Here is a 72,089-nt window from a genome sequence, read left to right as displayed (position 1 = left end):
TATCCAAATTAGTTAGCATATAGTGCAACGATTTCAGGAGTAAATACCTTAAATGTCCCTTGCCCATTTAGCCCACCCCCCTCCCACAAGCCTTCCAGTAACCCTCTGTTTGTTCTCCATATTTAAGAGTCTCTTACGTTTTGTCCCACACCCTGTTTTTATATTATTTTTGCTTCCCTTTCCTTATGTTCATCTGCTTTGTATCTTAAATTTATCATGAGTTAAGTCCTATATTTGTCTTTCTCTGACTAATTTCACTTAGCATAATACCCTCTAGTTCCATCCACATAGGTGCAAATGCAAGATTTCATTCTTTTTGATTGCTGAGTAATAATCTATATCTATATCTATATATATATATATACATATATATATATACACATATATGTATATATGTATATATGTATATATATACACACACCACATCTTCTTTATCCATTCATCCATGGATGGACATTTGGGTTCTTTCCATACTTTGGCTATTGTTGATAGCGCTGCTATAAATATAGGGGTGCCTGTATCCCTTCGAAACAGCACACCTGTATCCCTTGGATAAGTATCTAGTAGTTCAATTGCTGGGTCATAGGGTAATTCTATTTTTAACTTTTTGAGGAAGCTCCATACTGTTTTCCAGAGTGACTGCACCAGTTTGCATTCCCACCAGCACTGCAAAAGAGATCATTGGGCCTCAGGTATTTCTAATGCATGCTCAAGTTTGAGAACCAATCTAAATTTAATCTAAGTGTTGATGTCCACAAGTTCCATTCCTTGTTCTTTCCAGTTCTCATTCTCCACTCTTCTGGGTAGTTGTATCTTCTTCTACTACCTCTATAACTGTCACTATTACTACCACTATTAATAGCAACAGCTATCATTTATTAAGCATTTATAAGCTAGGCATTATGCTAATCATTGTGCACATTCTATTTATTTAATCTCCACAACTATTCTTTGAAGTATTATTAACCCCACTTTTCAGAAGAAATTAAGGCTTAGAGATGTTAAACAACTTGTCCAAGGTCACCTGACCCAATCAGTAAGTGAAATAGACAAGACTTCAGGTTTTCCTGATTCCAAAGTCCACAGTGTTAACTACTACACTACTCCTAGAATAGTACTATTCTCTTGGCCCTATAGACTGTTACAATTATTCCTAAACTGTCTCATCAACTCTGGAGTAGAATTTCCAATCACCCAGTGGACCTCTCCAAACTCTACACAGGGACCTGATAATTAACATGCCATCATTTCTTCCCTCCACTGCAATTCTGTTACTTCTCCTGTATTTTCTAATTTAATGTCATCATAATCACCAGTTACTAAAGCTAGACACATCTTTAACTTCTCACTCTCTCTCACCTCTAACTGGTCATAACATTTAGAGATTTTAACAACTCTCTATTAGAGAGATTTTAAAATATCTCTACAATCCATCCATTCCTGCTGTCCCTCTTCGGGCTCCCAGCATCTCTTACATATACCCTAACCGGTCTGCTAGCCTCTCCATGCCAATGCAGCTCTGCACGGGAACTGCCAGTTAACTTTCTTATGAGTCCACTTTCCAAGGCCCTCCATCACCAACACGGGGGTTGGAATGGGAGGAGGGAAAATATAGGCTTTTTAGAATGGAATGAAAACCCCTCAAAGTTTGGCTGCAACCATATCTTTCCTGTCTCATCAAGAAACAATTCAAGGTTTTCCAAAAACCCTATTGATATTAATCTCTAGCAACTGTGCTTATGCTCTCCCCTCTTCCTGGACTGTGTGTTTGCCCTTTTACATGTGGCAAAATTCTACTTAACCTGCAGGGCTAAGTTCTATCCTCTTCTTTTTAAAGCTTTCCCTGATTCTATCAATTTTTTTTCCTCCAAAGTGATCAATGCCCTCAGCATTTTACTTATTCCAAGGTGATTAACTCTTATCATAACATCCCAAGTTTAGGGGTTTGTCTCGTCTAATGAACATGTAGTAACTCACAGGGTTTGGGCTTACCGTGTCATGTTCTTTGTCTTCCCAGCACCCACCACAATATCTAGCCATAGCCAGCACCCGATAAATATTTGCTGAGTTGTTAAATAATGCAACATTTGGTGTTGCAACTTTACACATGGTAGGTTAGCAATTCAGCTTCAGGTTTAATGGGCCTGAAGAATTTCCACATAACAACAAAAGATATTATGAAGAACAAAGGTTCAATACTCAGCAGCAATATCTTTAATTTTCTCAAATCTTTTTGTCAATGCTTTTTAGCATCCTTCTTCAAACAGACTCCTTTCCCAGCAAACGTTACTTGTATATTTTACAGAATCAGAGGTTAAGTACAAACCTCACAGGGCACTCTAAAAGATAATCCCAAGCAAAACTGTGTCACTGAGAATAGCTGGATAATTGCTTTGGGTACATCATTTCAGATTTCCAGTGGAAAGGCCCAAGCACATTAGGTAGATTTTAGAAATGGGGACACGTGCTGCTGACAAAGTACATAAGATACACTCACATTAATGAGGCATTTATTCAAATTAGTAATTGATATCAGAAGTATACAACAACCCAATCCTGATTCAACCATAATATCCCTTAATTTTAAGTAAGGATAACATTTATTCTTGTCTAAGACTATTCTAACACAATTCCCATCCCACCTAGCAAGCAGCCCCTATCTTGTTATCAGTGAGTGCCTTAGTCTTAACACTTTTCCTTCCCAATCTGCTAAACCTTCTCTCTCCAATATCTCCCTATCAGAAACCTTAAACTACACTCACCAGACATGTAGGTCTCCTCAATATCTCCCTCATCAAGCACATTCACACAATTTTCTCAACATGATACCTTACCTCTTCTCTAATTCAAATTTTATAGCTCTTTCAAAGACCTGATCAAATCTCACCTCTTCCAAAGAGTTCATTAACTCAGCCCACCACAGGTCTTATCTTTTCTAAATTTCTACTGCACTTAAAGTATAGCATCTCACATAGCACCTGTTTACATACTGCCTCATTTGGTTTCATAATGATTTGACATATTTTTGCTCATACACTTGACATACACATAACAAACTATTTGCTTTTTTTTTTTTTCCAAGTAGGTTTCACACTCAGTGAGGAGCCCAATGCGGAGTTTGAACTCACCACCCTAGGATCAAGACCTAAGATGAAGAATCACACTTAGCCAATTGTGCCCAGAGTATTTACACTTTTTTAGAAATGTATTTATTTATTTTTATTTTAGAGAGAGAGCATGAGCAGGGGAGAAGGGTGGAAGAAGAGAGAGAGATTCTTAAGCAAGATCCATGCTCAGTGTGGAGCCCGATTCAGGGCTTGATCTCATGAAAGTGAGATCATGACCTAAGCAGAAATCAAGAGTCTGACGCTGCACTGACTGAACCACCCAGGCACCCCCAGTCTATTTGCTCTTTATCAAAAAAAAGCCAGGTTTTCTATGTCATTTGTACCCATATAACTCTTTTCCCTTTTCCCACATATAACATGATGGGGGGGGGGGGGAGAACGTATATTAACTCCTTGATGGACTAAGCTAGATTCATTGATAAACACTCATACACAGTGTAATATATGACAAATACCTTATTGTATGCCTACTCTGTGGTAAAACCTGTGTAGATGCTGAAGATAAAGCCATGAATAAAAGACACGACACCTGTCCTAAAAGCTACCTAGTCCAGTGAGCAAGAGACACTGAATTTCCAGTACTCTAGGTGCTACACAGCAAGATTACTGGTTCCAAGACGTAAGCACCTCAGGCAGCATACTTCACAGATCCTCAGTTATGAAACTGAACCACAAAATTTTAGAGCTGAATGAAAACTTACAAGTTATGTTTCTTCAATTTTCTTGCACAGATCCTGATTAAATTTCAGTATCATCTACCTCTGTTCTAAGCATTGCCTTAATGAAAAGTCAGAAAATACCGACTTTTTCCCTATCTTCAATACTCTTTTCTCCCAAGGATGGCAACTACAATCACCACACATTGACTCACGAGGGGAGCCAGCGCATTGAAAGCACTGGGCTGATGATTTGCTACACCTTCACACTCAGGCTTGTCTGTCCACCAACATTTTCCAGCCCACACGTTGAACAGAATCTGTATTTTGTGCCTAGGAAATAGGACGTCTGTACTTCTATTAAGGAAAATAAAAAACAGTGCCTCCATACTTTTTTTTGGCCCTAGTAATGACAGAAACACAACAGGTTCTGAGAAATAAAACAGCTGATTTGAGTCCAGAGGGAAGTGAGAATTTAGGATGGATATCTGCCCCCTGGCCTCAAAATCTGTAGCAACGTGATAAAATGCCTAGGGCAAAGTTGTATGCGTGCATTACGCACGTGCACACACATGTGAAGTTGGAAACTCCAGGCAACAGGTTAGCTGCCCCCTATCAGTACTGACAATCGCCTTCCCCAGGTCGTGGGTGTGTCTGACGCCGCACGCAGGCACTGATTCACAACTCTCTCCATAACAACCGGCTCCTCCTCGGAGCCCAGCCAGGGCAGGGGCGAGGAAGGCCCCAGCAGTGCCAAACTTTCCGAATCCCAGCCCTACTACGTCCCCGGTTCCACCTCCTCTCCATCCCGGGCAACCTCGTCTCAGGCAGGCTGCGAGGCTGTTCTGGGAACCCGGGCTTCTCCTGATTCCGACTCCTCTGTCGGGGAGCCTGGCAAAGCCACCTCGACGCCCCCAGACACCTACTTCCCACTACACCTTCCGGGAACAAGCAGTCTCCGTCCGCACCTCGCTGCCGCTTCCCGGAGCGCCAGCGCCTAGGAACTGACCCTCGCCAGCCCCCGTCCCCTCTCCTTCCCCGCCCCCGGAAAAAGCGGCAGAGGGGCGTGGAGCGGCGCGCGCGGGTACTGTGGGGGTGCGCGTCTCCGCGCCCCGGGCCCGCGCAGCAGGTGCGACCAGGCCCCACCTCCCCTGCGAGGTCCCGGCTACTCACCCCAACGATGTTTCTCTGCGACCTAGCCGCCCGCACGGACGCCTCTTCCGCCTGCTCCGCACCCCCCTTATAGCCACCGCCCCCTCGGCCGCTGCCGTCGCCGCCGTCCTCGCCGCCGCCGCCGCGGCGCGCGTCCGCCTTCACGCACACCGCCGTGGCCGCGCACGCGCCTCTGCGCGCTGGCGTCACTTAGCAACCGGTCGGCAGCCGGCGGGATCCGAGGGTTTAGGGCTCGGATGTGGCCTTTGGCGGGTTTTGCGCCGTTTCCCCACCCGCCCGACCCGTCGCCCTCCTGAGTTGGGGGCCCCAGGGTGTGGCTGCCCTGCCGGCACCTGGCTCCGGGTAAGCACGTCACCACACGTCACTGTGTGGTGTCACCGATCGCGTCACGGCAGATGGGAAGGTCCCCGTCGCGAGGTTCCAGGGCGCCTGTGGCGGAAAGAGCAGCTGCCTTGTCCAGACTGGCGCGGATCCTATGGGCTACTTCTGCAAAGTGCAGGAAGGTTATACAAAAGGGGGACCAAAGGGGGCTGAGGGTGCGGTTAACGCGGAAGACTGCTGAGTGACACTCGTTAACCCAGCAACAGGGTGTGATGGATCGAGCCTTGAACTCCCGTTTCCTCATTTTATAAATGGGGTAACGGTACCCATCCTGCCTACACTGAGGAATTGTGAAGCTAAGATAAAATACTGTATGCGGAGGTTCTTTGTAAAGTATAAAGCCCATTAGACTTTAAAATATTTTTGTTAGAAGGCAGTCGAGCAGGAGCAGATGAGAGCATGGACTTTGGAGTCAGAAACTTAACTTTAAGTCTGATCCTGGCTAGTCAGTTTTGCTTGACGCTTGGGCAAACTGGGGTGCCAGGGTTTGGAGACTAACCAAAAAGGACATAATTTCAGGCAAAAGGTGTTTTATGAGCAAAGGTATGGAAGTGAAAAATGGACAGGAAAGAGGTTAGGTCTTGAGGCAGAGAGGCCAGTATTGAGGCCATTGCTGTATTCCAGTTAAGCGATAAGAGTCTTAACAAAGGTATTGGCAGTAGGAATGTAGGGAAAGGAATAGATGTGAGTGCTATTAAGGTGGTAGAATTGACAGTACTGAGTGGGAGGTTGGAGGATACGTGAGTAGACCAAGTTTCTAGTATGGGTGCCATAGTAGATGGTGGAACCGTTTCACAAGATGGGAAGAAAAATGAGTACAAAGTCTCTGTACTAAGTTAATAGATAGTGGTGTTGACAGCCTCGGAGGATGATCAGATTTGTGGGATGAGATGATGATGAGTTCAAATATAGATATATTTGTTGGGGAAACACTCTCCACTCATGATGTCTCTTTCCATCTGGAGTGAATCCATTAAAATAACACTCCTGGCCTCTCACTGCACCTGCCCCAGCTCACTCCTCCCTGGAGCAGTAACTTTCTGATGGTGATTTTAAAAGGAAAAACTAGGGGCACCTGGGTGGCTCAGTAAATTAAGTGGTTAAGCTAAGTGGTTAAGCACCTGACTGTTGGTTTCAGCTCAGGTCATGACCTCACAGTTTGTAGGTTCAAGCCCCATATCGTGCAGAGTGCAATGCCCTGGTGTTCTCCTGTTCTGGAAGACCAGGACCTGGGGTGGGGTTGAGGGTGCCCGGTCCAGGACTACAAAGTTAGTAAACCTATTTAATTTCAGAGTTTGGCATTATGAAGCTTGCTATCCACAGGCAATATTCAATATCAACTTTGCCAGTTGTATCATACAGAGTAATGGCCCCCCAAAGATGTTCATGCCCTGATCTCCAGAATCTGAATATGCTCCCTCCCTTCCATGGCAAAAGGGACTTTGCAAGGTGTGATTAAGTTAAGAATCTTGAGATGGAGAGATTATCTTCGATTATCTGGCTGGGCTTTGAGGCAGGAAGGTCAGAATCAGGGATAGAGATATGATGAAGGAAACAAAGGTCAGAGAGAGAGAGATTTGAAGACTCTGCACTGCTGGCGCTGAAGATGGAGCCAAGGAATGCAGACAGCTCTGCAAGCCGGAAGAGGCAAGGGAATGGATTCTTCCTTAGAACGCAGAAAGAACGCAGCTCTGCCGATACCTCAATTTTAGAGGAGTTCTGATCTCCAGAACTCTAAGGTAGTAAATTTGTGTTCTTTACTAAGTTTGTGGTATTTGCTACAACAGGAATAGGAAACTAATAGTCAGTAGTAAAGATGATGGTTGGTCTTCTGCCACATTCTCCTTTATCTGAAAAAGAAGGGTGCAAGTTCCTCAGGTTCCCTCAAAGACTGCTGCGTTGTAACTGTGACTTGATGGAGGGAACCTCCATATCCGGAGGAAAACATCCAATAAGCAGTTGAATTACACAGATCTATGAATGAGGAGAGAAGTTGAGTCAAAATAAAATAGATTTAGAGGACGTTAACTTGTAATTGGTAATTTAAGTCCTAGGCATGGATGAGATCAATCAGGAGAAAATCTAGAAGAAACAATAAAAAGGACCAAGGAATACAGTCCCAGGAAGCACTGACTTTAAAGGGGAGTGACAATGGGGGGTGGGGGAGAGGGGAAAGTGGGTGATGGGCATTGAGGAGGGCACTTGTTGGGATGAGCACTGGGTGTTGTATGGAAACCAATTTGACAATAAATTATATTAAAAATAAATAAATAAATAAATAAATAAATAAAGGGGAGTGACAGATGAACAGAAGCCCACAAAGAAGTCTGAGGAACAATGGCCAGAGAGATAGAAGAGCTAGGTGAGCATAATGCCTCAAAAGCCAAGGTTGGAAGGAATTGCCAGATGGAGATGGGGTCATCAGAGTCAGAGATTACAAACAGGTTAAGTATATCAATGGCTGAAAAGCACTGACTAGATTTAGCAACACAAAAGGGATTGGTGACCAATAATAATGGCTTTAGTAAAGTAGTGGATATAGACATCAAATGACTGGGGTCTGAAAGGCAGGTCAGTATAGTGGATTGGCCTTCGGACTGGTTGATGGGAGTTTGAGACTCTAGTCTTGCTTGGTTCTGGCAGTTAACTAGCTGGGTAACCTTGGGCAAATCACTTAACTCTTCCAGGCTTTGGTTTTCTCTTGTACCGAAGGAGAGATCAGGCTGAGCCTATGATTTTCACATAAATTCCTAGATAATCCCCCCAACTTTATATTAGACTCATTTGCTTGTAACAGCACGCTTCAAATCCTACTTAGATTATTTCACCAAACATTGAGTGTCAGTATATTTATATACTAGCTTCTGTCCAGGTGGACATGACCCAGTTATCTGAGAAGCTCACAATTTTGGAAGGGAGATAAACACATAACGATATAACTAATTGCTGTAGTTCTTTTTAAAACAAAGCAAGGTACAAATTGAATGAACTCTTAACTGTAACACAGTACACTATGTGCTGTAGTAGAAATCTGTATGAAGTGACATGGAGTATGTATAAAGTGATACAGATAAGGGAGTAACTGATTTTGTCTAATTGAAATCAAGGTATTTACCTACTCTCTCAGGTAGGCACAGCATACCTCAAAGGTGGATGTAACTGTACCAAGACATTTTCCACGGTGATTAAAAAAAATGAGAGCTCTGCTAAGCCAATGCTGATCATTTAACATTCCATTTAGGTAGTTTTGTTGTGATCTGAAAGATTATTCATGTACAGCTACTTCCCAGCTAAGAACACTGTTTAACTGGAAAAAATGGACATACATAATAGTTGAATGCAAGAGGAATTTTTTTTACTTTTCTACCAAATCCCAGAAGAAACAGCTATTTGTTATATTTCCATGCTCTATTACATTTGCTCATCTAATTCTCGTGTATTATCTCATTTAATTTTGCAAACATCAGCTTTATTGTATCAACAACTGACATTATATCTCTGTTGTAGCAGGTCAGGATACAAAGTTTAAATAATCTGATCAAGGTCATACTAACAACAGTTAAGTAGTACACTAAGATTTGGACCCAGCACAGGCATCCTCCTTCCAGGAAACCTTCCCTCAGGCTCTTGTTTTAAGTGCCCTTCCTCTGTACTGTTACATCATGTGCACACCTTTATTTTAGCATTTACTGTAATTACGATGATGCTTGCTCTGTTCCAGGTCCTGTTTTAAGTACATAATAGGCATTAGCCCACTTGAGCCTCATACCAGCTCTTTGATATTTGTGATATTAATCACAATACTATAAATCAGGAAATATTTTTCCTGATTTTCACAAATTAATAACTGATGGGGCCAGGATTCAGCCCTAGGCAGTGAGGGTCTAGAGTCCATGCTTTTAACCTCCAGGCTGCTACCTTTATACCAAGCACCCCCTGCTAACATGGAGGAATTCTAGACGATTTAGTTTCCAGAACTCATCAATGCAGTTACTGTAGGAATGTTGTTTGTGTGTGATATTGCTTTGTATTCCTTATTAAATGAACACAAGAGAATTTTTTCTCAGGCCAGATGTCATGAACCACTTGGCTATACTTGAGTAACTGATATGTTTTCTCTGTATAGGCAATGTGAATTATATAACTGGCTGTTGTCTCCTTTCACTTTGACTGCCTAGAAGTTCCAAGTAAATTTGTGCCTCAGCTTTAGTAACTGCGTTGGCCTGCATATCTGTATTCTGTTGGTTTGAAATTTTTCAAACTAAAAAGTTGGGGGAAAAATAATCTAAACTCTTCTTTATTTTACAAATTTTTGACAGTGTACATTTATAATTACAAATTTAAAAAAGCAAACAAGGGGCGCCTGGGTGGCGCAGTCGGTTGGGCGTCCGACTTCAGCCAGGTCACGATCTCGCGGTCCGTGGGTTCGAGCCCCGCGTCGGGCTCTGGGCTGATGGCTCGGAGCCTGGAGCCTGTTTCCGATTCTGTGTCTCCCTCTCTCTGCCCCTCCCCCGTTCATGCTTTGTCTCTCTCTGTCCCAAAAATAAATAAAAAACATTGAAAAAAAAAATTTAAAAAAAAAAAAAAAAGCAAACAAAAGCATGCTTTCATCAAATGATTTCTCAGACTTTACTCTGTGGACAAGAACTAGTTTCAGGTTAAATTCCATGAGTTCAATACAGAATCCTAGTTCCTAGGAAACCAGGATTTCTGCATTTCTTGTAAGTCCAGATGAATAGAATTTGTGTTCAGATATATCAGAAGATATTTCAAGTAGAAGCAAGTTGTGGCCCTCCTTGTTTTTAACCTGTAGCTGAGTAATTTGAAACCACTTTCAATCTACCATGGATTCTTTTGACATATGCTACCTTGCTTTAGAGATAGGAAGTTGATTATCTTCCTTAATGCTGATATTTTATTGTAATGATCTTTAATATACAGTTGATTTTGTGGTTTACCATTGGCTGAAAGAATGGATAAAGATCACCTGTCCTAAAATTAAAAGTATTATTTTGGTGCATGTTCTCAAGTTTAATTGGCTTCGATCCAGTAACTTAACACCAGATTCATTTCTTTATTTAAGGGTATATTTTGCAAGTAATTCCTGCAGGTAGATTTACTGGATAATCCACTAAAAGTCATTCATTTCAGGGGAGCATTCAGATTTTTCTATAGCCAACGTGAACAACTGATAATTTCTTCTTTGAAGATTTTTCAATCCAAATCTTCATTTTCCAACAGGGCATTCAGATGCCTCAGGGATGAGTGAGCGCTGTACTCTTCACACAACAGATTGTTGCCAAGTCGTGATAGGAGCATCCAGGGTTGCCAGACTTGAAATCTATTGATCTCTAAGTATTGGTAACTAACATGAATTTTGTCGAAACAAAACAAACAAAACAGTATGTGGGTTTGCAGACCCTCTGCTCAATTGGGTAGAACTTTATGGACTTAAATACTTATTAATTTTTCTTATTTTTGAAGAGTTGTTTTTAAAGGAAAATCCTGGGTTCCCTCTAGTTTGTCACTCTGTTCACCACTTTGTAGACAGAAGTGTTTCTATGTAGGTGAGAATCTCATTGGGACTTATTCTTCACAAAAGGCTGTCAACGATCTGCTATTTGCATTACTGAATTCTAAATATGAATTAGCCTTCAGTCAACTACAGAATATTAGCTGGTTCATTAGAAAATTACATACCTGATTGTATTATCCTGAGCTCATACACACATAAACCTTCCTTGCCCCCTACCAGGAGCCTTTTAATGACTTGTTTTTGAATATTGTGTCTTCAGCATACATTAAGGGATTCTAGAAGAGACAGCTCCACAGAGCCCACTAGTGCGTTTACTGTAGAGTTTTGTGCATTCAGTCATTTTATGTTTCTCATGGAAAATCCCATGAGAGAATTTTTTTTCAGAGCCAAGTGTCATGAAATGCTTGGCTATCCTTAAATAACTGAATATGTCTTCCTTACAGACAAGTAGATTATATAATTGGATGTGTTTCCCTTTTCACTTTGGCCATGATGAAGCTCTGAGTCAAGTTTCAGTTCAGCTTTAGTGCCTGAATAGGAACCTGTGGCCTGCCTATCTGCATTCTAATTTGTTTCCTGGTCCTAACCTACTTAAATTTGGGTTTTCTATTGCTCAGACTTATTTATAACTTTCCACATGCTATGTGTAATTGCACTAGCCACTTCAATTGATTGTGGGAAAATGTAGAGAAATGAATGATAAACATTTAATGATGACTACCTTAAAGGTAGCCACTTACCCTTCAAGCAGGAGTTGAAACTTAAGTTTCTTCCATGCTGATAACAATGTCTTGTTTATAAGGTCTCTAGGGTTTCACTTCAGCTAAATAAAGCTAGGAATACGAATTATTTTCAAAGAAGTTTTAATGTCATTGCAAATCTTTACCATGTCATTCTTTTAATTTTGCTTTTTCCTTCTGATAGAGGTAGATAAAGTAATGATTGGCAAACATAAGTAGGAAACTTCAAATCCCTAATTCTCCAACCAAATAATTTCTCAGAACTTCTCTATATTCTTTTAGTAAGCCAGAAGAATTTTTGTAATCTAATCTAAATTATATTCTTGGTTTAAATTCCTTTCTACCATGTATTAGTGATCTGATTTGTATTCACTGATGTATGTATTTGCACATATATGCTTTAACTGAAGGTACATGGAAAATCTTAAAGCAGAATTCATCATTGTCTTAATACATCTTTTATGTTGGTTAATTTAAAGGTAGAAAGGCAATTGAATACCCCATAACAATTAGGCATTGTCATCAGACAATAATGTGCCTATGATGTAATATTTTAATCTTGTAATTATCCTGAGAATAGGACAATAAGGCTTCTTTGAAAGTGTAAGTTAAGAAATAACAAGTGTTGGCGAGGATGTGGAGAAAAGGGAACACTTATGCACTGTTGGCAGGAATGTAAGTCAGGGCAGCCACTGTGGAAAACAGTATGGAGCTTCCTCAAAAGATTAAAAATGGAACTACCATATGATCCAGCAATTCCACTTCTGGGTATATATCTGAAGAAAACAAAAACACTAATATAAAAACATATATGTGCTCCCATGCTCACTGAAGTATTCTTTAAAACAACCCAGATACGGAAATAAAGTGTCCAACAGATGAATGGATAAGGATAATGTGGTATATATGAACAATAGATATTATTCGACCATGAAAAAGAATGAAATCTTGCCATTTACAATAACTTGGATGAGCCTTGAGGGCATTATACTAAACGAAATAAGTCAGACAGAAAAACAAACGCCCTATGATCTAACTTAAATGTGGAATCTAAAACAATAACAACAAAACCAAGCTCAAACGTCCAGAGAACAGATTTGTAGTTACCAGAGGCAGAGGATGGAGAGTGGATGAAATGGATGAAGGGAGTCAGAAGGTACAAACTTCTTATAAAATAAGTCATGGAGATGGAATATACAGCATGGTGGCTGTAGTTAGTAGTATGGTATTGCATATGTGAAAACTGCTTAGAGAGGAGATCTTAAAATTCCTCATCAGAAGAAAACCAAAGAGTGTAAGGTAAACAGTTACAGTATACCACAAATTTTGTAATCCTGTTTTGTCATTTCTTAATATACCAGGAACCTCAAAAAATTGAAATAGCACAGACCTGTTTCCTGTTTCCGTTTTTATTCACAGGTTACCATGTACCAGGCACAGAGGGTGCCTAAAGGACTAATAGTCTAAAACTGCGCTGTCCAATATGGTAGCCTCTAGCCACATGTGACCTTTTACATTTAATTAAATTAGAAATTTGGTTCCTCAGTAATACCAGTCACATTGCAAGGGCTCAATAACCACATGTGGCTATAGGCTGGACAGTGCATGTGTAGAACACTTCTATCATTGTACAAAATTCTATTGGAGAGTGCCAGTCTAAAAGTCTCATAGGAATTTCAGTCTCATAGGAATTAAGAAAGGTCATGTGTTAAGTGTGTGTAAGAATGACCTGGGGCAGGGTATCTGGGTGGCTCAGTCAGTTAAGCATCCAACTTCAGCTCAGGTCATGATCTCGTGGTTCACGAGTTCGAGCCCCAGGCTCTGTGCTGACAGCTCAAAGCCTGAAGCCTGCTTCACATTCTAGGTCTATCTCTCACTCTGCCCCTCCCTTGCTCTCTCCTCTCTCTTGCTCGCTCTCCCTCACAAAAAAAGAGTGATCTGGGGCATGTCGCGTCCCACTGCCAAAGATTTAAAAAAAAATTTTTTTTTTAATTTATTTTGAGAAAGACAAAGAGAGGGAGCAGAGGGGGGGGGCAGAAAGAGAGGGAGAGAGAGAATCCCAAGCAGACTCCGTGCTGTCAGCATGGAGCCCAAAGTGAGGCTGAAACTCACGAACTGTTAGATCATGACCTGGGCCAAAACCAAGAGTCGGATACATAACCAACTGAGCCACCCAGACACTCCTAAGAGATTCTGATTAATGGATATTGTGAGTCTTTCTTAACAATACCTCCAGATGATTTGATACAGAAGGTATGCATATTTCATTGAGAAAAATCAATTTAGGGTCAATGGGAATAGCCCAATGGAGGGATTCTGTATTTCCTACCTAAATGACATCTGGGTGCTTAAGCCAATTTAAATTTGATTAGGAGCGGGGCACGTGGGTGGCTCAGTCAGTTGAGTGTCTGACTTCAATCTGGATCATGATCTCATGGTTTGTGGGTTCAAGCCCAGCATTGGGCTCTGTGCTGACAGCTTGGAGCCTGGAGCCTGCCTCGGGTTCTGTGTGTGTCTCTCTCTGCCCCTCCCCTCCTCATGCTTTGTCTCTCTCTCTGTCTCTCAAAAATAAATAGACGAAAAAAAATTTTTTTTAATTTGGTTAGGAGAGATAAGAGTGCTGGAACTATATTCATACCTTGAGAGTTAATGGAGCATTGTATACCCATTATGTGTCTAGAGACATATCAAAGATTATTATAAATATCTTTAATTTTCATGTTCTCTTCAGAGTCATTGGAGGCGTGTCTGTCCCTTGTCTTTTCCAGCTTCTGGTGGCAGCCAGCGTTCCTTGGCTTGTCGCCACATCACTCCAATCTCTACTGTCACTGTCAGATTGTCTTGTTCTCTTCTGTGTCAAATATCCCTCTGACTCTTTCTTACAAGGACCCTTATGATTGCATTTAGGGCCCACCCAGATAATCCAGGATAACCTCCTCATCTCAAGATCCCCAATTTAGCTACATATACAATGACCATTTTTCCATATAACGTACCACTCATGGGCCCCAGAGATTAGGACCTGGTTACTTCAGGGAGCCATTATTCAGCCAAGTGCAACACATTTATACTTACTTTTATGGACTTAGAGAATGGTGTTGAAGGACAGGTATACACCAACTTTTTAATGTAAATTTCTTCAAGATAACTGTTATTGGAGGAGGAGAGGGCAACTATTCACTTTTTTTCTATATACTTTGTTTGGCTAGCTAAAGATAATAAAGTAGACAAACTTTAAAAGGGAGAAAGAAGAGCAAAACTTTCAGCTAAATGCAAACAAAAAGAAAGCAGAGGTGGCAATATTAAGTTCACATATAATGCAATTCAAAATCAACAGCATTACACAGAGAAAGAAAGGATATTTTGTATGATAAAAGCCCAAGAAGTGAAGATCTGTTATAAATCTTTATGTATCAAACACTATAGTAGCAAACTATATAAGGCAAAAACTTTTCAAAAATTTACTTAGGGGACTTTAACATGTGTTTCTCAGAATTCAGTGCACCAAGTAGACAAATAAGAGGAAGAGGAGGGGGAAGAAGAAAAAGAGGAAGGAGGAGGGGGAGGAGATAGCAGTGGCTGTGGAGGTTACTTAAATTCTCAGTGACTTTGATCTAGCAGTTGTAAATAGAACTTAGTAGCCCATAACAGAAGATACATACTGTCTGCGAGTGTCAAGCATATGTTTGTTCACAAAGAAAATTATAGTAAATTTCGAAAGGAAGAAGTGATACAGTTCTCATTCACTAGCCACAATGCAGTAAATGACATCTAACATCAAAAGCTTTACTATGTGACCAAAACAGTTCTGAGGAAAAGGAAAAACTAGTATTTTTATTTTTTTTATTTTCATTTTAACAATTACCTCTTTATTTATTTATTTTTTTAATTCCACTTCAGTTACCATACAGTGTTAAGTTACTTTCAGGTGTACAATATAGTGATTGGACAACTATACATTACTCAGTGCTCATCGTTAAGTGCACTCTTAATCCCCCTTCACCTATTTCATCCATCCCCCACCCATCTCCTCTCTGCTGACCAGTTTGTTCTCTGTAGTTTAGAGTCTGTTTTCTGGTTTTTCTTTTTTTCTTTGTTCATTTGTTTTTTAAATTCCACATGAATGAACTCACATGGTATTTGTCTTTCCCTGTTTTATGTCACTTAGCTTCATACTGTCCACATTGTTGCATATGGCAAGATTTCATTCTTTCTATAGCTGAGTAATCTTTCACTATATGTGTGTGTGTGTATACACATATATAGAGATATATACAGATATATATACACACACATATATATCACATCTTCTTTATCCATTCATCTATCAATGGACACAGGCTGCTTCTATAATTCGGCTAGTGTAAATAATGCTGCAGTAGACATAGGGGTGCATATATCTTTTCAAATTTGTGTTTCCATATTCTTTGGGCAAATACCCAGTAGTGGAATAACTGGATCATAGGGTAATTCTATATTTAATTTTTTGAGGAAACCCCATACAGTTTTCCACAGTGGCTGCACCAGTTTGCATTCCCACCAACGGTGCAAGAGGGTTCCCCTTTCTCCACATCCTCGCCAAAACCTGTTTTCTTGTGTTTTTTATTTTAGCCGTTCTGACAGGTGTGAGATGACATCTTATTGTGGTTTTGATTTGCATTTCCCTCATTAGTGGTGTTGAACATGTTTTCATGTGTCTGTTGGCCATCTGTATGTCTTTGGAAAAATGTCCATGTCTTCTGCTCATTTTTTAATTGGATTATTTGGTTTTTTTGGGTGTTGAGTTGTATAAGTATATATTTTGGCTCCTAACCCTTTGCCAGATAGGTCATTTGCAAAGTATCTTCTATTCAGTAGGTTATCTTTTACTTTGTTGACTGTTTTCCTTTGCAGAAGCTTTTTATTTTGATGTAGTCCCAACAGTTTATTTTTGCTTTTGTTTACCTTGCTTCAGGAGACATATCTAGAAAAATGTTGCTATACTCCATGTCAGAGAAACTGCTGCCTGTGCTGGATTTTTATGGCTTCAAGTCTCACATTTAGGTCCTTGATTCATTTTGAGCTTATTTTTGTGTATGGTGTAAAAAAGTGGTCCAGTTTCATTCTTTTGCATGTAGCTCTCCATTTTCCCCAATACCATTTGTTGAACATTCTTTTTCCCATTGCATATTCTTGCCTCGTTTGTCATAGATTAATTGACCATATAATCATGGGTTTATTTCTGGGCTCTCTGTTCTGTTGATCTATGTGTTATTTTTGTGCTAGCACCATACTGTTTTTATTACTACAGCTTTGTGGTATATCTTGATCTGGGATTCTAATGCCTCCAGTTTTGTTCTTTTTTAAGCCTGCTTTGACTATTTGGGGTCTCTTGTTCCATACAAATTTTAGGATTATTTGTCCTAGTTCTGTGTAAAATGCTGTTGGTATTTTGATAGGGATTCCATTAAATCTCTGGATTGCTTTGGGTAGCATTGGCATTTTAACAGTGTTTGTTTTTCCAATCCATGAACATGGAACATCTTTCCATTTGCTTGTATCATCAGGAAAAACTAATCTTTTTAAATGCACTTTTCAGATTTTAAAGTAGTATTGATAAGTAATCATTCAAGAAATTAGAAAATAAAACAAGATAAACTAAGAAATTTGGGGATAATGATAAAGAAGTGTGCCAGTCATTGTCAGAAAAATTCTGTGTAACAAGCAGTCACAAAAATCTCAGTAGCATACAATAAGCACTTATTTCTTGCTTGTGCAGATCAGCTAAGGTCACTCTGTTTCAGGCTCTCGGACACCTGGGATGGCTCTGCTCCATGCATCCCATGCTGGGCTCTAGGCTAGAAGGGCAGTGGCTGCCTGGAGTATATTTTTCTCATGGTGATGGCAGCCAAAGGGTCCATTCTACAGCAAAAGAGGTGTAGCAGTGGACACATGGCCACAGAACTTACTAGATCTATCACGTACTGCACCAACAGAGTGGTTCTGAACTTCCTACTTAAATGGCATGTGGATGCCTGAGCCAGTTCAAATTTGATTTGGAGAGATAAGAAGCTGCTGGTACAAGAGTGTGATGAGAAGCTCTTCTGAAGGTGTAGCTGAGGTGTCCACTTGGAGATAGAAGCCTGCAATGATGAGATGCCATCTGCCAGGGCACATCATATACCCTAAAGCAAGTATCATTATTAGTATTGTACACCCAATAGGCATTATATGGGTTCAGGAACCAGTGGATAGAACTGTAAGCAGCCCCTGCCTGCCACCATTGCTTGGTTATTCACTTGGGGCATTTGTGCTTCCTATCCCTACAGATCTTGGCCCTGCTTGTTTGGAGGTTCTTGCTCCCAAATCCGGGGAACACTGAGTTAAGGGTGGATTCTTCTAACAAGTCCTTCAGGTGTTATAACTTGCCACTAATAGCCCCAAGTAGGATAGCTATTATTGCTTTTAAACCTACTTTACTCCTGATAGTTTGCTTTGCTGTTGTGCTGTAGTTGTTTTGTGCAGTTTGCCTCCACAAACTATAACATTCACAGAACAGGATCCCTGTCTTATACTTCCAGCCTTCTGGTTCTATGAAAACACTTAATATTATTGTGTGCTCCCAGTCATGCTGAGCACACTACAATAATAAAATAATAATTGGATATAAATCCGTTAAGGATTTATATGAGATTTATAAATCCTACAAGGATTTATATCCTATTATTCATGTGACATGATGTTTTAAAACGTTAACTTTTCTCCCAACATTTCTGTGACCCATGGCCCTTCTTCACTCAGGCGGCTAGAACACAGGCCTTAGGAATGTTACAAAAGGAGAAAAGCCTTTAACTTTCAAAAATATAAGCCTTTATGCTGTGAGTTGTGAGGAGAAAGGTCACGAGGGAGAGCTCTGAGACCTGGTGAATCCCCAAGAAGAGGCCGTACCTTCCTCTGCGCCTGTGGGTTAAGGTAAAGGGAAATCAGAGTCCTGAGACAGAGTATCTTCAGATCTGAATGGAAAAGGGCCCTTTTTCTGACTTCCAAGGTAGAAACCTGGACATCAGCAAGATCCCTGAAGAAATGGTGTGAGAGATATCTAATAGGTAGGACCATATATAAACCTCATGAGTTAGGTTCCCCATGGAAACATCCCCTTGTGATGTAGGAGCTGCAGAACCATCCATGCTCCCTTGGTAAATGTTGTAGAGGAGAACCCTTAGCCCCAAAGATTTCCCTGACAGCATGGAAATAGTGGAATGGAAATAGCTGACATAACATGGAAATAGCAGAATAAAATCACAAGGGAGGGAACAGACCTGAAAGAGCCTCGGCAATAAGAATGAATGATGGACTAACAGCAAGCCCCATTAGATCTATAACAAAGGACCAAACAGGACACTTGACATTTTAGCAAATGCCAATAGAATGGTTCTCCTGTGGAAGATCAGATGCTCACATTCCCCCAACCTTCTAGACATTACGGGAACTTAAGATTTCACCTCAGAGAACAGCAGCAGGAGAGATCCTGAATTTATTGAGATCCATTTTCTACCTAACCCCCTTAGAAAATGGGGCCTTTAAACTATGTGCAATAGGAACAAAAATTCATATTCTTTCACCTCTGAGTTTGTAGATTAGATATGAATCCCTTATATTCATTGCTACAAATAATGAGTGTTTTACTATATAACAATGGGAGAAAAAATTCATATTTTTGGAAATATACTTCTGAGATCAGTGGCTTTAAAAAGGAGTCTGTACAACAGTGCTTCTCAAACTATTGTGCACACTAATTGCGGAGATCCTTTGAAAATAAAGCTTCTCATTCAGTAGGTCTCGAGTGAAGCCTGAAGATCTTAATTTTTAACTAGCCCTCCAGTGATGCTGATGCTGCTGATACAGGGACCACCCTTGGGAGTAATGAGGCTGTTCAATATACTGGTAAGAGGATTACAATATGTTGGTCCTCCAAATATATTGACTAGCACTTTCTCAAATAAACACAGGTGACATTCATGCTCGAAGTGTGCCATTGACTTGAGGTCCAATTTTGGACTACAGTTTTTCGTTTTGTTTTTTAAATTTTTTTATGTTTATTTTTTATTTATTTTGAGAGAGAGAAGAGAGAGAATGGGGGGTGGGAGGGGCAGAGAGAGAGGGAGAGAAAGAATCCCAAGCAGGATTTATGCTCAGCGTGCAGAGCCTACCACAGGGCTCAATCCCAGTCATGAGATCATGACCTGAGCCGAAATCAAGAGTCACACACTTAACTGACTGAGCCACCCAGGTGCCCCTGGACTACAGTATAAAATAAAATAAAAAATGAATATAAGAAACAAAGAAAGTTCTTACAGAATCAGTCAGCTAAGAGCAGACAATATAGATAAAAATACAATGCTTACTAACTTCCTTCATGGATTATCACTTGTTTCAACTTTTTTTTTTTTTTAATGTTTATTTATTTTTGATAGAGAGAGAGAGACAGAGTGCGAGCAAGGAAGAAACAGAGAGAGGGAGACATAGAATCAGAAGCAGGCTAGGGGCGCCTGGGTGGCGCAGTCGGTTAAGCGTCCGACTTCAGCCAGGTCACGATCTCGCGGTCTGTGAGTTCGAGCCCCGCATCAGGCTCTGGGCTGATGGCTCAGAGCCTGGAGCCTGTTTCCGATTCTGTGTCTCCCTCTCTCTCTGCCCCTCCCCCGTTCATGCTCTGTCTCTCTCTGTCCCAAAAATAAATAAAAAACGTTGAAAAAAAAATTTTTAAAAAAAAATAAATAAATAAAAGAATCAGAAGCAGGCTCCAAGCTCTGAGCTGTCAGCACAGAGCCCAATGAGGGGCTCAAACTCATTAACCATGAGATCATGATCTGAGCCAAAGTCAGATGCCCAACTGACTGAGCCACCCAGGCGCCCCACTTGTTTCAACTTTTAAAAAATTAAACATTCTCTCTAAATGTTAAAAGAAATTTTGAATGTCACTGAATTGAACTTTCTCATCTAGAATGTTGTCTTTTTAACTTAATATAACTTACTATAAAAGCATGTCATAATTTTTAATGTCACCATCCTGAACAGAAGTTTAAGTAGCAGACAAAAACATGTTAAAATACCTCATTGTATTCAAAAGGTGAAAAAAATCAAATGTTAGCAAATCAAACAATATTTCTCATTCTTTTCCAGATTATAAAAATGATGCTTATTTTAAAATATTTTTTTTTATTTTACATTTATTTATTTTTGAGAAAGAGTGAGACAAAGTGTGAGAGGGGGAGGGGCAGAGAGAGAAGGAGACACAGAATCTGAAGCAGGCTCCAGGCTCTGAGCTGTCAGCACAGAGCCTGACGTGGGTCTCAAACCCACAAACTGTGAGATCGTGACCTGAGCCGAAGTCTGATGCTCAACCGACTGAGCCACCCAGGTGCCCCAATACTTGCTTATTTTAGAGACTTTAGAAAATACAGAAAAATATAAGGACAGAAATAAAATCACTGATAATCTCAGCAGCCAGGGATAATCACAATTTGATACATTTCCTTCTGGTCATTTCTTTGTGTACTTGTTTTCTTTTAAAACAAAATCAAGAAAGTAATGTACATAAGTTCACATATTGCTTTTTCATTTAGTGTATCTCATGAGTATCTTTCTATATCTTTAAATGTCTGTTTAAAACACAAAGTGTTGAAATAGATAATATTCTCTCACATGAGGATGCTATGATAGTTAACTATTTCCCCATTTTTGGACAGTTAAGTTGTTTCTAAGTTTTTGCTATTATGAATAATGATGGAAGCAATAAATAGCATATAATTTTAAAACTAAACTGATTATTTTCTAGGAAATAGAACTCCCAGAATATCACAATAACACTGGATAAAAGGATCCAAACATTTAGAAAAAAAATGTAATGTTTATTTTTGAGAGAGAGAGAGAAAGAGACAGAGAGACAGAACATAAGCAGGGGAGGGGAGAGAGAGAAGGAGACACAGAATCTGAAGCAGGCTCTAGGCTGTGAGCTGTCAGCACAGAGCCGGATGCAGGGCTTGAACTCACAAACCACGAGAACATGACCTGAGCCGAAGTCGGACGCTTAACCGACTGAGCCACCCAGGATCTGAACATTTTAAAGTCTTTAATGACTCTTGAAACCTAATGCAAAATTGATGTGTCAATAGTTTGGATTAAGTCTATGAAAGTGCCTGTTTCGTTACAAGTACAGCAGTCCTAGGTATTGCCATTTGAAAAAAATCTCCTGTAATCTTTGCTAATATTGATAGGACTCAAATCGATGCATTTACAGTAAAAATTCTCTTAACCAGTTTCCACTTCACTGATTATTGCTTTGATTTGACTTACCATTTTCTCAGTAAAGAACTGATGCCCTGGCGGGCTGAATAACTATAACCAGTTGGTCACTCTCTTGGACACCTGCACACTTCCACTTACCTGATGAGTTGTGTGCTTATCAAGTCAGTCGTGTCCACTGACAGATCACATGTTCAAGAGTTATTCTTGTAGTTATAAGTATATAATTTAATGAAATATATAAAACAATAAAATGAGTTTATGTACAAGGAAAGCTGAATATCCTGAAGAACTCTCAAAGACAGCTAAAATAACTTGCTCCTGAATTAGAGGCAAAAAAACATGTGAATAAGGAGAAAAGCATGAAACTATGGATTCTGAACTCAGATTCCTTTGTAAATGCTTTAAGTTCACACTCCACTTTAAAGAACTAGATTTTAGATCTTAGGCCAGTGGTTCTCCACAGGGCATTACTGACCCCTAGGGGTAGTTTTGGAAACTCGTGGGGCATTTTTGGTTGGGTTTCACAACTGGTTCTTACTGGACAAGGGATAGGGCTGTGAGACATCCTGTAAAGGCCTGCACAACTTTGAAAAATCTCACCGAGTATTCATACAGGTAAAAAGCTTGCATTTCCCTTCAAGGAAGTGGGCTTCACATATTGATTACCTTCCATGGAGCACAGAGTGGAAAGAGGGTGGGTGGAAATTGACTTCACAGTGAAGAAACAACAAAAGCTACCTCAGCCAAGTGATCAAGATTAATAGCAACATTGATACATCGTGTTGATAATGTGCACCCTTGATCAGAAGTGCTGAGGACACTTTACAGGCTTTCTCCTAAAAACCCATAATACCAGTTTCATTATGAGAAAAAATTCATATTAATAAAATTCCAACTGAGAAACACTCTATTTAGCACTCCTCAAAACTATTAAAATTCTCAAAAACAAGGAAAGTGTGAAAAGCTATCACATCCTACTGGAGTCTAAGGAGACACGACAACTATATGTAATATGGTATCCTGGATAGGATCCTGTAACAAAGAAAAGTAGCTGAAAAGTAAGGAAATGTGAATAAAGTGTAGACTTCAGTTCATTAGTGGTGACAAAGGTACCATACTAATGTAAGATTTTAAAAATAAAGGAAACTGGGCATGGGGTATATGGGAACTGTGCTATCTTTGCAACATTTCTATAAATCTAAAACTATTCTAAAATTTCTAAAAATGTACAGTACAAATTTGCAACCAGTAGGTAAGTCCTGCACAGGATAGTGCTGATAGGCAACTATTATATTATAACCTTCAAAGTGGCTAAGAGACTAGATCTTAATGGTTCCCACCACAAAAAAAGACATATTTATGTGACATGATAGAGGGGTTAGCTAGCTCTAGCAATCATACTACAATATATAAATGTATCAAATATACACCTTAAACTTACTCTATCAATATTACTTCAATAAAAAAATTATAAACCCACCTTTTTATTATCTGAGCCTAGAACTCCTATTTTACTTGTTACTTATATCATTTTAATATTCGCTAGGGACAAACTTTCCTACCTACAGAAGGAATACTATTCTTTTATTCAAAACTTCAGCAAGAATTTGATCACCATTTTGGAAAATGACATTTTTAACAGTAACATTATTCATGTTCTTTGGCCAATAACACATACTTGTTATCATCATTACATACATATGTAAACTTACAGCTCTTTATAAATCATGAATTCGGTCTTTATTTTAAAATATCCAGGGGCGCCTGGGTGGCTCAGTCGGTTGAGCGTCCGACTTCGGCTCAGGTCATGATCTCGCAGTCTGTGGGTTCGAGCCCCGCATCGGGCTCTGTGCTGACAGCTCAGAGCCTGGAGCCTGCTTCTGATTCTGTGTCTCCCTCTCTCTCTGCCCCTCCCCTGCTCATGCTCTGTCTCTCTCTCTGTCAAAAATAAACATTAAAAAAAAATTTATAAAATATCTAATAGTGTTGGGCACCTGGGTGGCTCATTTGGTTAAGCAGCTGCTTCAGTTCGGGTCATAATCTCACGGTTCATGGGTTCGAGCCCCACATTGGGCTCTGCACACACAGTGGAGCCTGCTTTGGATTCTCTCTCTCCTCTCTCTGTCCCTCCCCAACTCATGCTTTCTCTCTCAAAAATAAACTGAAAAAAGATAATAAAATATCTAATAGGGTTAACAGTACTTGAGTGAGCAGTTTTACTTTTTCACACCTAAGAGGAAGCACCTGACTTCATTGTTTTCTAGTGTAGTAGTATCTGGGCATTTGTATGTTAAAATTCATGTTGTATTACAAATTGGTTTCACTTTTCCTTTATATTACAATAGAGTCACTGGACTGACCATTTCTGGAATTGTGTATATAGGTAAATTATATGTGAATTTCATTTTAGGATAGTGGGTGTGATCGATGTTATAAATGTTCCCACATAATAATAAAAAGAGTCTGCTAAGTCTGATAGGGTTGAGAACTACAATCTCAGACCAGGCTTTTCAAGGGCAGGAAATGTCTGATTTCTTACAGGTCCTCAACATTTAGTTTCACCCTGTTGCAGTTTCTGTTTATGCTACTCAGAAGCCGTTATTTGCTCCTCCACATTGTGGAAGTCTCAGTTTTGACCCAGTGCCCATCCTCAGGTGGGCAAGTAAATATGATCCATCTAAGCCAGAGAGGCCATTCCCTTTGTCAGTGATTAAAAACAGGCAAGTGATCCAGATGTAGTCAAGACATGAGGGGAATGCTGAGGAGTTTTGGGAAAGGCTTTAAAGTCATTAAAGACACAGGAGGAACGAAAGTCATTTCTTTTACTGGACATTGTTGGATTATACTGGACACCTGGAATCGTGGTAGGCATGCACCTTTGATCATGAGTATTAGTAGCCCAGAAAGAAAATGCTGAGAATGTCAGTTTGGGAAGGGTGGAAGGAAACCAGCGATCTTGGTATTTCTGAACCCTCTATCAACCCATTTTTAGAACCTCTGAAGTGCTTGACATCTGATAGTGTTGGGTCTTTTCTTATTGCCAGCAGCAAGCATCCTTACTAATATAACCCTCTTCACAAGCAGTTGTGTTGCTAAGGAGTATTTATACACACTGTAAGCATCGTGCTCAGAATGCTATGTAGGGAAGCTACAGGAATTCTCTCTCAGCCATCAGCACCTACTTCAAACCACTGTATTATAACTGAGTCCCAGGCTTAGCTGTGAAGGACTCACATGAGACTGATTTTACATTGACAGCTACACAGTCTTGTGGTCCAATTGTGGAAAACAAGAAAACTTGTGCTCTATGTCACTATTTCATATCACCACTTTTAGGTAAGTTAATTGGGAAATCGCTGAATTGTCCCAATCCCTCACCTGGTGATCCAATATACATCTTCTCAATGCATACAGAGATGAATTAAGGAATACACAAGGGCTGTCTTTTGGCAAGTTTTACTTAGCAAGTAGAGCAAGCTTCTTTCCATAGAAACAAGGTTTAAATGACTGACTTGTAAATCTAGTCACCCTCCCACTTGATAATTCTAGTACCTAACATGTGACATTGGTCTTCGTTGGTTCCCACAAGTCACCTTTTGATAGTTGGTCCTTCTTCTTTTGTACTTTTCCTCCCACATTGCTTTATCCCTATTTACTCTTTCCACCTTTCCCACACTCCCTTATATACACTATCTGCTTTTGTAGGATATGCAGATTTACAGCTATTCCAAGTTCAGAGTGAGCCTGTAAGCCCTTTCAAATTTCTGCAGGCTTTCTTAAAAAGAACTGGACAGTTTACAAATTAAACACGGTCTTATTTAAAAGTGTACTTTATTTCAGTCTGTAAGTCCTGCTATTTGTTTGACTTGCTCACATAATCCATTCCATCCAAAAAAGAAATGTCAGGTGCTTGTAGCCATGTTAGCACAGTTGGCACAGCCTACCCAAAGGTCTTCCACTGGAGCCTATGGAAAATCTAAAATGTCAGGTAAACCACAAACTGGACGTTCTTATTCTCTGGGCCACGAGATTGTCAAAATCAGTTTGGTTTCTTAAAATCCACCAAATATCAATGGCAAGGAAGACCATAGAGCTGCTCTCTGATAACTAAGTAATGTTGTCACTGAACATAATTTACCCTAAATGATTACTTGGCATCAGGAAGACCTTGGGGTAGGGGCTTTTCACGAGTAATACAAGCGCTGCTTGCCCAGGAATAAGCAGGTGTCCCCAGAGCAGGTGTGTGCTACAGACTTCCTCCACCCTTTCTTCCCTCTCCGTGGTTCTCAGGGCCCAGAGCTGAGAGGACAGTTGTGTTCAAGCTCACTGGAGGTTTGCACAGCAGAGATGAGTGGAGAAGGTATTGTGAGGCACTAATTTTTGAGGTAAAATCTAAACGCTAAAAATGATCATCAGAGCTCAAGCACTGGAGCCTATTTATATTGCCTTCAATTCCATTAAAGTTATTTACGTGTCTAGCCTGCTTGCTTTCTCTCAGGATGAAGGATAGCTGGGAGGTTTAAACCAGATACAGTATGCGACAGTCTAGCCCAGTGTCTGCATACCCAGTAAATATTACTCCCATCTACCTCCCCATCCCCAAATAAAGAGGTTAGTCCTTGAACTTTGAAAGTACTTCGTGAATAAGGAGAAATTAGTTTTCCTATCAACATCCTTGTCAGTCTGATTCTGAATTGCTCCCAAGACTACCTTCTCTTTTGTAAAATAAACACCTAATACTGTTTGAAATATACATGAAGTTTCATTTTTGTTCACTGTTCTTTACTTTCCATTGTGAAGTTATTTCTGAAGAACTGAAACCCCAGAAGGTAACCACAACAAAAACTTGTCAATTTTTTTTTTTTTTTTTTTTTTGAGAATGAGGATTCAAAGGCAGACTTGTAGAGAAGTCATATTCATATTTAGGTAACAGAAGCCAAATGCAGCCTCTGAAGGGAACTGTTCTAATTATTATCTAAAAAAGTAAAGTTATATAACTACATTCAAGGACACAAGACAAAGCACTACTTTAAAACCAGAATGACTGAACAGTTAGGTGAAACACATAGCTGAAATAGAAAAGGGGAATGGACTTCAGAACAATTTGAATTGGGACAATGATCCTTCAGTCCTAGATGTTTCTATTATCTGAATATCTTGATTAACACTATTTCCTTTTTACCTCCCACAAGGTCTTCACTGAAATCACAAAGCAGTATTCTCACAGAACTAAATAATGGTTGTCATTTTGTTAGGATTCAAAATTTCAATCCAGTAGCCATCAGGATCTTGAATAAATGCCAGGCCTTTCATTTTACCTGTAAGATAAAATGATTTTCATTATAGAGAGACTTTAAAATTTTTTTTAATATTTTTTATTTTATTGTTCATTTAGAATATTTTTTATTCAAATTTTATTTTATTTTATTTTTATTTTCTTAAATTTACATCCAAATTAGCATATAGTGCAACAATGATTTCAGGAGTAGATTCCTTAGTGCCCCTTACCCATTTAGCCCATCCCCCCTCCCACAACCCCTCCAGTAACCCTCTGTTTGTTCTCCGTATTTATGAGTCTCTTATGCTTTGTCCCCCTCCCTGTTTTCATATTATTTTTCTTTCCCTTCCCTTGTGTTCATCTGTTTTGTCTCTTAAAGTCCTCATATGTTTGTCTTTCTCTGACTAATTTCACTTAGCATAATACCCTCCAGTTCCATCCACATAGTTGCAAATGGCAAGATTTCATTCTTCATTGCCGAGTAATACTCCATTGTATATATATACCACATCTTCTTTATCCATTCGTCCACTGATGGACATTTGGGCTCTTTCCATACTTTGGCTATTATTGATAGTGCTGCTATAAACATTGGGGTGCATGTGTCCCTTCGAAACAGCACACCTGTATCCCTTGGATAAATGCCTAGTAATGCAATTGCTGGGTCGTAGGGTAGTTCTATTTTTAGTTTTTTGAGGAACCTCCATACTGTTTTCCAGAGTGGCTGCACCAGCTTGCATTCCCATTTATTCAAATTTTAATCTGCATTTTAACAAAATACGTTGTTTTGTTTATAGTTTTAACCTTAAAAAATTCTGTCAGTGTTGCCCAAATACATGTTTCTGAGAATAACTCGCATAGTATCTTCTACACATAGCTGGAAGCCAACTCTCCTGAAATAAACTGTGGGACCAGCTGCAATTTTAGGCATCAGATTTTTACTTCATCTTCATGATATATTTCATGCTACCCGTTGAGTAGTCAAAGAGACAGTCTTATTTAAAAAAAACTTGTTTTGTATTTATTTATTTTGAGAGATGGAAAAAGCACGAGCAGGGGAAGGGCAGAGAGAGGAGCAGGGAGAGAATCCCAAGCAGGCTCCACATGGCCAGCACAGAGACCGATGTGGGGCTCGAACCCATGAACTGTGAGATCATGACCTGAGCTGAAACCAAGAGCCGACACATAACCCACTGAGCCACGCAGGTGCCCCAAGACTGTCTCATTTTAAAGAGGAAAATAAACTAAGGAGGTGTTGGAGCAGGCAGCATGGCATACCCACACAGCCAAAAGAGTCATTGGCTTGGGGCATAACAAACTCTTTAAACACTATTCTAAGTCACTCGAGCTCTGCCAGTCAGTCTTTCTCCCAGGAATTCATAACTGGGATTGAGAAGCTAGAAGGTCTAGTAGTAGAGTTGTTTGCTTAAGTGCAGAAATGTGACCTCAGCAATCTATTTTGGGACCAAGATGCTAAATTAGTTGGACTCCTATCTCTCTCTGGCTCTTTTCCCCAAGATCAGCCCCAGAGGAACATATATGGAAAATGAAAGAAAAAAAAAAGTGAGACACCCTTGAGGTGATGACTGAGGACTGGAAAAAGTGGGGGTGGGGTGACTGTTTTAACCTGGTCCATGTGGGAATGGATAGTTTGGGCCTGGACCAGAAGGCAGTCCATCACAGCTGTGGGAGAATAAACAGAAGGGGTTTTGTTAATTTGGCTCTTGCTCCTCCCTGTGCCTTGAGCATCAGCTCCTACCCCCACGCTGGGGGAGGTTCAAACTACTGGTTCAGATGTCCTCAGGAGTAATTAAGGGCAGTACCAAGTCTTATGCCTGTGAGGAACGGACAAAAACAGGTGAGAAACAACTGATCTCCCCAGCCTTCACTTTCCACACAAGGTTAGGGAATAACCATCTCGGAAGGAAGTGCCTCCTACTAATACTCCTTTTCTCTGAGGGACAAGGGGGAAGATGTGACCTGAAGAGCTGCTCTGCAAAACATGAGGTGTTTAACTCTCGTTTTCAGGTGGCTAGGAATCTCTGCCTGGCCCATCTTCCTGAGATTGTGTGAGCTGTTAAAGAGTGGGGTCTAGCCTCCCCCAGTTCACATTCTCTGATGCACTGCAACAGTAACAGTTGCAATGAAAAGACTCCTCAGAGACCAAAGTAACAAGAATTTGAGGAACATAACCATAAAACAGTGGATTATAGATTCGAACAGAACAAATATCAAACCAATGGGCCAAGAGCTATTAAAATATATAAAAGTGGGGGGTGCCTGGCTGGCTCAGTCAGAAGAGCATATGACTCATGATGTCACGGTCCTGAGTTCAAAGGAAAGTAAACTTAAGGTTTTACATTCAACAAAACTGCCATTCATAGAGAAAGGTATGGGTCTGAGGTATACAAAGTTAAAACTTTTGCCTCACAAACCCTTTAAAAACTATTTTGGTTGAGATTCTTAGTAAAGGGACAGAAAACCCCACAAGATGCTGTAAGAGATACACAGAGAAAAGGTCGTCAAATACTTTGATATATGTATTATTTTCAAAAAGCCAAGGCCAAGTGGCACCTGGCTAGGTCAGTTGGTAGAGTACGTGACTCTTGATCTCAGGGTTATAAGTCTTAACCCCACATTGGGTACAGAGGCCACTGAAAAATAAAAACAAAAAACAAAAAACAAAAAAAACACAAGGCCAAAGAAAGGAAAAATATATCAGTAATATCCCACTCTGGGAGGATATCTGGATATCAAATCTTTTCATGGAAAACAAAAGGATTAAAATGAAATGTGAACTCTTTCAAACAAAAATTGAAATAATAAATTATGATGGCAGAAACAGATCTAAGTAAAATAATCATAGTATGTGTAAATCCAACAAAATGTAGATATATACACTATTTCTAGAGACGAACTTAAAACCTAAGGACATGCAAGGGTTGCAGAAGAATGAAAATGAAATACCAGCCATTATTAACCAAGAAGATGTGGTGTAGTTACATGAAAATCAGATAAAATAGGCCTTATGGAACTTGTTTTTGGATGGCTAGATACATGCTGAAATAGTAAAAACTGGTGGCCAGTGACAGAATGTGGTAAAGTCAAAAGTGGGGGAGAGAGCCTAGGATTTTTTTGTTTTTTAAGTAGTCTCCATGCCCAGCGCAGAGCCCAACACGGGGCCTGAACTCACAACCCTGAGATTAAGACCTGAGGTGAGACCAAGAGTCAAATGCTTAACCAACTGAGCCACCCAGGTGCCTGAGAACATAGGTTTTTGATGGCTCTTCCAGACTCTAAGTCTAGTCCCTTGTGAAGCCACCCTAGTTGCTGTCTTAGTTCCCTAAGATACCCAGGTATTTTTCCAATAATTCCTCTGTTTTCCTTACACTGGTTGAAACAGACTTCTTCAAAGTTCCTTGCACCCAGAGGGACTGACTATATCAGTACCCTCTGTGGGTGCTTAGTAAATGTTATGTAACTCAAAGGAGAGGCCTGCGGAAAACCAGTAGCAGACTCACCATCATCAGGTTTCTTCACAAATTTAACTCCCAGTTCTTCAAATCTTTTACAAGCACCATGTACATCAGGAACAGCAATTCCAATGTGACCTGAGGTGGTCATCCCCAAAACAAGGCAGGCAGAAGGAAGAAATAATTACTTCAGGGTATCCAAGTATCAAAAGTAGCTTCCAAAAGTAGTTTATTTCAAAATATAAGACACCTGAAAACAGACTGAGTCAAATAAGTTCAAAACATATAGTAAAGAACAAGAATCTAAGTCTTGGTTGGGTATAATAATCAGTAGCTCTGAATAATAAATTATGTAAAAGAGGCCTGATAGTGGGGCTCATGCATAGTTCAATCTGTTAAGAATTACTATATCATGAAAGAGTAATCCTTTATTCATACTGAATAGGTTTGTTGTGGACACTGCATACATAGCAGCCAATATAAACCTACAATCCTGTCATCCTAACTGAGAGATTATAGACGGGGGCAGAAGTGTATGCTAGCAGAAATGGGGATTCTTATCAACCACAGGTTTTGTTTTTTAAATTAAAAAGTCCACTGGAAGTATAATACTGAGACTGAAAAGTAAAATCATTGTGAGAGAGTAAATGTAGAGTTTAGGTAGAGACTACAAAATTAAACAATTCCTAAATCAAATTTTTCCTGGAAAATGAAAATAACCATACTCCTAAGAAGTTGATTATTCTTAATATGTACACAATGCACAAATCACACAAATCCATGTATATTACATACGCATAGGCAAACGTACCGAATCCTCGAGGGTCTGAGTTGCCACTGTGGTAACTCTGGGTCTCATCATCTTCGGTGCCCCAGTTGCTACAAAAGGAGGGAAAACATAATTACAAGTGACTGGTAGAACAGATATTCTGAAAAGAAAATTGCAACAATCTCTTTGAAATCATACCATTTAAATATACTTGGTTTATTCCTTACTACTGTAAATACTAAGTTTTCAACCACAGAAAAGGCAAATGGGCAAAATATGATTTTAATTAGGCTAGGGAGACAATAAAACCAGGCATCTGGATAAGACCAATAATGATACCAACAGCAACTGTCATTTATTGTACTTTATTGAGGATACTTTCTTTGAGGACTTCGTTAAATCTTGAACAACAGCTCTGTGGGCTAGATTTGAGTCCCCATTTCATAAATGAGACTGCCATGGAGGGAGGTGACAGAACTTGTTCAGGGTGGCAGAGCCAGACTCATGTCTAGTCTCTCTGATTCCAGAGCTGTTTTGAATCAGGGACACACTAAATCACACACTCTGAAATAAATGCTCTTTTGTTAGTTGTTCAAAATGACACAGAAACAACGTAAAAAATTAAAAAAAAAACACATTTCTAAAATCCTGAAGTTATGAAGACGTTAGTTACAGTGCTTCAACATTCATTAGCTGTAGTTTGGCAAGTATCTTGCCAATTCAGTCCTACATTCTCTATCTAAAAGACAAACTAGCCCTACCCCCTTGCCCTACCCACCAAAACAGTACAAAGACCAAAGATCCATGATAAAAGACTCAAACTATTGTAAGGAAAAAAAGGTTTAAGAAAATGTAGAATATATATAAAAAGATAAAAACTCATACTCACTGTGTCAGTTCAAGTGTGGCTTTCCTGGAGAACACCCATGCTACTTTTTCATTTTTATCTTTTGGGATGTCATTTTTTTCCTCATAAGCCAAGAAATAGATTGAAAATTTCATAGTGGGAAAATCTGATTTTTGGAGTAGCCTACAATTAAATAAGTTAATCAATTAACAATAGGAAAATTTGACTCATATTAAAATCAGTATGACAATATTCAAGTTCTACTAAGAATAAAAGCCCTATGTAGTGAGGCTATTTAATAGGAAAAACAGGAAAATCAATGAAAATACCTCACTAAAAAAAAACCTATTTATCTGTAAATATCAGTGAAATTAAAAAATTTTAAAAAGCAAACTTTCATAATTCAATTTTTCAAATATAATAAAACTTATTTGGGATTATGGTACTTGCTTATAAATGGCAAAATATCTTCAAAAGAAAATTTTGTCTAATTTTGGTGAAAAATACAATGTATTACCTTATTGTTCTTTCAGATATATGGCATTCAGTTAAATAAAATACATTTACTGAGTTCTTACTATGCCAAAATTAGGAAAAGAAACTAAGGATAAATGGTTAAAAGAGAAGGAAGGACAGATGAGTATCACAGAAATGGGAATGTCAATGAGAAAGTGGTTAACCATATGAGATCCTGCAGAAAGGTCAAACAGCATTAAGACTGAGAATGGGTCACTGGATATGGAAAGGTCCTGTGAGGCCACTCTCAGCAGCATGGGGCAGGAGAGAAGGGAAGGTACCCAGGTAAAACAGCAAGCATGGTTGACCTATATAGGTGATCGGTGATAATGGGAAAGAGGGCAAGGGAGCAGAAGGCAAGAATCATGCTAGAATGGAGAAGACTTAAGATTGTTTGTAGGTTGAGGGAAAAGAGCCATGTAAAGGCCACTTTTATGCAAACAGGCTTGAGCCATGGAATGTAGAAAGGGCCTATAGGGACCACCTGGCTGAACACAGACAGGCCCATCAGGCACCCCACCTCACAGGCCCTAATTAACCAATAGGCTACTTACAACCAGGAAGAGCTACCAAAAAAGGAAGAATTCCATACATTGCCATACGTCCTCATCTTTCCCTTTAAAAACAGCCCCCACCCACTGCTTCCTTGCAGACACCTCTCCTTTGCTGTCTTGCCCCCCACTCCCCTGCAGTATATTCAATAAACTTCTATACCCTTTGTTCTGCCTCAGGTGAATTCTCCCACCTCCCGTGCCACAGCTTCCTCCCAACTGATTGTTGCCCCACATTTGGGGCACAGCCTCTAATGGAGAGACATCCTATTTAGACACCACAAGCCAGCAGAAAGGGAATAACTGATGTGAGACAAAGAGTGAATGAATTACTAATCCTAAAGTTTTAAAAAACGTAATTGAAGTCATGGCCTATAAAGTGAGTTTAAAGAGTATAAGATTACTTTGCAAGGAGTAGGGTAGAATGAGGATGTATGCAATTTTATTTAGATTATTGAGGATTAAGCGCTCAAAGATGGCCCTATTTGTAATCAATAAGAGGGAATGGTTGAAGCCTACCTAGCAAATGGAAATTTCTAAGTTCTATTTCAAGTCTTTCAATTATCACTGCTATGTAATATGCCTTGGTCCACTGAGACCCAGACATTGACTTATCACAAATAAGATTTACTCTAACATGTTTATAATAAGGCATCAAACACCTCAAATACCGTCATGAAAAACAATCTCTGCACTTACTAAAACAGATTGCACAAGCCTTACAGACCAATCACGTGGGAACTAGAGCAAATAAACCTGTTGTATAACCTGCTTTTCTCAGCTGAGTATATCTTTCAGTATAATGTCAAGTTGCACCCTGTTTGGAGGCTCTTGAAAAACAAGGTCAACATTGGAGTCCATCAGACCTGGATTCAAATTCCTGCTCTGCCATGTACCCATTGTGGCATCTGGGGCCAGTAACTTAATGTCTTTAAACTCTGGTTTCTTCCTTCATTTGTAAAATGGGATATAAACTATTTCATAAGCTACTACGGAAACTGTATGAAGAAACATATACAGTGCCTAGCAAATACCAAGTCTTCAATGTATTTGTTTTCACTCTTTTAAATGTACTGTAAACATACAAAACTACTTTCTCTGGAAAGAATAACAAGAAACTGCTAAGAGCAATAATCTTTGGGGAGAAGGACTGAGAAAGGGAGGTGACCATTTTTCATTTTGTATTTTTCTGAACTGGTCAGATTTTCTAAACAAACATATGCTGTATTACTTGAATTTTTCTCTCAATGGAAATTAGGCAGTAAAATAAAAATCATTTACTTTTATTCTTTATGTATCTATATTGTCAGAAACAAACAAACTCTCATGTTATCTAGGGAAACAAATCAAGAAAAATAAAAAGCTTTAAGGATTACAAGATCAGTAGACACTACCTATTCAGCAAAAGAGAACACATGCTGTAAAAATGGGACGGATGGCCAGTTTTCAGTAAACTCATTTATTTGCTAAATAATGCATGTTTATAACTACATCTTTTCTGAAGTAAACAAGAGGCCATAACATTGAAAGGATTTGAACACATTAAGGGTTAAACTTGCAGCTCCCAGAGAGAACAGAGGTAGAGAACACACAAGTACTCATCCCTTGCTGTCCAGAGAGCCTGGTTGGCACAGAGAAGAACTTGACAGAAGCCCTGGCAGGTCAAACCTAGTCCCAGACTCCTGACCAAAAGGACTTCTGTGATTTTTTTTTTTTTTTTTACTTTAGTTTTGAGAGAGAGAGAGAGAGAGAGAGAGCAAGTGCACTCGCACAAGTTGGGGAGGGGCAGAGATAGAGGGAAACCCAAAATCCAAAGCAGGCTCCAGGCTCTGAGATGTGCAGGGCTTGAACTCATGAACTGTGAGATCATGACCTGAGCTGAAGTCAGACGCTTAACCAACTGAGCCACTCAGGCGCCCCAGGACTTCTGTGACTTTTGAAGAAAAGTTTAATCTGTTTTTTTTTTATTTTTAATGAAAACATTCCCTATATTTACAAAACTATGGGCACAGGGAGGGGCCAAGATGGCAGAACAGCATGGAAGTTTTTTTTGCCTCTCTCGCCCTTGAAATGCAGCTAGATCAACACCAAACCATCTTGCACATCTTGAAACCTGATATGAGGATTAACACAACAATCTGCACAACTTGAACCAGAGAACTCAGCAGGTATATGGTGCGGAGAGGTGAACTGGGGAAGAGAGAAACCATGTAGGGCAGGGAGCTGGTTTTGCTCGTGGAGAGGATAGAGACAACAGGGAGAGTACAGGAAAAGCACCCTGCCCCCTGAAAGCAGCTGAAGAGAAAGAGTGGAAACACCTGCAAGGGACTGAATGAGAAAGGGAGAAAGGAGAAAGGAAAGGGTTTAAATACCATTAATGACTCTATCTACAGGGGAGTAGAGTCTGAAACTCCGCAGCTTAATACCTGGCAGAGCTTTGATGGGAAGGGTGAATCCCCAGGAGCGGACGGTGAGGTCTGAGGGGTCCTCATGCCACACAGGGAGAGGCAGTTCCCCTGCTGGGAGGACATATGGGAGAGGCTGTGCAGCCTCCCCACAGGCAAAAGTCCTAGTGGACCTGGGAAAACAGTCATATTCGCTAGTGGTAGAACAAGGACATTAAGGATTCACTGAAGCCTGGCATCAGATGTGTGTTGTGACTTACCATTATCCCTGAAAAGCTGCAGCTACACAATCACGCAAACTTTTTCTGGGGTGGGCTGGCACCTGGCTACAGTCTCTAGGCATCTGCAGCAGCGCAGTCTCACAAACTTTCCTGGGGGTGGACCAGCACCTGGCCATTGCTCAGCATCTGAGGTGGTCAAAGCCGTAGGGCCCTCAGAAGTGAGGGGTTTGGAAACACAACCCCAGTTGAGCTAAAACTCAGGAGGGAGGTGCCGCCTGCCAAGCTGATGGCTTGATCACTGACAGTATAGAAGAGGGAAGTAGACAGAAGCCAGAGACAAAGGAGAGGTGCTTGATTGCCAGTGGGTGAGAGCACAGAGTTCTGATACTAGAGACTGGGTAGCTGGGTGACACCATTTTCACACCTCCAACACATGCGCATACACGCCTACACACGCCACAATGATCCACCCCAGTAAACTAAGCAGCACATCGAGTGGAGAACAAAGCTGTTACACCAAGCCCCAGCCAAATGGGTCAATGGTGCTCCAGAAGAACACCACAAGTGTCTCTGCCTGCTTAGTTTACAGACTATAAAGTGCTTCATAGTTTGACTTCTAGGGGAAACTGGATGTAATTTCAATCACATTTCTTTCTGTTCACTGGTCCATCTATTCAATGTTTTTTCTTTTTCTTTTCTTATTCTTGAATACAGAAAGAGAAAAAAAATTCTTTTTATTTCCTTTTTTATGAAAAAGATTTTAATTTTTTCTACAATAGTTTTTACTTTTTTGTAAATTTTTAAAATTCTATTTTACTTTCATCACTTCATTTTATTCTATTTTACTGTATTCATTTTTTTCATTTTCAAACATTTTCCTTTTTTTCTTTTTTATCTTTCTTATCATTTTTTTCTCTATTGTATCAAGCTTCTTTCAACAACCAGACCAAACCACACCTAGAATCTAGCATCCTTTATTTGATTTCTTTGTGTTGTTTTTAATTTTTTCATTTTTATTTATTTATTTATTTTATTAATTCTTTTACTTCCTTCAAAATGATGAAATGAAGGAATTCACCCCAAAAGAAAGAACAGGAGGAAATGACAGCCAGGGACTTAATACAGACACAAGCAAGATATCTGAACCAGAATTTAGAATCACAATAATAACAATACTAGCTGGGGTTGAAAAAAGCATAGAATCCCTTTCTTCGGAGATAAAAGAAGTAAAATCTAGTCAGAACAAAGTTAAAAATGCTCTGAGATGCAATCTCAAATGGCTGCCATGGTGACAAGGATGGATGAAGCAGAAGGGCGAATCAGCAATATAAAGGACAAACTTATAGAGAATAATGAAGCAGAAAAAAAGAGGGAAACTAAGGCAAAAGAGCACGATATAAGAATTAGAGAACTCAGTGACTCATTAGAAAGGAATAACATCCGAATCATACAGGTCTCAGTAGATGAAGAGAGAGAAAAAGGGGTAGAAGGCTTATCTAAGCAAATCATAGCAGAAAACTTTCCTAACCTGGGGAAAGACACAAACATCAAAATCCAGGAAGCACAGAGAACTCCCATTAGATTCAACAAAAACCGACCATCAACAAGGCATATCATAGTCAAATTCACAAAATACTCAGGCAAGGAAAGAATCATGAAAGCAGCAAAGGAAAACAAGTCCTTAAACTACAAGGGAAGAGAGATCAGGTTCACAGCAGACCCATTCACAGCAACTTGTCAGGCCAGAAAGGAGTGGCAAGATATATTCAATGTGCTGAATTGGAAAAATATGCAACCAAAAATTCTTTATCCAGCAAGGTTGTCATTCAAAATAGAAGGAGATATAAACAGATTCCCAAAAAAAAACTAAAGCAGTTTGTGACCATTAAACCAGCCCTGCAAGAAATTTTAAGGGGACTCTCTGAGGGGGAGAAAAGATGGAAAAAAAAAAAGACCAAAAACAACAAAGACTAGAAAGGACCAGAGAACACCACCAGAAATTCCAACTTTACAGGCAACATAATCGCAATAAATTCATATCTTTCAGTACTCACTTTACATGTCAATGGACTAAACACTCCAATCAAAAGACACAGGGTAACAGAATGGATGAGTAAACAAAAATCCATCTATATGCTGTTTACGAGAGACCCATTTTAATGACCTGAAGACACCTTCAGATTGAAATTAAGGGATGGAGAACCATCTATCATGCTAATGGTCAACAAAAGAAAGCCAGAGTAGCCACACTTATATCAGAGAATCTAGATTTTAAAATAAAGAATGTAACAAGAGATGAAGAAGGGCATTATATCATAATTAAGGGGTCTATCCACCAAGAAGATCCAACAATTGTAACATTTATGCTCCAAACTTGAGAGGACCCAAATATATAAATCAATTAATCACAAACATACAGAAACTCATTGATAATAATAGGGGACTTCAACACCCCACTTACAACAATGGACAGATCATCTAAACAGAAAATCAACAAGGAAACGATATTGTTGAATGACACACTGGACTGCACGGACTTAACATATATTCAGAACATTTCATCCCAAAGCAGCAGGATACACACTCTTCTCGAGTGCACATGGAACATTCCCCAGAATAGATCAAATACTGGGACACAAATCAGCCCTTAACAACTACAAAAAGATCAAGATCATACTATGCGTATTTTCAGACCACAACACTATGAAACTCGAAATCAACCACAAGAAAAAATTTGGAAAGACAACAAATACTTGGAGATTAAAGAACATCCTACTAAAGAATGAATGGGCTAACCAATACGTGCAAGAGAAAATTTAAAAGTACATGGAAGCCAATGAAAATGATAACACCACAGCCCAAACCTCTGGGACGCAGCAAAGGCGGTCATAAGAGGGAAGTATATAGCAATCCAGGCCTTCCTAAAGAAGGTCGAAAGGTTTCAGATATGCGACCTAACCTTACACCTTAAAGAGCTGGAAAAAGAACAGCAAATAAAACCCCAAACCACCAAAAGACAGGGAATAATAAAGATTAGAGCAGAAATCAGTGCTATTGAAACCAAAATATATATATATATATATATATATATATATATATATATATGAACAACAGATCAATGAAACCGGGAGCTGGTTCTTTGAAATAGTTTAAAAAATTGATAAAACCCTAGCCAGTCTGATCAAAAAGAAAAAGGAAAGGACCCAAATAAATAAAATCAAGAATGAAAGAGGAGAGATCACAACCAACACAGCAGAAATACAAACAATAATAAGAGAATATTATGAGCAATTATATGCCAATAAATTGAGCAATCTGGAAGAAATGGACAAATTCCTAGAAACATAATAAAACTACCAAAACTGAAACAAGAAGAAATAGAAAATTTGAACAGACCCATAACCAGTAGAGAAATCGAATAATCAAAAGTCTCTCAAAAAACAAGATTCCAGGGCCAAAAGGCTTTCCAGGGGAATTCTACCAAACATTTAAAGAATTAACACCTATTCTTTTGAAGCTGTTCCAAAAAATAGAAGTGGAAGGAAAACTTCCAGACTCATTCTGTGAAGGCAGCATTACCTTGATTCTAAAACCAAATACCCCACTAAAAAGGAGAACTACAGACCAATTTCCCTGATGAACCTGGATGGAAAAATCTTCAACAAGATATTAGCAACCGGATCCAACAATACATTAAAAGAATTATTCACCACGACCAAGTGGGATTTATACTCTGGGATGCAGGGCTGGTTCAATATCCACAAAACAATCAATGTGATTCACCACATCAATAAAAGAAAGGACAAGAACCACATGATCCTCTCAATAGATGCAGAGAAAACATTTGACAAAATACAGCATGCTTTCTTGACAAAACCCCTCAAGAATGTAAGGATAGAAGGATCATACCTCAAGATCATAAAACCAAATATGAAAGACCCACCGCTAATATCATCTTCAATGGGGAAAAACTGAGCACTTTCCCCCTAAGGTCAGGAACACGACAGGGACGTCCACTCTCACCACTGTTATTCAACATAGTATTGGAAGTCCTAGCCTCAGCAATCAGACAACACAAAGAAATAAAAGGCATCCAAATTGGCAAGGAGGAAGTCAAACTTTCACTCTTCACAGACATGATACTCTCTATATGGAAAATCCAAAAGATTCCACAAAAAACTGCTAGAACTGATCCATGAATTCAGCAAAGTGGCATGATATAAAATCAACGCACAGAAATCGGTTGCATTCTTATACACCAACAATGAAGCAACAGAAAGAGAAATCAAGGAATCGACCCCATTTACAATTTGCACCAAAAACCATAAAATATCTACAAATAAACCTAACCAAAGAGGTGAAAAATCTATACACTGAAAACTATAGAAAGCTTATGAAAGAAATTGAAGACACAAAAAAATGGAAAAATATTCCATGCTCATGGATTGGAAGAACAAATATTGTTAAAATGTCAGAACTACCGAAAGCAATCTACATATTCAATGCAATCCTAATCAAAATTGCACTGGCATTCTTCTCAGAACTAGAACAAACCATCCTAAAATTTGTATGGCACCAGAAAAAGACCCCAAATAGCCAAAGCAATCCTGAAAAAGAAAACCAAAGCTGAAGGCTTCAAGATGTATTACAAAGCTGTAATCATCAAGACAGTATGGTACTGGCACAAAAACAGACACTCAGATCAATGGAACAGAATAGAGAACCCAGAAATGGACCCGCAAACGTATGGCTAACTAATCTTTGACAAAGCATCCAATAGAAAAAAAGAAAGTCTCTTCAGCAAATGGTGCTGGGAAAACTGGACAGCAACATGCAGAAAAATGAACCTGGACCACTTTCTTACACCATACACGAAAGTAAACTCAAAATGGATGAAAGACCTAAATGTAAGACAGGAAGCCATCAAAATCCTTGAGGAGAAAGCAGGCAAAAACCTCTTTGACGTTGGCCACAGCAACTTCTTACTCAACACATCTCCAGAGGCAAGGGAAACAAAAGCAAAAATGAACTATTGGGACCTCATCAAGACAAAAAGCTTCTGCATGGCAAAGGAAACAATCAGCAAAACTAAAAGACAACTGACAGAATGGGAGAAGATATATGCAAGTAACGTATCAGACAAAGGGCTAGTATCCAAAATGTATAAAGAACTTATCAAACTCAACACCCAAAAAAATAATCCTGTGAAATGGGCAAAAGACATGAATAGATATTTCTCTAAAAAAGACATCCAGATGGCGAACAGACCATGAAAAAAATGCTCAACATCACTCATCATCAGGGAAATAGAAATTAAAACCACAATAAGATACCACCTCAGACCAATCAGAATGGCTAAAATTAATAACTCGGGCAACAACAGATGTTGGTGAAGATGCAGAAAAAGAGGATCTCTTTTGCATTGTTGGTGGGAATGCAAACTGGTGCAGCCACTCAGGAAAACAGTGCGGAGCTTCGTCAAAAAACTAAAAGTAGAACTACCCTATGACCCAGCAATTGCGCTACTAAGTATTTATGCAAGGGATACAGGTGTGCTGTTTCAAAGGGACACATGCACCCCAATGTTTATAGCAGCAGTACTATCAACAATACCCAAAATATGGAAAGGGCCCAAATGTCCATTGACGGATGAATGGATAAAGAAGATGTGGTGTGTATACACACACATACACACACACACACACACACACACACACACAATGGAGTATTACTTGGCAACCAAAAAGAATGAAATCTTGCCATTTGCAACTATGTGGATGGAACTAGAGGGTATTATGCTAAGCGAAATTAGAGAAAGACAAATATCATTACAACTTCACTCATATGAGGAATTTAAGATATAAAACAGATGAACATAAAGGAAGGGAAGCAAAATAATATAAACACAAGGAGGGGAACAAAACACAAGGGACTCTTTTTTTTTTTTTAACGTTTATTTATTTTTGAGACAGAGAGAGACAGAGCACGAATGGGGGAGGATCAGAGAGAGAGAGGGAGACACAGAATCTAAAACAGGCTCCAGGCTCTGAGCTGTCAGCACAGAGCCCGACGCGGGGCTTGAACTCACGAACTGCGAGATCATGACCTGAGCCGAAGTCGGACGCTTAACTGACTGAGCCACCCAGGCACCCCCACAAGGGACTCTTTAATACAGAGAACAAACTGAGGGATGCTAGATGGGTCAGGGGTAAGGGGAGGGGCTAAATGGGTAAGGGGCATTAAGGAGGACACTTGTTGGGATGAGCACTGGGTGTTATACATAGTGGATGAATCACTGGAATCTACTCTTGAAATCATTATTGCACTATATGCTAACTAATTTGGATATAAATTTTAAAAATTAATTAATTAAATTATTAAACAAATTATGAGCACAAATAGTTTACTTACGTCATTCCAAGAATTCTAGTATAAAAATCCAGTGACTTTTTAGGATCTTTAACTCGTAGCATGGTCTGCTGAAACAGAAAATCCTAAGGAGAAACAGTGTATATTAAACACATTTGACTTCTGACACTCGTTACCAACATTAATTGTGCTTTCTGTAGCGAGATACAGTCCACCTTTGCAATGTAATGTTTAAGAAGAAAGCATTCTGGGGGCATCTGGGTGGCTCAGTCAGTTAAACATCCAAGTGTCTGATTCTTGACTTCAGTTCAGGTCATGATTTCACAGTTCACGAGTTCAAGCCCTGCATCTGGCTCTGCACTGACAGCATGGATCCTGCTTGGGATTCTCTGTCTCCCTCTCTCTCTGCCCTTCTACCCTTTGCACATGCTCATTTATTCTTTCAAAATAAATAAACATGAAAAAATAAACCAGTCTAAAAACTACTTTATCTTAATAAGTAGATCTTAATGAATGTAATTAAATTCTTCATTCACACCTTATAATCACATATAAGGCAGCTGGCTCTCAAATTACATGCTTCTAGAATATTTGGATTGTTTTTCTAGGCAGGTGCTGCACTCCTAAAGGTCTTGGTTTCAGCAAGCAGCTGGAAAAGAGCAAAGCTGCCCCTGACTTCTAGGTGCTGGCCTGGCACTCACAACCAGGCCTTGGGTTTCCCCTGGTGAACAGAATCTCAGAAACTCTTACAAAGTCACTCTGTGACTGCAATGAAGTGAGATCAAAACAAATGCAGCAAAACCAATTCCACTTCATCCTCTTATTCAGCACAGATTGAAAGAAGGCACTGTTTCAACTTTGGTGAGGTAGGTAGGATCTATACACAGGTTTTCAAATGATCAAAACTATCTGAAAAAATATTAATTACTACTGTATTCTACTACTACTTAGCTATCTAGTTACCTGCTTTAAAAATGTGCAGAATTTACTTAATTTTAATGATTCAAAAACATTTCTGTGAACAGCAATTACTGTCTTACAATATAATAGAGCAGCTCCTGGTACATTTACTACTACTTGTCCCTGTATTGAGATGGTCCCTGGAATTCCTGTTTTTACTTTACTTTTTTTTTTTTTTTAATGTTTATTTATATTTTTGAAAAAGAGAGACAAAGCATGAGCAGGGGAGGGGCAGACAACAAGGGAGATGCAGAATCCCAAGCAGGCTCCAGGCTCTGAGCTGTCAGTAGAGCTGGACGCAGGACTCGAACTCACGGACCATGAGATCATGACTTGAGCCGAAGTCTGACGCTTAACCGACTGAGCCACCCAGGCGCCCTTTACTCTTTTAATGAGCTTTCAGTCCCCTCACTCGCCATTAAGCTATGAGCTGTCAATTCTATCAGCAAAACTCTCCTTTCTTGGATACAAGAGAGCTAATTTCCCTGAACTTCTCACCAGCCTAGCCCTTGACCACCTACCCCTCCTGCCATACACACTGGTTGTTACTTTTCTCTCTTACCACATCCTCTATGGTCTATTCTTGGGGAGAGATCCGTGAAATAGTTAATTCAGATCACTCTTCTACTCAAAAACCGTGGGAAGTCTCCCCCATTTCATAAAAGCCAAAGCCCCTCCAGTGGCCCTCTCTGGCTCTGGCAGGCTCTCTCACCTCTGCTCCTGCCCACTCACTCAGCCTGCTGTCTTCGGCAGCTCACTCAGGGCCTCTGCTGGAAGGCTTTCTCCAGAGCCACTTCTAACCTTCTTAACTCTGCTCAAATGTCATCTTCCAAATGAGGCCTAAGCTGACTACTATAACTCTCCACTTAGCCCATTTTTTCATTTTCTTTTTCCATAGCACTCGTTGCCTTTCAATGTGCTATTTACAGTATTTTATATTTATCTTTTGTTCTTCTTTCCCCCATAAAATATAAACCCCATAAGGGTAGGGATGCTTGTTTTGTTTGCTTGATGCAACCTTGGGGCAGAATCTGGGAGAGTAGGTACCCAATAAATAGTTGGTGAGAATGAGTAAATGAACTTTCAGTAGATGATGTTTCTTTCCAATCAAGCTGCATCCAACATTACTAGCCTTTTCTTCAATGAAAAAGAAAATTGAAATCTAAAATCCTTTTAAAATCTGTTCTGTAATGGCCCAGTTTACCATTGCACCAATGACATTTGTTATATTCATATTTCATCTTTTCAAACTCTTTCTACCAACATTGGTATCGTTAGACTATGATGACTTTATTATTACTTCCGTTGCGTCCATAAACTCTGAGAGAGTTCATGCTCTTTGACCAAGATGTTTCCTTTTTAAAAATCTAAGGAAAACATTACAAATTCTGGCAAAGATTTATGTACAAGGACATTCATCATAACACTTACATAACAACTACATGCCGGACACTGTTCTAAGAGATTCACAAAACTTATATAATCTTCCCAACAACCCTATGAAATATGTATTATTACCATCCCCATTTTGCTGCTGAGAGAGTGTCACAGAAAAAATTCCATCCCAAGCAGTTTTGTTCCAAAGTACTTGCTTTCAACCACCTTGGCTAAACTGTCTCTAACAACAAAGAAACCAATAAATTACGATAAAAGTATAATTGAATATTATGAATACATTTAAAATGCTGCTTTAGAGGTATATTAAATGGCATGGGGACATGCACATGACATAATAAGTTTAAAAGAATACATATATGTATAATTTATTTAATATGCTATTAAGATTAATTACATATTTTTTTCTTAACGTGTATTTATTTTTGAGAGAGAGAGAACATGTGCAAGTTGGGAAGGGACAGAGAGAGAGGGGTACAGAGGATCTGAAGCGGGCTCCATGCTCATAGCAGAGAGCTTGAGGTGGGGCTCAAACCCCAGAATGTGACATCATGACCTGAGTGGAAGTCAGATGCTTAACTGGCTGAGCCACCCAGGTGTCCCAAGATTAATTACATCTTAAAAGTAATGTTAGAAACCTTTAGTTTTATTATTAACATGGTTATGTACTAAAACTATCTAAATACGTACACATAAAAGAATATTAAAATGAACTTTTACAAGTCTATACATAGATAACAATACTGTATTGTATGTTTATTTGAGAGTTGTAAGAAATATCTTTTTTTTTCTTCTTAGAGAACATGTCTTAAAAGCTGTCCGCACATACATATGAAGAAGGTAACTATCTGAAGTGATCAGCACATTAACTAACCTTATTGTGGTAGTCATTTGGCAATATATATGTATATCAAATCACTACAATGTACACCCAAAACTTACACATTGTTATATGTGGATTATTTCAATAATGCTGGAAAAAATAGTTTAAAAAAGAGGAAAATGGAAAGATATAGCATTTTTCTGAGAAGACTCAATATGATAAACAGATTATTTTCAAAGATGAAATGTAAACTCTAATGCCATTTTTAACATTAAAATAAGCCTATACATACATGGCTGAAAAATTAAAGGTATATTCAATATCAGTGGATTTATTCATAAAAAAAAGAGGCTTATAAATCCTTTGCTATAAAAATGTTATTTGGATGATATAAAAAACAAGCAGGGATTGCTTTTTATAAAATGAGAAAGTTATTCTATGCTAACAGTTTTCTATTTATCACCAACATATTCTGTCAACTCTCTGTACTACTGGTAAACCCTTGAATGATCTTGAGAAAAAGTTCCTTTCCCAAAAAGATCCTAAAAATGACTATTTATTGCTATGGTTCTAAAATATTGTTTAAAATAAATATATCTTGTGTTTAAAAAGGTAGTTCTTACATTCATGTCTTGTCTCATCAGACAATTTTTTGTCTTTCCTTTATCATGTTCTAAATTTTGAACAATGAAAGATGTCTCTTATGCCTAAACTATCTTTGGGTTTTCTGGGATGGCTACCAGGTAACAAAGGTTTGCTTCTTTGCCTTATAAAAAGAAAAAGGATATAGGAGCACCTGAGTGGCTCAGTCTGTTGAGCATCCAACTCTTGATTTCAGCTCAGGTCATGATTCCAGGGTAGTGGGATCAAGCCCTGTGTCAGGTTCTGTGTTGAGCATGGAGCCTGGTTAAGATCCAACCCCCCCCCCCCATCTGCTTGTGCTCACTCTCTCTAAAATAAAAATTAAAAAATAAGAATATAAATAATCATCAGGCTTTGGATAGGGGGGGGCACATTGTCCAAATTTCATTAACTCAAAACTACTTTGAAAAAACTTTAATGGTGCAGTCAAGGATGTTTCTAGTGCACAATCCTGACAAAATTATAAAGGTGAGACATGGATGTGAACCAAAGGGTCAAGGTCCCTTAGAGCATCTCTAAATGGATTTTTTGGTGTTAAGATGTGAGACTTAGGAAATCTTCATTTTTTAACTTAAGGGTGTTTAGCTGCTCCAGCACAATTTGTTGAAAGCCTATCCTTTCTCCATTGGACTGCATTCTCATCTTTGCCAAACATCTATAGAGTATGTTAGTGTGGGTCTACTTCTGTGTTCTCTATTCTGTTCCACTATTCTGTATCTTCTCTGCTAACACCACAGAGTAGTGAGTACTGTAGCTATAGAATAAATCCTAAAATCAGACTTCCACTTCATCCTTTTTAAAATTTGGTTATTCTAGTTTATGTGCCTTCCATATAAATTTTAGAATAATCTTACCTGTATCTAAAAAAAAAAAGGTTTGTGTTAAACATGTATATCAATTTGTGGAGAAGTGACATCTTTACAATGCTGAGTCTTCCAATGATGAACACAGTATGTTTCTCTCCATTTATTTAAATCTTTATCAATACTATTTAATTTTCAACATATAAGGCCTGTATATGTTTGATTTATACCTAAGAAATTTTATTGAGCAATTATATTTTTAATCTTGGTGTTCATGTATTCTCTGCTTAGTATACAGAAACAGAATTGATTTTTGTATGTTTATCTTTTATCCTGCAACCTCAATAAACTCATTTATTAGTCCTAGAAGAGTTTTTTGTAGATTCCTTAGGATTTCCTATGCACAATCATGTCATCTGCAAATAGGGACAGTTTTATTTCTTCATTCCAATCCATATCACTGTTACTTCCTTTTCCTCCCTTACTGCACTAGCCAGAACTTGTAGCACTATGTTGAGTAAGAGTGGTGAGAACAGACATCCTTGTCTTGTTCCCCCAAATCAGGGAAAAAGCATCACCATTAAGTATAATGTAAGGTTTTTATGTATGGTCTTTATCATAAAGTTGAAAACTTCCACTTCATTCCTATTTTTTTCTAGAAAAAAAATTAAACATAAATGGTGTTGAATTTTTGTCAAAAGTTTTTTTTTTCTGCATCATTTAACATGATCATGTGATTTTTCTTTAGCCTCCTAAGACAGTGGATTACTTTGATTGATTTTTGAATACTAAACCAGGCTTGCATACCTGGAATAAACCCCACTTGGTCATGGGGGGTTTTTTTATTGCTAGATTATATTTGCTAATATTTTGTCAAGGACTTTTACATTTATATTCATGAGGGATATTAGTCTGTAAATTTCATTTTTTTTACTGCCTTCATCTGATTTTGCTATCAGAGTTATACTAGCTTTAAATGTTTTTTTTTTTTTTAATTTTTTTAAGTAGGCTCTATGCCTAACGTGGGACTTGAACTCACAACCTTGAGATCAAGACTCACATGCTCTACTGAGTTGGCCAGCTGCCCAGAGTAATACTAGCTTTATAAAATGAATCAGGAAGTACTCCCTCCTCTTCAATTTTTTTAAAGGGATAATGTAGAATTGATGTTAATTTTTCTTTAATATTTGGAAGAATTCTCCAGTGAAATCATCTGGGCCTTGAAATATCTGTTTTAAAAAGTTATTGATTATGAATTCAATTTCCTTGTGTTATAGAGCTATTCAAATTATTTCATATTGAGCAAGTTATGATAGTTTATATTTTCTAGGAACTGGTCCACTTCATGTAAATTCCCAAATTTACATATACAGAGTTGTTTTTAATATTCCCTTATTATCTTTCTTTTTTTTTTTTTTTTAATTTTTTTTTTTTCAACGTTTTTTATTTATTTTTGGGACAGAGAGAGACAGAGCATGAACGGGGGAGGGTCAGAGAGAGAGGGAGACACAGAATCGGAAACAGGCTCCAGGCTCCGAGCCATCAGCCCAGAGCCTGACGCGGGGCTCGAACTCACAGACCGCGAGATCGTGACCTGGCTGAAGTCGGACGCTTAACCGACTGCGCCACCCAGGCGCCCCTCCCTTATTATCTTTCTGATGTCTGCAGTCTGTAGTGGTATTTCCTATTTAATTTCTCATATTGGTAATTTGTGTCTTCTATTTTGTCAGTCTTGCTACAAGTTTACCAATTCTATTGTGTTTCTTTTTTTCAAAGAATTAGTTTTAGTTGTTTTTCTCTAGTCTATTTCTAATTTCAATTATTTCTGCTTTTTATTATTTCCCTCCTTCTGCTTCCTTTGGGTTATTTTGCTTTGGGTAATAAGCAATCTTATTGATAAGAATGTGGTAATTGCAGGGGACTTTAATAGGCCACTTACAACAATGGATAGATCATCTAGACACAGGATCAATAAAGAAACAAGGGCCGTGAATGATACATTAGATCAGATGGACTTGACAGATATTTTTAGAACTCTGCATCCCAAAGCAACAGAATATACTTTCTTCTTGATTGCACATGGAACATTCTCCAAGACAGATCACATACTGTGTCACAAAACAGCCCTTAATAACTATAAAAGAATTGAGATCATACCATGCACACTTTCAGACCACAATGCTATGAAACTTGAAATCAACCACAGGAAAAAGTCTGGAAAATCTCCAAAAACATGGAGATTAAAGAACACCCTACTAAAGAATGAATAGGTCAACCAGGCAATTAGAGAAGAAATTAAAAAATATATGGAAACAAATGAAAGTGAAAATACAACAATCCAAACGCTTTGGGATGCAGTGAAAGCAGTCCTGAGAGGAAAATACACTGCAATCCAGGCCTATCTCAAGAAACAAGAAAAATCCCAAATACAAAATCTAACAGCACACCTAAAGGAAACAGAAGCAGAACAGCAAAAGCACCCCAAACCCAGCAGAAGAAGAGAAATAATAAAGATCAGAGCAGAAATAAACAATATAGAATCTAAAAAAAAGTTAGTGCAGATCAATGAAACCAAGAGTTGGTTTTTTGAAAAAATAAACAAAATTGATAAACCTCTAGCCAGGCTTTTCAAAAATAAAAGGGAGATGACCCAAATAGATAAAATCATGAATGAAAATGGAATTATTACAACCAATCCATCAGAAATACAAGCAATTATCAGGGAATACTATGAAAAATTATGTGCCAACAAACTGGACAACCTGGAAGAAATGGACAAATTCCTAAGCACCTACACACTTCCAAAACTCAAACAGGAAGAAATAGAAAACTTGAACAGACCCATAACCAGCGAAGAAATTGAATCAGTTATCAAAAATCTCCCAACAAATAAGAGTCCAGAACCAGATGGCTTCCCTGGGGAATTCTACCAGACATTTAAAGCAGAGATAATACCTATCCTTCTCAAGCTGTTCCAAAAAATAGAAAGGGAAGGAAAACTTCCAGACTCATTCTATGAAGCCAACATTACTTTGATTCCTAAACCAGACAGAGAACCAGTAAAAAAAGAGAACTACAGGCCAATATCCCTGATGAATATGGATGCAAAAATTCTCAATAAGATACTAGCAAATCGAATTCAACAGTGTATAAAAAGAATTATTCACCATGATCAAGTGGAATTCATTTCTGGGCTAGAGGGCTGGTTCAACATTCGCAAATCAAACAATGTGATACATCGTATTAATAAAAGAAAAGAAAAGAACCATATGATCCTGTCAATCGATGCAGAAAAAGCATTTGACAAAATTCAGCATTCTTTCTTAATAAAAACCCTTGAGAAAGTTGAGATAGAAGGAACATACTTAAACATCATAAAAGCCATATGCGAAAAGCCCACAGCTAGTATCATCCTCAATGGGGAAAAACTGAGAACTTTCCCCCTGAGATCAGGAACACGACAGGGATGTCCACTCTCACTGCTGTTGTTTAACATAGTGTTGGACGTTCTAGCATCATCAATCAGACAACAAAAGGAAATCAAAGGCATCAAAATTGCAAAGATGAAGTCAAGCTTTCACTTTTTGCAGATGACATGGTATTATACATGGAAAACCGATAAACTCTCTGCTAAAACTGATACATGAAGTCACAGGATACAAAATTAATGTACAGAAATCAGTTGCATTCATATACACTAATAATGAAGCAACAGAAAGACAAATAAAGAAACTGATCCCATTCACAACTGCACCAAGAATCATAAAATACCTAGGAATAAACCTAACCAAAGATGTAAAAGATCTATATGCTGAAAACTATAGAAAGCTTATGAAGGAAATTGAAGAAGATATAAAGAAATAGAAAAACATTCCATGCTCATGGATTGGAAGAATAAATATTGTTAAAATGTCAATACTACCAAAGCTATCTATACATTCAATGCAATCCCAATAAAAACTGTACCAGTATTCTTCTCGAAGCTAGAACAAGCAATCCTAAAATTTGTATGGAGCCACCAAAGACCCCAAATAGCCAAAGTAATATTGAAGAAGAAGACCAAAGTGGGAGGTATCACCATCCCAGACTTTAGCCTCTACTACAAAGCTGTGATCATCAAGATAGCATGGTATTGGCACAAAAAGAGACACACAGACCAATGGGATAGAATAGAAACCCCAGAATTGGACCCACAAAAGTATGGCCAACTAATCTTTGACAAAGCAGGAAAGAATATCCAATGGAAAAAAGTCTCTTTAACAAATGGTGCTGGGAGAACTGGACAGCAACATGCAGAAGAATGAAACTAGACCACTTTCATACACCATTTACAAAAATAAACTCAATATGGATAAAGGACCTGCATGTGAGACAGGAAACCATCAAAACCCTAGAGAAGAAAGCAGGAAAAAACCTCTCTGACCTCAGCCGCAGCAATTTCTTACTTGACACATCTCCAAAAGCAAGGGAATTAAAAGCAAAAATGAACTATTGGGACCTCATCAAGATAAAAAGCTTCTGCACTGCAAAGCAAACAATCAACAAAACTAAAAGGCAACCAACGGAATGGGAAAAGATTTTTGCAAATGACATATCGGACAAAGGGCTAGTATCCAAAATCTATAAAGAACTCACCCATCTCCACACCCAAAAAACAAATAATCCAGTGAAGAAATGGGCAGAAAACATGAATAGACACTTCTCTAAAGAAGACATCCAGATGGCCAACAGGCACATGAAAAGATGCTCAACATCACTCCTCATCAGGGAAATACAAATCAAAACCACACTGAGATATCATGAACAAATCAGGAGACTACAGATGCTGGAGAGGATGTGGAGAAACGGGAACCCTCTTGCACTGATGGTGGGAATGCAAACTGGTGCAGCCACTCTGGAAAACAGTGTGGAGGTTCCTCAAAAAATGAAAAATAGAACTACCCTATGACCCAGCAATAGCACTGCTAGGAATTTACCCAAAGGATACAGGAGTGCTGATGCATAGGGGCACTTGAACCCCAATGTTTATAGCAGCACTTTCAATAATAGCCAAATTATGGAAAGAGCCTAAATGTCCATCAACTGATGAATGGATAAAGAAATTATGGTTTATATACACAATGGAATACTACTTGGCAATGAGAAAGAATGCAATATGGCCTTTTGTAGCAATGTGGATGGAACTAGAGAGTGTTATGATAAGTGAAATAAGTCATACAGAGAAAGATACCATATGTTTTCATTCTTATATGGATCCTGAGAAACTTAACAGAAGTCCATGGGGGAGGGGAAGGGAAAAAAAAAAGTTAGAGAGGGAAGGAGGCAAACCATAAGAGACCCTTAAAAACTGAGAATAAACTGAGGGTTGATGGGGGGTGGGAGGGAGGGGAAAGTGGGCGATGGGCATTGAGGAGGGCATCTGTTGGGATGAGCACGGGGTGTTGTATGGAAACCAATTTGACAATAAATTTCATATTAAAAAAAATAATAAATCTATCCAGTGATGTCCTAAAAAACAAACAAAGTGCTGCATCACCCCCAGCAAGGAGTCTTCTTAAGGCTCAAATAAACAGACTCCACAGGGCTTGGACAGACTCCACAGCCCTCAGGACAACCACAGGCTGAAAGGGTTTGTCAGAAAAACACAGCTTGCCAACAGAGCAGTGTTAGGTGTTCCTTTTCAGCAGGAGTACCTCAAGATGTCCAGCAGCTCAGGCACAGGGAGATCTGCACTGGTAGGAGCCAGAATCACCCTGGTGTAGAAGCCCTATGTGTACCACAAGCACCAGTGTCTCCAGTAAAAATCCCATGGGCACAGCTTCCAGAATTTCCCCAAGGGACAGTTACAAGAGACCAAAGCCATGACTTCCTATTAGATATTGATAATTCTCCCTCTCCAAATGCAATTTACCAATCAGCTTATCTTTTATCATAAGCAATATCGCTAAGTAACAAACATATTTTTAATGGTTTCTTGGGAGACAGCTAGAGTTAACCAAATTCACATTCTCATCAAAGGGTTAAGGGCTGATATGCTTCTAGGTATCATATCTCCTATAAAACAAAAATGGATCAAGTTTTGGTCTTTCCTGACTTCTTAAAACTACAGTTGCCTTGAGTGAAAGACCCTTTTGGAAATACAAGCATATCTGAGGGGAACAAAATTGTCTTCTATTAACAGCTGGAGAACATGGTTGATGCACAGGATGGTTTGATATGGTTTTTTTCTTCACTATCTTCCTCCTTCTAGAGTTATTTGCCTGACTCAACCTATGTCAGAATGTGATAAATTGTTCCTGAAAATAATTCAGCAACTCCCTTTACATTTATTCTGTCTTATCTAAATTGGTTTCATGTGGTTCTTTCCTTCCCACTCTATAAGTCAACAGCCAAAGACATACTTCAAGTGTACTCACCCTACAGATAAGAGAGACAGAAATAGATAGGAGACACAAAGGAATTTTTTTTTTAATTTAAAATTTACCTGTGAAATTTGTAAACACCCCTGCCAGACTACTCTTACAACAGATGAAAGAAACAGGAAAATCCCAGAAGCCCTCAGGACCACCAGGACTTTAAAATCTCATGCAAAGGGACAGAAAAAACACACAAGTGTCAGAGAAATAATTCTTCACAAGCAATATGGCTCAAATGCTGGCTCCACCCCCATTACTTTGAGTAAATCGTTACTTTTCTTGAACCTCAGTTTTCACATCTTTAGAATGGGGATAATTATAGTTCTCTGCTTGTAGGGCTGAGTTGGAAAGTATATGGGATAGTGCACGTTAGTGTTTAGCATAGGGCCTCTAGAATCCCTTGTCAGCCCAAGCCAGAGACCTGAAGTCTTCCTAGATTTCTCCCTCTCTACTTCTCTGTAATCCATTCCAAGTGTCCTATCAACCTGACTGATTAAACGCCTCTGAAATCTTTCTCCTTGTCTTTTTTTTTTTTTTAATGTTTATTCATCTTTTGAGACAGAGAGAGACAGAGCATGAACAGGAGAGGGTCAGAGAGAGAGGGAGACACAGAATCTGAAACAGGTTCCAGGCTCTGAGCTGTCAACACAGAGCCCGACACGGGGCTTGAACTCACGGACCGTGAGATCATGACCTGGACCGAAGTCGGACACTCAACCGACTGAGCCACCCAGGTGCCCCTCTCCTTGTCTTTATAAATGAGCACCACCTTCCTCATGTCCTCACTACTTCCTCCCTGAATGTCTGTCATAGCCTCCCTGGTCTCTGCTCCTTGCAGTTTTCCCCAGATGCAATCCACTGACTTTCCCATAAAGCACCAGAGTGATCTTTCTATAGTGAAAACCCAATTGTGTCACTTCTGGGTTTAAAATAATTCCTTCAGTGGTGCTTCACAGCTTTTAGGAGAAAGTCCCCAAAACAAGCACATATTGGTTATTGCATACTTCTCTAACTTCATCATTTGTCAGCATTACCCTAAACTGGTCATTTCAAACATTTCTGGTAAACCCTTATCAGTTAAAAAAGAGAGCATCAGCCCCAATAAATATGTATTTATTTTAATTATATACATTTACAAATATACTAATAAAACATATATATTATAGGGGCGCCTGGATGGCTCAGTATGCTAGGCATCCGACTTTGGCTCAGGTCATGATCTTGCAGTTCATGGGTTTGAGCCCCGCATAGCGCTCTGTGCCTGGAGTCTGTTCCAAATTCTGTGTCTCCCTCTCTCTCTGCCCCTCCCCAGCTCATGCTCTGTCTCTGTCTGTCTCCCAAAAATGAACAGATGTTAAAAAAAATACACACACACACACACACACACACACACACACACACACACACATATATATATATATATTATAAAATATTATTTACCAAATAGAAATCCTTACATGGTGAGAAATCTTTACAGGGGCAGTGAGTGCTCATATTTTCTTTGGACATCCTGATGATTGTCCTGTGTACCTTCCCCTCAACTCCCATTGCCTATAACTTAGTCTCATATTACCTGTAGATTCCTGCATCAGTTCTCAGAAGTTATTGTGCTTTTTATATTTGTATGATTCTCTCTGCCTAGATTCTCTCTGCCTATAATGTATGATTCTCTCTGCCTAGAACAGTCTTTCATCCATCTGGCCACTGTCCTTCCTTCCTCCTCTCCATTCTCTCTTCCACCTACCCCTGCACCAATTCTATCAGCTTAAGTGTCGCCAAGACTCAGAGTTTTCCCTGACCCGATCACCCCCCACTCAGATGGGACAGGACTCCAAATTATTATATTAAAGGACACTGAGAGAGTAAAAAGAATTAATTTCAGGAGAGTATCACTTAGGGGAAAAAAAAAAGTATGTGGCCTTATGAAGACAGTTGGCCAATAAGACTACCCAGGATGTGGGACAGCTATACATTCCTTGACCTGCCTTTATGACAAAGGTGCAAATGATCAACAGGGAAGTTGACTTTCTACCACCGCTACCCTATACTTTCCAAACCAGGCCCTCATCATTTATTTCACCTTCTGGAAGAACCTTTTAGGTGTCCTCGTCCCCTTCAGGCCTGTATACCTCCAATCAATTCTACAAAAATGCTGTGAAACCCTGAATGGTTCCCTACTACCTATATAAAATCCAACTTCCTTAGATGTGACATTCAAAAGCTCTCTCCATGATCTGGCTCCAACCTACCATTCTAGCCTTCTCCACCACTGCTCCACTGCTTAGATAACCTGAACTTCAACCAAAAACATGTAACTCACCTCTCCAGAACATGACTTCACTGCATCATTTTGCCATCTCACCACATTTTTGCTCATATATTTCCTTCACCTAGAATGCCTCCTCCCATATAACTCTGTCTCCCAGGTGATTCTGGACCCCCATCCACCTTTCAAGACATAGACTCACCCCCACCTTCCACTTGATGCACTCCCTGATCCCCACAGTTGAAACACAACCTTGAATTATATCACTTTTCATAGAGAACATTAATACATTTTATCTTCCTAGCAGCTCTCTTTATGTTGCTTTTACAAACTCAGCTCAAGTGCCCTGCTAAGATCACTGCAGCCAATGACAGAACTGGGGGTTCAGATGTAGGTCTTTGGACTTCAAATACCCCATATATATACCATACTACAGATGCTACCTTCAAAAATTTCTACCTCTGTGCTCCAAGGGTGGTTTATAATTTCAATAGCACATTTATCTCAGTTCCATCTTATATTGGAGTTGGTGTCTGTTTGATTGAGACCTCATCTGGTTCAGCCCAGTATCCCCCATACATACTATGTTTTTATATATAGCAGTGTGTGTGTGTGTGTGTGTGTGTGTGTGTGTGTGTGTGTGTATGTGTGTGTGTTTATATATATAAATAAAATCAGCAATCAGACTGAATCTAATTTAGGTCTTTTACTTTCCTTCATGTCAACTTCCAAAATTACTGCTGAAGTCAGTACTCCAGAAGCAGAACAGGGTGGAGGCTGGGAGCATGAGCTCCTCTCTGGGCAAGTTACTCAAGTTACTCAATACCTCTATCCTGGAGTCTTCTCATTTATAAAATGGAGATAATAATTATGCCTTCTTCGTAGAGTTGTTATGAGGATTAAATTAAGTAATGTACTTCAAACAACAACCCAGGGCCTGGCACACTCAAGCTGTTATTACCTATCCATTTTATGTCCCCTACATGGTACCTCAAGGGCCAAAAATTACTGATTTCAAGAAGTAATTACTCCAAACAACCAAGAGAATTTTCAATTATATGTAGTGTAAATTAAGAATGCAATGGGCACCTGGGTGGCTCAGTCGGTTAGGCATTGGACTCTTGATTTTGGTTCAGGTCATGATCTCACAGTTCGTGAGTTTGGCCCCACTTCGGGCTCTCTCTTCCCTCTTGGAATTCTCTCTCTCTCTCTCTCTCTCTCTCTCCCTGTCTCTCTCTCAAAAATAAACTGTAAATAAAAATGCAAGAAAATGTATTTAATACATTTCATAAAAGTCTCTGAAATATTTTTTTAAATAGCCCAGCACATAAAATCTCCAGTTATCTAGGAAATTAATTTATACTGAATGACTCAGTTTATATTTTGTGAAATAACTAGGTATTACTTTTAGAGGATATACAAGTGAAATGAGTGTGAAAGGAAATTTCTTTCTTTTCCTCCCTCCCTCTCTCTTCTGTCCCAATATTTCTCAGTGACTACCATTTTGCCTAAGCTAAGGACCAGGTGCCAAAGGCTTTAGCAATGAGAGAGGTGTCTGACTCTTCACCCTGAAGGTAAAGAGCAAGCAGGGAGCAAACTCAGTTCCTCTTTGAGGTCTGCATAAAACACGTATTCAATCTTCAAGGAATTTAGAAATTCCCCCATCTAATTTAAAAAAATACAAAGTCGTTTACTGACACTGACAAGTACACCGGAATAACCCCCACTCCCCGCCGCAAGCGGCAGTTGTGTCAAATCCTGGCAGCATGGAGGCACCACACCTGAGTGAGTTACACTGACTGGGTAGAGACATGTTAAGCAAGCTGGAGGGAGGCAACAAGTCATTCCTCTTACTGGGTCTCGGCTGCAATGAGAGGATCGGTGAAAGAATTTCTAAGATTCCCTTTGGATCTAAGCTCCACGATTCTGTCACCTTTCTTGGGGGCCACCATGCACAGGGAGGGCAGAAGTGTGACCGTGAGCAACCATAAAAACCAAGCAAAAGCGAAATTCTGGGCGCGGTTAAACTCGGAGATCAGATTAGTTTGGAGGAGTTAAGCCAGCAGCCAGAGCAGGCTGGGAGGGGCCGGCGTGGATAAGGACCTTCGAACCTGGACTGGGAGTTCTGAAGCTCCTCTTATCCGCCATAGCTACTGGCCCGGGGAACACGCACACGCACGGATAAGGGATCTGACCCTGGCTTGGCCGTGGCTTCCAGTTACCGTCCCCAAATAAACAAGTTAATACAAGAAGGGTCACAGTCTCTGAGGAAATGGATCCTCTCACGCATCCCCTATTGGACACCACTAGCCATTTACCCAGCCCATTCTGGTCCCCCCTAGGCAGCCAGAGCTGCGGTGGCGACGGTCGGATGGGGTTCGAATCCAGCCGGAGCCCGGCCTGGCTGTGCCGGGGACGTGCGCCCTCCCGGGGCCCGAGCTACGGCCTGCGGGGCCGCGACTTGGGAGAAGTAGGTTCTGCGCCCACCTTGGTGCTGGGGTCCGGGTCGGAGCAGCAACCGAGGGCAGCCTCGTCGGTAAGGCCGCTGGACACGGGCTGCGGTTCTGCCATCGCCGCACTGCTGTATTACTGACGACCGTCTGAGAACGCAGCAAACCAGCCACAATCCTCCCGGCCTCTCCTAGGGACGGCGCCGCGGGGAGGGCGGCCGCTGATTTCCAGCCAATCGCTGCGCGTACAGCAAGTTGACTCTCTGCAGATTGGGTCCCAGTAAGTCAGCGCCTCCAGCCACACGACTCTGTGCCTCAAGACTACAACTCCCAAGGTGCCTTGCACTTGAAGAGGGTGGCTGGCTGAGGAAACACAAAATCCCTGCGGGCCGGAAAGAGTGGTTTTCTGGGTATTGCTTCCTGACCTGATTTTTTTTTTTTTTTTTTTTTTTCCTGCTTAATTGTTAAAGTTCAGGAAGCACCCAGACCTCAGGGATGCAACTTGGTAGAAAATTGAAACCTGATGAAAAGAGAATTGGGAGCTTTCCTTTTTAAATTATAAGGATCCAAAAGTATTTTCTCAGTTTAAGCAGTACAGAATAATTGAAACAACCCTGACTTAGTAAAAAAAAAATCTAGACTCAAGTTTTGGTTCCACTATTTATTTGCTATAGAAGCTTGAATAATTACTGGCCCCCCTCTGAGCTTCCTTGCAGGATTTTGGTGAGGTTCAAATGAGGTTTAAGTCACAGTTTCACTACTTATGATTTAAATGTCCACAACTTGCAGTGTGTGTTTACATTAATTTTGCTAAGGCACATATTTTAATTGTGTTCACTGGAAGACTTGATTATCACTGTTCTTTGATAACTGGCACATAGTATATGCTTAGTACATATTTCCTGTGGTTAAAAGACTAAGTGATCATAATTGGTGTAAACATAATTTAGAAAAGGGCCTGGTGCAGGGAGCCTGGGTGGCTCAGTAGGTTAAGCGTCCAACTTCAGCTCAGGTCATGCTCTCACGGTCCATGAGTTCAAGACCTGGGTCGGTCTCTGTACTGACAGCTCAGAGACTGGACCCTGCTTTGGTTCTGTGTCTCCCTCTCTCTCTGCTCCTCCCTCACTCACACTCTGCCTCTCTCTCAAAAATAAATAAACATAAAAATAAAAATAAAAAAAAGAAAAGGACCTTATGTTAGTAAATTAATGAGGAATGAGATTTGACAAAGGGTTTTTAAATGAATAGGAGGGTCTATTGTAAATTAGCAAGAAGATAGATACATGTTAGGGATTTTGGTGGCAAGAGGTTGGGGAAAATGGGAGTTTATTGGCTCACCTAATCAGACTGAAGCAGGGCAGGGATGCATCTGGCACCAAACATATAGCACCAGGCACCTGGCCACCACCAAGGTGTCTCCATCTCTCATCTCAGTTTCTTTCCTCATCTCCACTTCATTTTGTCAGACATACTTACTTTTCCAGTCCAGCAGCTTAGAGCTCTCAGCCTCTCAGCCTCTTACCTGAGAGGGAGCAACCACTTCCCTAAATTCCAACTTGATAAAATAGGAGGAGCTATGACTAGCCTAGACTAGGACCTATGCTAACTCTTGTGGTCAGGGCACTGTGATTGGCAACCAGGATTAGAACCACATGTTTGAAGTGGGAGAAGCAGCAGCTCCCCCAAAGAAGAGGGAGGCTGTTCTTATAAAATAAGAGGACTCGGTATACTGGAACCACAGAACTTCAGCATGGAAATAGACCTTAAAGCTGCTAATCCAGGAACTGAGGCAACATAAACCCTCCATACACTGTGCATCACTGAACTATTCCATAGAAGCCCAGACAAAAGAAATTTGTCTGAGATGTTTTATTGAAAAGACATTCCAAACTGTTCTTTTCCTCTAACCCTCTGGTAAACTTTCAGGATATAAGAGAAATAAACCATATAAATGGATAGGAAGCCTTAATATCATAAAATATTGATTCATTTTAATGAAATTAACCTATTAATGTAATTTTTTTTAGGTTTATTTATTTTGAGAGAGAGAGAGAGCACAAGCAGGGGAGGGGCAGAGAGAGAGGGAGAGAGAGAGAATCCCAAGCAGGCTCTACACTGCCAGCGCAGAGCCTGATGTGGGGCTCAAACCCACGGACTGTGAGATCATGACCTAAACCAAAACCAAGAGTTTGACTGAGCCACCCAGGCACCTCTGTAATGCAATTTTAATAAAAATGTTGATGGATTCTTTATTGAACTGAAGAAGCTGGTTCCAGATTCTATTTTTAGATCTCCAAATAGGCAAGACATATTTGAAAAATAAACAAGTAGGGGGACCTAAACTTCTAGATAATACGATTTACTATAAAGCTGCAGTTACACAATGTGGCAATGGCACTGGTAGGCAGAAATCAATAAATGGAAATTGTGATATGCAGCTCTAAGATGTCGCCAATAATCCCTACCTCCAGGTATTCGCACTTTTGTGTTATCCCCTCCCCCTGAGTATGGATTTAGTGACTTACTTCCAAAGCATAGACTATGGCTGAAGTGATGGCTTGTCACTTCTGATATTAAATTACGCAGTGATTCTTGTCTTGGGAGATCTTTCTCACTTTCTTTTTCTCCAATCTCTCACTGAGGGTAAGCAAGCTGCCACATTGTGAACAACACTATGGATAGGCTCATGTGGCAAGGAACTGTTTGATGTCTCTTATCAATAGCCAGTCAAGACCTGAGGCCGGCCAACAGCCACATGTATAAGCTCGGACGTGAGTCCTCTCCCAATATGGCTTTGAAATAACTGCTGCCCTGGTTGACCCCATAATTTTTACTCTATAAGAAACCTGGAGCCAGAAGTATCCGTCTAGACCATTCCCAGATTCCTAACCCACAGAAACTATCAGATAACAAAATTTTGTTGTTTTTAGCTGCAAAGTTTTGGGATAATTTGTTGTGCAGCAATACACAACTAATATATACATACACATATAAAAACTTGATATAGATTAGAGTTAGTACTGCTGATCAGTAGGGAAAAGATACATTTTTCAATGGATGGTTTAGGACAGCATAGTTTATCTATATGAGAAAAGAAAAGATTTCTCTATTTCATACCATAAAGAAAAACAAAAGTCCAAGTGTATTAAAAATATAAATGTGAGGGGCACCTGGGGGTGGCTCAGTCATTTGGGCATCTGACTTCAGCTCAGGTCATGATCTCATGGTTCCTGGGTTCCAACCCCACGTCAGTCTCTGTGCTGACAGCTCAGAGCCTGGAGCCTGCTTTGGATTCTGCGTCTCCCTCTCTCTCTCTCTACCCCTTCCCTGCTCCCACTCTGTCTCTCTCTCCCTCTCAAAAATAAATAAACACTATATACATACATACATATATATATATATGTATGTGTATATATATATATATATATATATATATGTAAAAAAGCAAAAACTTAAAACATAAAGAGCAAAATATCAGAGAATATCTTTATGAATTCATGGTAGGAATTTCTTAATGTAAAAGTACAAAATATAAAAGAAAAAAGGATCTTAACTAAAACACACCATAAAAAAATAAAAAAAAAACCAACCACAGAGTGGGAGAAGGTAGGGGCAACACACATAGCCATCAAAGGATCAGTATCAATAATAAGTAAAAACTCTTACAAATCAATGAAAACAATATAAGTAACTGAATAGAAAACATGACAAAAAGGAAAAACAGGCAGTTTACGAAAGAGGAAACACAAATACCTAATAAGCATATTAAAAAAATGCTCCGACTCCCTGGTAAACAGAAAAATGCCATTTAATATAAAAATGAGGTTCCTTTTTTGCCTTTAAAACTGACAAAAATTTAAAAATCAAAAGTCTGTGTTGATGTGAATGTAGAACTGAAATTCATTCATATACATTTGCTGATATAAACCCAAATTATTATAAACACTTTAAAATAATGACAGTATCTAGTAAAGTTACAGAGAGTACATCCTAGGATCCATGAATAAGCATATGTCCTAGAGGATTATTGTGACTATACTGGTTTAACATGGTTTGAATAGAAAAAAAATTGATAAAGCCTAAGTGTCCAAAAGCAAGAAAACAGTGTTATTTCATGCAGCAGAATACTATACGTAAGTGAAAATGAATGAATCAGAGGAACATAGTCCAACATGGATAAATCTCACAAATAGAAATGAAATAATTAAAAGTTGCAGAAGAATCCATATGGCAGAACACCATTTTTGCAAAGTTTTAAATTGTGCAACGATAGAATGTATTGCTTGGGGCTAAATATACTTAGAGTGATGGGGTCAGGAAATGCCTAGGAATACACAACTCCAAATACAGGAACATGATTTCCCCTAAGGGATGGTAGAGGAGAAGAGGGGAGGGATATACTAGGGATTTAAATATTTTGACGTTGTTTCATAACTAAAGGTGATGGTGGATAAATGGATAATTGTTTCATTCTTTATGCTTCCCTGTATATCTTAAATATTAAATAATATACTTTCAAAAGCTTAAAAGCAATAAGTGCCACATATAGAAATAAAAGGAAAGGCAGCAGTAATGGGGAAGGAATAGTGTAAAATGGTCACTATTTGAGAAGACACAAATGCCAAATAGAGCATAAGTGTTTCTTTTTTTTGGTAGAAGGATTATTAGTTTCCTACAGTTGTAACAAACCGTCAAACCCGTGGTGGCTCAAAATAACAGAAACTCATTCTCTCACAATATTAGAGGCTGAAAGTGTGAAATGAAGGTGTCAGCAGGGTTATCCCCCACTACAAAGGTTCTGGGAGAGAATCCTCCTCCTCTTCCAGCTTTTGGTGGCTCTTGCTTTTCCTTGGTTTACAGCAGCATAAATCACTGCCTCTGTCTTCACATGGCCTTTTCCCTATGTCTAAAATCTCTCACCCCTTTCTCTTCTAAGGACACCAGTCACAGGATTAAGGGTCTGTCACAGTACTCCAACCTGTCTTAAGGGTTAACTTGCTTCAAGCTTATGCACTCCTTGCTTGCTGAACTAAGTCCCTTGATCTATAGCAGAACTAACTTACTTTCCTTGAGATTTTCAGACGACTGGCCTTGAGAAGCAAAGGACCCAACTTTCCTCGACCCAACTTTCCTAGAAGATAAGGCCTGACTACATTGGAAAACAGTTGCCACTGATGCCAGCAGGTCCATTCAAGGTCATGTCAACATAGGACAAATCTCCTGGGCACCTGATTCTTCTGCACATAGCCCCCTCCCTTTTCTCATGCCTCCCCTGTTTTAAAAATATATTTTTTAATGTTTTTATTTTGAAAGAGAGAGAGCGCAAGCAGAGAAGGGGCAGAGAAAGAGAGGGAGAGAGAGAGAATCCCAAGCAGCCTCTGCATGTCAGCACAGAGCCGGACCAGGCGCTGGAACCCACACAAAACGTGAGATCACGACCTGAGCCAAAATCAAGAGTTGGATGCATAACCGACTGGGCCACCCAGGTGCCCCACCCGTGCCTCCCCCTTTAAAACCCTCCAGCTTCCTCTGAATGGGGAAGATGGTCTTTGAGACATTAGTCTGCCCTCTTCCCAGGTTACCAGCTTCCTGAATAAAGCAACCTTTCTTTGCCTGCCATCACTTGTCTCTACAGTATTGATTTTCAAGCATTAAGTAAGTAAATCGGAGTTAGGAACTGATTCTCAGCCCTGTAACTATTATTATTAGTGTACATAGTAAGGGACAAAAAATACTGAACTGGTAACAGGGGTCTTGAATTTTAGTCATGGGACATGCTGCCCAGTAGCTCAATGAATTAGTTCTGAAACTCAAATGGTGAAGCTGCTCTCTAGTCCTGGATGTCCTCATTTGTAAAACAAAGTGCAGGAAATAAGATGATATCCAAGTTCCCTTCCTGTTCCAAAAATCTATAACTCCATGATGAGTCTGTTTTTCAAGCCTCAGCCACTGACAGAAAGATCACACTATTGACAGAAATAAAAATGTCAAAACAATCAACTGAAGATGTCTAGATTTCGTAGGGAATATGCAATTAGAGTACACAGATTATCAATATGCGTTATGTTATAATTGTCCTAATATAGCCACAATTTAAGTAGCCAGACATTCAAATAAAACACATGTAAATATCGAGTGACTATCTACAGTTTAATGTCTTGAGTTTACTCTTCCAGGATTATTGGTTTATGGCTGAAACAGAACATTTTTTACCTTGTTTAGTTGTCCATTCTATTTGGCCAAAAAAGAAAAAGAAAGAAAAAAAAAGACTGCCAATGCAGAAATCTAAAATACCTGGCAATAGGTACCTAAGCAACTAATAAAATGATGTCCATTGAGGAAAATTAACTGAACCATAAAAGTGTTTTAAACATACTCTCAATAGATTTTCTAATCTAATCTTAACTGACACATACAAAAAATATGTATAGGCTCTTTGTAGTGAATTGAATTGTGTCCCCCTAAAATATGTCCAAGTCTTAATTCCTGGTACCTGTGAATGTGACCTTATCTAGAAATAGTGTCTTGCAGATGTAGTTAATGATCTCAAGGTGAGATCATCCTGGATCTACAGTGGATCTATTACCAGACAAAGAACCAGGTCCCTCATTGTATTTTCAAGGTCTTGGGCAACTCAACCATTTACTGTTTTATATATGCTGCATGTTTTTTTCTTTCCATGAAGCCTTAAGAGAACTCTCTAGAAGATGTACTTTTCCCATATCTCAGGCATCGTCAGGAGTGTTATCATTTGGCAGTATTCCATGAGCCTATTTTCTGTCAGAGGTCATTAAACTATTACACGGATCACGGTGCTACAAACCTAATACTGCAATGCACATCTTTAGAACAAAACCTGTGTCCCTATTTGGCACAGTATTATTTGTTTAGAATATATTTTCAAAAGAGGAATTTGTAGGTTAAGGCACATGGATATATTTAACGTTCTTTAAAATATATAACATTCTGTAATTTGTTTGTTACTACATAGAATCTATAGACATACTCTGGGAAGATGGCAAGGACTAAACCATAAGTGCCAAAAATAGATGATGAGACAAAAAAAAAAAAAAAAAAATGGGCCAGAGAGAAACCCTTTATTACTCACAGCCCAACAAACAGCAGGAATATCATCACAAGGGAAACCAGTTCTGAGCCCAAGTACCACTGGGCAACACTCTGGCTCACATGCAGCTGGTGGATTGGGGGGGCAGCTAAGGAATCCAGGGCTAAGGGCTCATCATCTTTTGTAGCAAGCAGTAAACCAGCCACTGCCCCTCCCACGGGAAGTGAGCAGTTGGTTCTAGGTCCTAATGTGATTGCTGTCATCTACTTAATTGCCTAAACACTAGCTAAAGATACAGCTCAGAGTCAGAGGACAGTTAGGTCTTGCAGTTTGGCATAGTTCCCTGTGGACCCCATAACTTCATACTGCATAATCACCGCATGGTACTTCTTAACATGGATGGACCATGTTTTATTGAACTTTACTTGTGATTTTTATAGTCATTGCTGGCTTTGGGATGTTTTGTTTTTGTTTTAATCAGTTGTCAGATCTTCCAGTTCTCATTTTGGACTGATCTGCTCTACAGTCAAAGACTGACTCTAATACCTAATTAAAACCGACACCAGCCGCACCATGTCAGGGAGTTATTAGGAAAACAGAAACGTACTGGAAAGGGCAGGGGGGTAGACTTTGAAAAGAAGTCCATTTTCTTCAGAGTCTTTCTGTTCTCTGTATTACCAGTCATAGGTTTCTGAGCAAACAAATTCAACAGAAAACAATTAACATTCTCAAGTGAAACGCTAAGTAGCTTCAGAAAAGTGTAAAGGTCATAGGGGCACCTGGATGGCTCAGTGGGTGGAGCCTGCGACTCCTGATCCCAGAGTGGTGAGTTCCAATCACACATTTGGCGCAGAGATTATTACTTAAAAGAAAGAAATCTCAGAAAGGAAGAAAGAAAAAAGGAAAGAAGGAAAGAAAAGGCCATAGAAAACTTTATTTTATACATTTAAGCATTTCCATGGCAGTCCTCTCAAAGCATACCTTGGAATCCTCCCAAGCCCGCACCCCGCTCAATTTCCCGCTCTAGGCGGCTGCCCTTCAGTGACCCAATGACCCTGGCCGCTCCACGATGTTTCACTTCTCCAGCTCCGAAGGCGGGGCGGGGTGGGAGTGGGGTGCGTGTCCCGTGCAGAACAGCACGCGCGCAGGGGCGGGCCTCCCCCCGCAGCCTGTGCTCCCGCACCCGGCACCGCGCGGGGAGCAGCGCGCAGCACAGCCCACGCGGGGCGCCCCAGAGCGAACCGGTGCCAGACTCTCAACGGCCGCACCTCGGTGGCCGCGGAGCCGGGAGCAGCTCCCCCGGCGCACCCCGGCCTCCTCGCCGACCTGGGTGAGCTGCGGACGGCGGCAGGTGAGTGCGCGGCGGGGGCTCGACGGGGACGCGACGAGCTCCTGTCCCTAGCCCTCCCTTCTCGGGATGCGAAGGCCCGCTTTCCTCCCTAGGTGGGGATCACAGTCGGTGCTGGAATTCAGTTTCTCACCTCCCAGCTAGTCCTCTCGACCAGCCCAGCTAACACCCTACGGCACAACCCCAGCTCAGTCATCGCCTTTTGTAAATCCCAGTCTCTTCACTCCCCCTGCTAAGAGTTCAAAACTAAGGCAGACTAAATACCTATCCCTCCAGCTTATTTTCTCTACCTCCCTTTTCCTCTCTCCCCTGCACCCCGAAAGTCTCATCACTGAGCGTCCCACTTTTCCCAAGCAAGCTCTCCCTTTTCCTGCTTTGGTGCATTTGCACTCTGTGCCTGCAGCCTGAAATAAATACTCCCCTAGTCCATGTTCTCATGACAGCTCTTCTTCAGACCCAACTCAAATGTCTTGTCTGTCAGGTTGTTTTCCAGAAGTTTCTCTTTTATGTCAGTCTCTCTCAGCCCTTTGCTAATTCACCTTTTCTTGACACTGACCATCCAGTGTATGTTTAACAGTCTGTCCCCCCAACTTGTTTGTTTTGCTCCAGAAGAGGCCTCTTAGTTTTGTTTTCTTTTTTAAATGTTTTTATTTATTTTTAAGAGAGAGACACACACAGAGCACAAGCAGGGGAGGGGCAGAGAGAGAGGGAGACACAGAATCTGAAGCAGGCTCCAGGCTCTGAGCTGTCAGCACAGAGCCTGATGTGGGGCTCAAACCCACAAACTGTGAGATCATAACCTCAGCTGAAGTCAGAGCCACCCAGATGCCCCGGGGTCTCTTAATTTTATATGTAGCTACAGCCACCAAGCACACAGAAGACCTTCCACCATCAGGAATCAGCTAATGCAAGAAGGGATAGGGTTATAGAAATGGGTGCAAGAAGAAGGAATGTGGTTGAAGTGGCTGTCGGCTTCGCTCCCTGGTGTGTCATTTGCTCACTTCAGTCTTCCTATGCGTGGAGAAGTCCACTGTCCTAACTGCTCCTGAAAATGAGCAGGGATGACTTTGTGCAGGTGCAATGAACCTTCAAATTGAACTTAAGGAGAAGGACTGGTGGAAATTGAGAATGATTGCAAGTGGCATCAAGTTGTCTGTGGAGGGGAAAGAAATGAATAGGTGTTTATCCTGAATTCACTCTGCTTGATGGCTAGACAAGTATGAATACTTGCATCTTTATTGCATAAGTAATCTTGCCAAATCCTAAAATCCATAGGGAATTTTAGGTTCTAAATGTTAATGGTGCAGGGGACAATATAAACACGTGTCATGTGTTGTTGTATATGATACATACACATATGAGTAAAATAGGCACATGATTCTATTTTTTAAAAAATCATACAGGAAGTTATAAAATTGGAAAGTACAACTCTTCCTCTGCTTCCCCCTCCATCTTTCTCTCTCAAGGGGATCGCTGGTGATAACTTTTGTGTATCTTTCCTGGAAAGCTTTTAACATGTTTTATCAAATCTAAACTATTACTGATCATAATTTTATGCAGTTACATAAATGAAAATTACATAGTTATGTAACTGCATGAAGGAAAACATGTGATGAAAGAAAAAATGTTGCCAATTAAACCTTTTAAAAAAATGTGCATCTTAGAAAAGATGAAATACCATATATACGCATTTATATATACACTTATAAAAATGTATACAGTTGGTACTGTTATGTAGTGTACTTTGCTTTGCTTTTTTTCTTTCATATAAATAATCCGTGTTGGAGATCTTTCTATGTCTGTAGATGTAGTTCTACTTCATTCTTTTTATTTCTAGTGTCTGTATTAAAATTTTATTGAACAGGATACTCTTATCAAGCTCAAACTTGTCTGTGCACCCACCCAATGAGCAGTAAGCCAATGCCTGAGGCACGAGTTCTGAAGCAAAGAAAGCTTTATGATCAGAAGGACAGAACCAAGGAGAAGGCAAGGGTCATTCCCAAAGCTGCTTCCCCCTGCTAAGCGTTGGGACAGCTTCTGTACATGAGAGGAGGCTAAGGGGTTTCTTGAAACCTTAAGGGAGGGGGCCTTGAAACAATCTGGAGGTAAGCACTCTTCCCACAATGAGGAGCTATTTGGCACCTAGTAGAATCAGATATGTCAAGACAAATGTTACTGTCTGGTTTCCCATTAGGTTTCTACAATCAGTGGGTAACCGGGGAGTAGGGGGTAAAGAAGCAATTAATGATTGATCGTGCCTGAGTTTAAGAGGTGCATAAAACATAAGTAGAGAACCAATCAGTACGTGGAGCTAAGTTAATGCAGTTAATACATCTATAGTTCTGTTTATGCTTTCAAAACAAGTCCAGGAACCAAGCATTTGGCCTTAGTACTGCAGTTCAATTAAATGGGTTCTCCTCCTACCTCTTCTTTCCTTCCTTCCTCCCTTCCTTCCTCCCTTCCTTCCTTCCTTCCTCCCTTCCTTCCTTCCTCCCTTCCTCCCTTCCTCCCTTCCTCCCTTCCTCCCTCCCTTCCTCTTTCTCTCTCTCTCTTTTTTTGTAATTGGTTACCACTTATTGAGCACCTACTATATTTAACATCTTTTTAAAAATTGAAGTATAATTAACACAGAGTGTTATAGTCCTTTTAGGTATACAATGGGTCCTTTAGAAGGGACATTTTTTGGATGTTTCCAGGAAGTATGTTTGTTTTTGCACTTGTTTTGCTGTTACAAACATGTTGCAGTGAACAATCAACCTTCTCTGTATATATACATACATACATACATATGTACATACATACGTACAAATTGGATATAATGTGAATAATATAGTAAGCTAATTCATGTTTACTAAGATTTTCCCATTTCAACTATGTACTCTATTCAAACTTTTGGTACAGTTTTTAGGAATTCTAAATAAAGTAGTTGTATACATTTCCTAACCTAAAATTAAATGGTTGCATCAGTCTTTGGAAGTGGTAAGCTGGTATTTTATTTTCAAAGTTTATTACATGCCCAGTACGATTTGGCATTTGAAAGCCATGTAGAAAATGCATCTTAAATTATTTTGTTAAGAGGAAGAATTCTACACTTCCCCTAGGCAAGATCTCCCCACGTGGGCCGTGGTTTATTTATTTATTGGGCAATTTATTTATTTATTTTGGAGCGTGGGGCGAGCTGAGGGCAAAGTACAGGCTAAAAGCACCTCCTCCCTGCCCCCAGGTGGGATATGTGAGATATTCCTCGGACACTCCTGGCTGCTCAAGAACAGGGGAAAGGAAAGAAAGCAAATGGGTGACTGAGAAATCACAGGCATGCAGGACAGGAGTCTCCTTCAGTTTACAGATAACTTCGTGAACTGCAAGAAAAAGGCAATCTTATCCATACCGTAATCTCCAGAAACCTATAGACTCCATTTCCTGGAGCCCTAATATCACCCTCATCAAGATGTAACGGGGTTTAAGTGCTTGCCATGGTGATGTGGGAAACAAAGGCAAATGAGAAATGAAATTCCCTTACTGCCTATAGCCCATTTACAAGTCCTTGAAACAGGCCGAGTGACCTTCCTCTAGGAGCCCAGTTGCCTCGATGATGACACTTTGCAAAATGGAATCTTGGCTTATTATTATCCTGATCCTTCCTCCCACTCCCAAGATCCTGTGAGTCTACTAAAACACATAAAAATTCCTTTGCAAGCCTTCTTTACTTTAACCCCCAAGTATATGTTGGCAATTATACTGCAAGCATATGGCCCCTGATATCCATCTGAATAGTCTCATGACTGAGGTTTTACTAAGGAATATAATAAATGACATTTTCCTAACAACAGCTAGCCCTTCAAGGTCCTGGAAACTTTGCTTCCAAAATTCCTTAGAGACTTAAACTGTCCCTGACCCCCTCCCAACCTGAAGGTTTATAATCAGTCACTCTTCACAGCCCCAGTGCAACTCTTTCTGCCCATGGGTCCTGTCCCTGTGCTTTAATAAAATCATCTTTTTTGCACCAAAGACATTTTCAAGAATTCTTTCTTGGCCACTGACTCTAAACCCCAATATCACCCCAAGCCCCATGGTTAGATATGTGATTTATTTTAAAAATATTAAAGCATAACAAATTATTTAGAATTTATTTATTTCTCACTCACAATAGTGATTAATACCTGGTTATCAGTTTCTTTATATTCAGTGTTTGTTCATAGACTATTAACCATAAACACTCTTTAATGTTCACAGAATAAGAGCTTATCCTGCTCTTAGCTTGAAATATTGAGGCACTTGGCTGGCTCAGTCAGTGGAGGATTTGACTCTTGATCTTGGGGTTGTGGGTTCAAGCTCCACACTGAGTATAGAGATTGCTTAAAAATGAAATCTTAAAAGGGGCTCCTGTGTGGCTCAGTTGGTTAAGTGTCCAAATTTGGCTCAGGTCATGATCTCACGGTTTGTGAGTTGGAGCCCCGCATCAGGCTCTGTGCTGACGGCTTAGAGGCCTGAAGCCTGCTTTGGATTCTGTGTCTCCCTCTCACTGCCCCTCCCCTGCTCACACTCTATCTCTCTTTCTCTCAAAATAAATAAATATTAAAAAAAATAAAAAATAAAAACTTAAAAAATATATGCAGGTACATAGATATCAGCACTTAGTAGAGCACAAGTTAAACTCTTTCATGAAACATGTAAGTATTCTAATGTTTCAGAAATTAAATGCTTTTTATTTCTCCTTAAACAGCTTCACCTAAGTTCCAAGGAAACTGAGGTAAGACTACACACATAGAGGTGGAAAGTGTATATATGTTATAGTGAAATGTTTACCTGAATTGAAGCTATAGATTGCATTTATTAGATTAGCATATGAGCAGAGTCAGTCAACATGGATTTTTTCTGTGTATCTTATGATAAACTTGATGAATTTTTGATGAGATTTTCAGAACTACTTAGGAGTGCTAGAAAAAAATCACTGGCAAAACTAAGCCAATTTGGGGGCACCTGGGTGGCTCAGTCAATTGGGTGTCCAACTTCAGCTCAGGTCATGTTCTCATGGTTCATGGATTCAAGCCCCACGTTGGGCTCTGTGCTGACAGCTCAGAACCTGGAGCCTGCTTCGGATTCTGCGTCTCCATTTCTCTCTGCTCCCTCCCACACTCACATTCTGTCTCTCAAAAATAAAATAAACATTAAAAAAGTTGAAAAAAAAAAGAACTGAGACAGTTTTCTAACATATTAGCATTAAGATCTGTGCTTAAAAAAATGTTTTATCATTCGTTATTTACTTATTTTAATTGATTCTGAATCCTTGCTGTTTGTAGTCATTTGGAAGAATAAATATGACATCATTCTAAGCTTTTTTCCCCTACTAACTTCTCCCTTTTTTGACCTCTTCATAGCCTTTCCTGTCTTTACCTCTTTACTTTTCTTTCTAGGTTTCTTCCCTCTCTTCTTATTGAATCCAACTTAGTCTTCAAATGCAACTTATGCTCAAATCCTCCATGAAATCCTCTTTGTCTATTTTGTTGACACTAATTCTTCCCTTCTCTGAATTATTTTCCAGTAGAACTCTGCAGTTTCACACTCTTGACTGATTTGCGAAGATTCTCTCTCC

General features: G+C 39.6%; 2 protein-coding genes across 4 annotated transcripts in view; both read right to left on the bottom strand.

Moving 5' to 3' along the window:
• Window positions 1–5,027, bottom strand: part of BTBD9 (BTB domain containing 9) — a 413,047-nt gene extending 408,020 nt beyond the window's left edge. For 2 of the 3 annotated variants that reach the window (XM_049652736.1, XM_049652739.1), the window contains exon 1: window positions 4,958–5,027. The gene's annotated coding sequence lies outside the window, so the exon portion shown is untranslated. Of the gene's footprint in view, window positions 1–4,710; window positions 4,773–4,957 lie in introns of those variants that run through there. The other variant, XM_049652737.1, reaches the window with a different exon arrangement.
• Window positions 5,028–25,710: 20,683 nt separating this feature from the next.
• GLO1 (glyoxalase I) lies at window positions 25,711–58,269 on the bottom strand. Its single transcript, XM_049652743.1, has 6 exons — window positions 58,120–58,269; window positions 42,370–42,452; window positions 32,308–32,448; window positions 31,461–31,528; window positions 30,698–30,787; window positions 25,711–27,216 (listed from the first exon to the last, which is right to left on the bottom strand). Exons 1-6 carry the CDS (start codon window positions 58,201–58,203, stop codon window positions 27,128–27,130), a joined length of 555 nt encoding a protein of 184 aa, XP_049508700.1. The 5' UTR covers window positions 58,204–58,269; the 3' UTR covers window positions 25,711–27,127.
• Window positions 58,270–72,089: the final 13,820 nt, after the last annotated feature.

Source organism: Panthera uncia (assembly GCF_023721935.1).
Source record: "Panthera uncia isolate 11264 chromosome B2 unlocalized genomic scaffold, Puncia_PCG_1.0 HiC_scaffold_24, whole genome shotgun sequence".
In the NCBI taxonomy this organism is placed as follows: domain Eukaryota; kingdom Metazoa; phylum Chordata; class Mammalia; order Carnivora; family Felidae; genus Panthera; species Panthera uncia.
Note: the sequence above shows the minus strand (reverse complement) of the source record. Positions and strands in the feature narration are given on the sequence as shown.

Coding starts and splice junctions, on each gene's coding strand:
- GLO1 (XM_049652743.1), bottom strand. CDS start 58,203: ATGGCAGAACCGCAGCCCGTGTCCAGCGGCCTTACCGACGAGGCTGCC. Junction 32,449..42,369: donor ACTAGAATTCTTGGAATGAC/GTAAGTAAACTA, acceptor ATTTAATTGTAG/GCTACTCCAAAAATCAGATT. Junction 31,529..32,307: donor GCCACACTTGAACTGACACA/GTGAGTATGAGT, acceptor CTCCTTTTGTAG/CAACTGGGGCACCGAAGATG.